We start from the raw sequence: 72,089 nt of genomic DNA, 5'->3' as shown, positions 1-72,089 counted from the left end.
CGGTGAGCCCATAAAAAGACTAGGTGGGGGCCTAGGCGGCGGTACCCCAAACAAAAAAAATTAAGAAAACACAAAATATATAAACAAACTGCTAAAATTAATAAAAAACATGTATACAACATAAAATCAATCAACAATAAGAAATAGATAAAACATAACATGTCGTCGAACACTGTAAAACAATTATATTAAATAATCTGCTCAAAAAAATAAAGAATAAATAAATAATTGAATAAACAAACCATACAACTAACAATGTGAATGAATAATATGCAAAAAATAAAATCATGTATGCAAACAAATTAATAACAATAGACATAAAATAAGCAATAGACAAATAAGAAGACAAAATGTACAATTGAATAAACAAACATAACATTGAAACCTGTCAACCATAGAATTAGCTAAGAAATATAACTCATAAACAGTCAAACAATATATAAACAGATTATTTATATTATAAATTACATTACATAGATACAGTATTATATATAAACAGATTATATTAAATTACAGACAGATTATATATAATTTACAGTACATACACAAATATATTTATATATAAATGCAATATATATAATATGCTAAAACACAATATTTATATATGCTAAAATACAGTATATATAATATATGTATATATATATATATATTATAACTGAAATACAATATAATTGACAGGAAGAAGAAAAAAAGGAAGAGGAAGGAAAAACAGGAAGAAGGGAAAAAATAAAAATGGAATGAAAAGGGCAAAAAAAGGAAGAGGAGAGAGAGAGACGAACCTTTGTTCTTCTTCTTGCAAAAACCCGAGAGAGAGGAGAGAGTCGTGAAAAGGGGAAGGGGTAAATTAGGGCCCCTTTTATATTGGCTGTATGGTCAACCCACCCCCTCCTCCCCCCCCCCCAAAAAAAAAAAAAAAAGAGGACCAATCTAGTTAGGCACTATATAGGGCCCCACCGCCCAAACGTAGTCACCCAAGCAGTGGCAGCAATCATTACCTCATGATTAGGATTAGCTTCCTCCTTCGTTGAGATACCAAAATTTGCTTCGAATTCAAGTAACTGGGATCTGAACTTGTCAAAATTACATCTTTTCTCAAGACCCATATACATCGCTTTAAACATATTGTATTCATCTCTCAAACCACGAAGCATCTGGCTGCACACATCCTCATTTGTCACTGGACTTCTATAACTGCCATCTGGTCTGTGATATACTTCAATCGATCTAGGAAATCTGCTACATTCCCCTTTCTTCTCTTTAAGGAACCAAACTCAGACTTAAGATGATACGCCTTGGGAGTAAAGATTTGCTCATACCACCTGTGAAGGAATTCCCAGAGTTCCTTCGCTGTTATTCCTGTTGGTGTGTGTAATAGAACATGTCTGGAAAGAGTTGCCATGATGAAAATCACAACCATTTGATCATTCTTGAACCAGGCAATGTAATCTGGATTTTTAATGTATAGATCAACTATGGAAGCTATACATCTTCTTAGACAACTTATTGAGAGAAATAGAGAGAGGAACAAAGATTTGCATATGGTTTTTATTGATTTGGAGAAGGCTTACGATAGAGTACCTAGGGACGTTCTCTGGTGGACAATGATGAAGAAAGGTGTTTCTCTCAAGTACATTAGTATAATTAAAGATATGTATGAAGGAGTAGTAACCAATGTCCGCACTTGTGGAGGGGTGACAACTAATTTCCCTATAACGGTTGGGTTACATCAAGGATCTGCTTTAAGCCCTTTCCTATTTGCTATAGTGATGGATGAGCTTACGAGATCAATTCAAGAAAATGTGTCGTGGTGTATGTTGTTTGCTGATGATATTGTTTTGATTGATGAGTCTAGAGCTGGGGTTAATGCTAAGTTAGAATTATGGAGACAGACATTGGAAGCAAGAGGTTTTAAGTTGAGTAAGACAGAATACATGGAATGTCGATTTAGTAAGCAACGAAGTAGTGATGGGAGTGTAGTGAAGCTTGGTGAGCACGAAATACCGGTGGATGATTCTTTCAAATATTTGGGATCTATCATTCAAAAGTATGGAGAAATTGATGGAGATGTAAATCATAGGATAAAGGTTGGGTGGATGAAATGGAAGAGTGCAACTGGAGTGTTGTACGATCGTAGAATGCCATTGCGGTTGAAGGGAAAGTTTTATAGGACGACTATTAGGCCCGCTTTACTATATAGTACGGAATGTTGGGCTGCCAAGAGACATCATATTCAAAAAATGAGTGTAACTGAGATGCGTATGCTGAGATGGATGTGTGGAAATACAATAAAAGATAAGATTCGGAACGAGGAGATACGTAAGAAGGTAGGCGTTGCACCCATTGAAAATAAGATGAGAGAGAATCGTTTACGGTGGTTTGGACATATTCGACGAAGGCCTAATGATGCTCCAGTTAGAAGGATGGAGAAATGGGAAAATATATTAGTTAAAAGAGGTCGGGGTAGGCTTAGGAAGACATGGATGGAGGTGATAAGAAAGGATATGAATGCTTTGAACCTCACCGAGGACATGGCATTGGATAGAAATGAATGGAGGAGAAGGATTCATGTGGAAGACCCATAATGATTTTCTTTGTTGGTTCATATCGCCGACCCCAATTGTTTTGGGATGAAGGCGTAGTTGTTGTTGTTGTTGTATAACCTGTTTGGAGTCACCTTCTTTGACTATCTGCTTATCCTTTTCTTTTGATTTTTCTTTGGTAACGGGCACAAATTCCAAGGGGCAGCTGTGGATCCATCGAGGTGTCTCATCAGGTCATGACTGCAAATGAATGGAATAATTTTCTTTTTCCAGGTTATGAAGTTAGATTCATCCAAATTTTCAGAAACAAGTTGGTTTAAGAACGAAGATGTGAGGAAGACATTGGAAATACAAACGGATGACGACCCAAACTAGAAGAAAAAATATTCAGATTTAGAATACGCAAAAGATTGAAATCGATCACACATGCCTTTTCTTCTTTTTTTTGACCTGTGGATTCAGAAAGATGCGTGCAGCCTAATGAGAACCTGAATTTGAAGCAGAGAAAAAAAATCAGCCTTGTTGGGTCAAGATTTGTTGACAAGTTGAGAAATGCAGCGAAGAAAATCTTATTTGATCGGATCTGATTCATATCTGAATCAAATAGCTTTAGATTAAACAGAGTAAAAGAGGGTAAAATCAAAGGAAAACTGAATTTAAGAATCAGAAAGATCTGGATTTGAGTGATCAGATCTGATTCATATCTGAATCAAATAGCTTTAGATTAAACAGAGTAAAAGAGGGTAAAATCAATGGAAATCTGAATTTAAGAATCAGAAAGATCTGGATTTGAGTGATCAGATCTAGGTCACGAGATCTAAAAAAGTTTTTAAGGAAACAAGAGGGAAGTTCCAGATCTGATTTGATGTGATCAAATCTGTATCGACTAGGGCTTAAAATAAGAACTGAATCTGGTCTAACGTGACCAGATTTTGGATTGATTAAAGAAAAATAACAAATAGGAAAAGCTGAACAAGAAAAGGATCAGATCTGATCATACATGATTAGATCTGATTTAATGTGAAAGAGAAACATGATCGATAAAGAAAAGGAAGAAAATTGATCCAGGTGTGATCAATTTTTGGTTTTAAAGAAGCGAGACTATTTTAAAGGGAAAAGATTAAATTTGGTTTGACGTTACCAGATTTAGATTGGAAAAGAAGGGAAGACGATTTCTGAAAAGAACGAGAAAATATTATATCTGGTTTGATATTACCAGATTCAGATTGGAATAAAAGCGAAGATGAATGGAGGACTCAACCTGATGATTCTCCTCGACCTCTGATACCATGTGAAGCTGCAGCCACTCCCTTGTCAGTGTTACCTATTGCAAAAATTAAACAGAAGAAAGAAACGATAGGAGACAAAAGAGGTCGTACCCTACTGGGGCGTGCCTCTTGAATATATATATAATACTCTTACAGGAAAAATACAAGAATGCCCTTGGGGCATAGAACATATCACCGTAATACAATACACAACAATTAAATAAGGGAATACTTAATTCTAACAATAAGGAGCATCCTAGCCTAGATGAGACTCTAGGCTGATTGACCTGCACATTTCCAACCTGGGTAGGACTCCAGGCTGGTTGACCTACACAGTCCCAGTGGGGCTAGACTCTCTTACAGTCCTAGCCTAGGTGGGACTCCAGGTTGTGCGGCTCTTCTGGTCTCTACAGATACAGTCTTAGCCTAAGTAGGACTCTAGGCTGGGCGGCTCCTCCAACCTGGGTAGGATTCTAGGCTGGGCGGCTCCTCCAACCTGGGTAGGATTCTAGGCTGGTTGACCTACACAGTCCCAGCGGGGCTGGACTCTCTTACAGTCCCTACCTGGGTAGGACTCCAGGTTGGGAGGCTCATCTGGTCTCTACAGACACAGTCTCAGCCTGAGTAGTACTCCAGGCTGGGCGGCTCCTCTGGTTCGGATCTTGGGGCGACTTCTCTGGATCGGATCTGGGGCAGTCCGTATCACTCATGTATTCTTTTTTTTTTATTATTCTGTCAATTGGTTCCTACCTAGGTCTATATTGATGCAATACTGTTTATATGGAAGGGAGCATGTCAAGAGTTTGTCCCGGTTTCTCATGAATTTTTAAACATTCCTTGAAATTAGAATATTAGATACTCTCTCTTGTTCATAGTGATCCTAAAGTTTTTCCCAACCATGCTACCTTTTTTCTGCCAAGCTGATGATAACTCTTATGGTAAGACTACTTGTATGATAGATTGCTCATAAGAATTACCCTGTTGCCTATGGGACCGTGCTGAGGTGGTCGTAAAGTATCTGGATTGTGTGCAAAAGGGAGAAATAATACTGCATCAGTGTTCATCTTTGGTTCAGAAGTTTCTCCGTAGGTCTCTGTCACTGGGGTATGTTCCATCTCAATGGCAACCTTGCTTTATGTTCTTCTTCACCTACAATTAAACGTTTGTCGTTTGTCTTCCAAGTTCTCTTTTCTTGTCATAATACTGCATTAGATCTTTGGTTCAAAAGTTTCTCCATAGTTCTATGTCACTGAAGTATGTTGATCCTAATGGCAACCTTGCTTTATGTTCTGCTTCACATAGGATTAGACGTTTGTCTCCACTTGTCCAGGGTCTTATGTATCATTGCATCTTTCTACTTAGGGTTATTTATAGATTACAGTACAGTTCTTGGAAATAAGTAGTCATATCTGGCTGTAAAAACCTTGTAAGATTCTTTCCTTGAGATTCTTGGAAGATGCAGATATTTTAGATGAGTAATATTCTTTTTTTTTGGATGAGTATAGGAAGATCAAGTTTTATTGTGTCAAGTGAACTTAGGTATGTACACCAATAGTGGATATGGGAGCATCAATCATGGCTATCCTTCTTTTGCCTCTTGATGAGCTCTCTTAACTCTTTGGTCCTTTCCACAGTTTCTGAAGTGGGCAATATGGCTAATTCACTAGAAATATAACGTAAGCTCTGGACAACCTGATGCGTTCACGAGAAGAGTGTGTCCATGCAAGGCTTGGCTGATCTCATGCATAATATGATTCCTAGTATTCTTTTCTTTTTTGGATGAGTATAGGAAGATCGAGATTTAGAGTGTCAAGAGAACTTAGGTATATACACCAATAATGGATATGTGAGCATCAAGTATGTGATCCTTCTTTCACCTCTTGATGAGCTCTCTTAACTCTTTGGTCCTTTCCCTAGCTTCTGAAGTGGGCAATATGGCTAGTTCACTAGAAATATAACGTAAGCTATGGACAACCTGATGTGTTCACGAGAAGAGAGTCCACAAAAGGTTTGGCTGATCACATGCATAATACGATTCCTAATATTCTTTTCTTTTTTGGATGAGTATAGGAAGATCAAGATTTAGAGTAGAGTGTCAAGTGAACTTAGTTATATACACCAATAATGGATATTGGAGCATCAAGTATGGTGATCCTTCTTTCCCTCTTGATGAGCTCTCTTAACTCTTTGGTCCTTTTCCCAGCTTCTGAAGTGGGCAATATGGCTAGTTCTCACTAGAAATATAACGTAAGCTCTGGACAACCTGATGTGTTCAGGAGAAGAGCGTGTCCACACAAGGTTTGGCTGATCACATGCATAATATGATTCCTAATAGGTTGGATCTCGAGTTGTACCAGTTTTACTTCAGAATTTAGGTGAAACTTAAGTGGTTTGCTGCAATTTTCTTTGGAGTGGACAGTTAACAGCAAGGGGCTAGGAATCCTGCACACTTGTTTTTATCCATGAAATTATGGATAGATTTCGTGGATGAGTTATAAGCTTGTCTTGTTTCCTATGACAGTTCATTTCAGGAAAATATCTCAATGTGGATAGTTTCAAAAGGCTTTGAGTATAGATTGCTTGTCTGTAGTGTGCACTGTGCTTGTAGTTATCGGTGATCCAGTAATGGTCATATTATCCACACAAAGCTGGATAATTAATTGAATTTGAGTAATTGGTGCAGTGGCAGTAGAAGCGATGTAAATAACAGCTATAAAGGTAACGAAGCATGCAGGGGATTTCTTTCTGTACCTCCTAAAAGGTTTTCATGAAGTGATACATGTTTGAATGGACCACCTGACAGGCCTAAACTGCTCTACATCCTTTGTCAAGGATGCTGTGTAAGCAATATCTTTTATGAAAACTGCAAGTGAGAGATCTTATAGTACCAATCTAGCCTGAGCAGCTATTAGCTTAGACTAGGCTTAAATTTGGTCTGGCGTTCTACCACTGGAAGTTTTCAGGTCATGTTTGGTTTTATGGCATTTTATGTTTTCAGCTTCTGTCTCCCTCGTTGAGATGATTGGTGGAAAAAAGATGAGCTTGCTGTGATGGCTAGATGACCAGTTGCACGATTTTAACCAAGGGATCTTTGGCTCAATTGCTCTTCCTATCATTTAGTTAAAGTTACGATCTGAAAACTTCTGCACTGGTTCAAGAGGGTTGAATTACTTTCATGAATTATCTCTGCAGCTATATGGATTCCTGTAAGCTTCATTTTGAATGATTTGATTGAAAGGTGATTTATAGAGATGGCAGCGCCTTCAGGTATGCAGGGTGTGCTGTTTCTGGTTTCCCCTCCTAAGCAGAAAGATAAAGGTGGAGATTGCTAGGCTGTTGCCATGAATGAAAACTCTCTCTCACACACACACCGCAGAGGAGCAATTGGCCAAATGATTATAGCGAGTTTCTATGTGAGAGTATCAGAGGACTGGCGAAGCATGTGGTGGTTGGTTTGTACTTGAGAGTTGGAGACTTGTATTGTCTTCTTCATGATTGTAATAAAAATTCTTTGGGTTTTTTGAGCATGGAAGTCTAAACAAGGGGAATGCTGAGATGCAATTACTAATGGGGATATGCCAAAGTCTAGGCACATTAACAAGATCCCTACTCATTAAGTATCTATAGTAGTTTGTGTTTTATGTCTCATGCAGGTGGACCATGTCCATAAATATCTTGGTGTGTTATTGTCATGTCATATGTCGACAGGGAATTCGTGTGATAGGTTTGTGGAGAAATGAAGAGATTCGTATCTATCGTGATGGTTATTTGGCATATTTATTAGTGTATACTGTGCTGGACATTGTAAGAAGTATTAGTATCCATGTGTCAATTTTGTATATGATTGTTGTGCCTGTCGATATTTTCAAACGATTAATCTACGTGTTTGTTGAAATTCTATTTCCATTATAAGTGAATATTTTTCAATTATATGGAAAAGTGCTTAAACATTTGTCATCAAAATTGGACGGTTTACATGTTTATTACCTTAATTAGTTAATGAGGTTCGTGAATGTGAAATGGTGGGTTGTTGTAGCGACTTGGTTATGATCCTTCAAAAATTATAGTTGTGGGCATTTTTTGTTTGATTAAATGGGCTTGCTCTTGTAATGGTTTGAGCATGATTCAGACCTCGGCAAAGTGGTCATGCAGGGTCGCTCATCCCCCTTGCACAAGGAAATGGGAATGTTATTGGTGATTAAGAACTGCAGTCAAGATTTTGTTTTTTTTTTAATGGGGGAATACCACTTCAGTACCTCACTCACCCATGGCCATTGGTGTAAAAACCCCAGCTCCCTCTTGCCCACTATGGATTAAATATCATAAGACTTATGAAGTCATTATTTAGCAAGTCATTATAGGGTACCGCTGAGGTGGTATCCCATGTGGTAAGCGGGATCCTGTGCCAAGTTGAAGGCCCAGGTTTGAATCCCTCTGCCACATGGGGCTTAAGAGATATCTGGTAGGGGTCTGCCTAACCCCAGCTTACCTTTCAAAACAAAAAGTCAGGTGCTCCCGGAGTACCTACTCTCACCTAATAGAAGCTTTGTATTTTCAAACTTTTTGAACTTTTTTTGTTGATCTGTAAATGTGATCTACAAAAATTATTTAGTAGAAAACAAGTTTTGGATAATATGATTATAGCATATATGTAGGTTTTTTAAATGTATCAAAATTTCATGGCTTCACTTGTCTGGTAGGAGCAGCTAGTGCACGTCACCTTGTGTTGGGACGTTACAAATTCGAATTCGGAAGGCTGGCAGGGTTCTGCCTAATCCCAGCTTGCCTTTCAAAAAAAAATCATGACTAAAAAATCCTAATTTTATGTTAAAAGCATTATTCCTATCAAATAATCTATGGTGAATATATACAAGGTCTAATTGAGAAGATACAATCTACAACTATGAGTTCTAGTATGTGGGAGTAGGTGCTCCCGAAGCATTGGAGCATTACTCTATGGTCAAAATAGCTAAACTCAGCACAAACATTTAACCTTCCTTTAGATAGGATATTTCAAAGTATGCATCATGATGGATTTTCAATTTGAATATTATCTTGATTCAAATAAAATCATAAGTTTTGAGTCACAACTGATTTCATAAACGGTTCTCATGGTTCCAAACCTTGATTTTTTAAAAGTACAAGTCCGTAAACATGCTCATGAATCCAACATCAAGAATACCTTCAATTATGGTCCAAAAGGTTTAGCTGGGTCCAACTGTGTCTACTATGACCAACCAGGTTGTTCTAAGTTGAACCTGTTCGATATGATCCATGGGATTTTATTGGATCCAAACTGATTCAATAAAATCCATACAGGTTCAATAGGACCATTTGTCTTCAACTGGGTCCAATAATTTTAATTCAACCTGATCTAAATAGATCTAATCCAGCTTTAAATGTCTCCGTCCGTTATGAGTTTCATGAACCAAATCAACCAAAGTAATGGTCATTTGACCATAGAGTCGTTGGGGGCTTCCCAACGGTCATAAATATGACTGTTGGCGGCACCCAAAGCTCTCCAATAGCCTTTCTTGTATTATAAATAGGAGTGTTTGCCCCCTTTTATAGTTAATGTTTGTGCTTAAGCATTTTAGCAATAAAAATTTATTTTTTTTAATTTTGCTCTCTTGTCATTATTGGCATTTGTATTATCCCTGAGTGGACTTGTACATGTGCAGTTTGTGTTTATGATCTTGTAAGCTCTTAGAGGCTCTTGTTTTGTATTTTTGCATATTTCATTACATGATGAAACAAGTTGTTTATAGTGATTAAGACCATGTACTCATAACGCTTGTGGTGGATGTGTGTTTGCCACTCTATTCTTTATCTATCTATTATACTCTCTCTCTCTCTCTCTCCACATCTTTATTATGGAGAAAGATGACAAGATCGACCTTTCCTTTAAGCTAAGTGGTTTCAACTATATGATGTTTATCGTCGCTATAGAAAACAACCGCAAGGAAAAAATCTTTGGTGTTACGTGATTTGAACAATTCTCGAATCACAATTAAAACTTATCAAGCTTGAAGAAGATCTAGAAAAATCTCTTGAAAGAAATGACCGTACCAAAGTCATTCTTGATTATCAAAACAAAGTAGAAGATTGGGAGAGTGCCTATGTAAAAATTCTAGCATGGTTTATCAATAATGTTGATATTAAAATATGTGTCAACATTGCAAAATTTAGTAAAGTTAATCAGTCTTAGTTCTTTACCAAAAAAAAATTCTTGCAAGACAATATTTCTTAAAAAAAAAAAAATATTAGAATGACCGAACAAGGAGACATGAGTGTTTGAAAATTTTTTAGTATTATATCTCCACTATATAATGAGTTGGCACTTTTAAAGCCTAAGTGGGTTGACATCGAAGATGTAGAACTTAGGCGTAAATAAATGTAAAGAGAGCAATTTTTTTGATTTTTGTATGATCTTCACCCCGAATATGAACAAGTTAGATCTTCCATTCTTCAAAGATCTACACCACTTCTCCTAGAAGATGTGGTTGCCGAAATATGCCAAGAAGAAACTCATCTTGATATGACTAAAGGGAGATATGAGTATTGGTAGTACCTAGACCCAGCAACAATGTGAGAACTAACAAGCCTCCACACTTTGAAAGGCAAAATGACTCATAGAACAATTATGGGGGATAAGAAAAATCATTTGTCACTTGTACAATGAGTCGGGTCATATTAAATCAACATGTCTAAAGCTTAAAAACAAAGTAACTTTTGTTGAAAAATCTACTTTCAAGAAGGAAGAAGAAGGCAAAAGAGGAGGAGGTGACCTTAAAGATACTATTGGTCAACTTGGTCAAATAACCATGGCTATTCAACAATTTCTCAAGACATCATCTTCTACATCGGGTGTCATCAATGCATTTTTTTTCTCTCCTGGTATGTATTTTTGGATTCTTGAGCTTCTTTTCATATGACCCCACATGAGAATTTCTTATTCGATATATGCACCAACTCAAACTTATCTTGTGTTTCTACAGCAGATGAAACCGCTTTAAAAATAAAAAGTATTGGAACATTGGATTCTAAAAAAATTAAAAAAATTTATTCTCAAAATACGAATTGTTCCTAAATTAAATTTAAATCGCTTTTCGGTTTATCAATTTTTTTATCATGGATGTAAAATCTTCTTTTTATCAAAGAGTTGTTCTGTGTAAGATCTTCGATCCGAAAAGCAGATTGGGCAAAACCATAAGAGGGAAGGTCTTTTGCAGAAGTAGGATGCATCCGTTGTCTACGTATGCCTTTGGGGAATCCTCTTTCAGTCATCGACCGTCCCCTTAGGTGCGAACTCAGCTAGCTATTCAGGGTATTTGAAAATACATGGCATAATAGACCTTTGAACTAGTCTCAGTTGTTTCTACGATTCGTGGTTTGTGCGTACCTGCAGGCCAGCTAAGTATCAAAGCAAAACTTATCTTGTTCATTTCTTGTTTGCTTTGTACTATTTGTTAATTGTTGTTTATGTTAGTTGTAGCAATTACTTGTGTTGATGAACTGCTTATGCTAATTCTAGCATTTACTTATGTTGATGAACTGCTTATATAGTTTCTCACTTGTATAAACTGTTGAGCATGATAGAATTAAATGCATACACTTAATTTTGTTCTCCACTGACCTATTTGTGCACCTACCAGTTTTTTGTGAGACTGACCCATTTTATGTGCACAGGTGACGAATAGGTTGCGAGATAGGCGATGGCATGATTGCGAGATAGTTCGAGATCCTACAGTTTTGTTGTCAGCTCACATCTTGTACTTTTGGTTTTTTGGCAAGGGTTTTCCTCAGAAAAACCAAATTTTATACAATCAGATCTTATTTTGAAAGCAATGGCTTATTAAAATGTTTGCAAGTTACTTCTATGTGAAAATGTGGATTTTTACGCTAACGCGCCCAAGGTTGTCAATTTGTATTTCTTTCTTATTCAAAGAAAATTGTTTCTGCTGATATGTTAAACAAAACTATTTCAAAAACTCTGATAAGAAAAGAATTTTTCAGCCTTTTGAACTTTTAAGAAAGGTTTATAAGTTTGAAATTTTGGGGTGTTACAATAGAGCTTGCCTAATAGCACTATATTTCTACCATAAGTCATCTCATTATAATGAATCTAAAAATTCTCCTCTTTTGATTGAAGCTATGAATATAGAACTAGATGCCCTTAGGAAAGTCAAGACTTGAAAAGTAATTACATTCATTAAAAAAATCATTGGGTGTATATGGGATTTCAAAGTCAAAACCAAAAGTGATGGAATCCCAAAAAGATAGAACGCTAGGTTAGTAACCAAAAGATATTTTCAAGAATATGAAAATGATTATGTGAAAACCTTTGCACCTGTATCTAGAATTACTTGTGTCAGAACCCTAATATTGGTTGCCTCTACTAAAAAATGACTTATATATCAACTAGATATAAAAAAGCAATCTCAATGGAGAATTAAATTAAGAAGTTTATATGGATCCTATGTCAGGATTTGATATCAAAAAGAAAAAAAACTCTTCAACTTAGAAAGGTCATGTATGGTCGTAAACAGGCTTCCAATGCCTGGTATGATAAATTCAGTAATGTCATGACTCATTTGGGTTTTTGTTTTTGCTATATTGACAGTGCACTTTTTGTCAAATGTACAAGTAACAATATTATTATCCTTCTACTGTATGTAAATAACATGATTATAATCGGGAATGACAAAAAAGGAGTTAGTGATGTTAAAAATGTTTTAAAAAAATTGATATGTCTAATTTTGGTTTCTTAAAATATTTTTTAAGTATTGAAGTTGCTTACTTTATTAAAGGGTACATTTTTTTAAAGCAGATATTTGTGCAAAATCTTGTATTTTATATGATAAGACAGTGGAGACTCTTGAAGTGGTAAATGCTAAGTTAAGACTTGAAGATGGGACACTTCTTGAAGATCCCATACCTTATAGACAGCTAATTAGGTCACTCACTTACCTGTCTATCACAAAACCAGATATAGCTCATGTAGTCTATTTTGTTAGTCAATTTCAGCATACTCCAAACACTTTACACGTAAGTATTGTATTAAGGATTGTTAGATATATTAAAAACATCATAACTAAAGAGATTTTCTTATCCTCATCTTCATCTTTAGATTTACTTATACTAATGCATATTGAGGAGGAAATCCCAATGATAGACTCTCAAGTATTGACGTTTGTGTATTTCTAAGACATTCATTAATTGCTTGAAAATAAAATAAGCAACAAAATGTCTCACTATCATCTACTGAAGTTGGGTATAGGACTATGACAATAACAGCTATGGAGTTTGTATGGTTAAGAAATCTTCTTAAAGATATGAAAGTTGTCATCTCCAAACCTTTGAAGATATATTATAATAATAAAAGTGTAATTTATATTACCAGCAACCACACCTTTTATGAATGCACCAAATACATTGAGATGGGTTGTTATTATGTCTGTGATAATTCTTGAGAGAAACTATTGAGTTATCGTATGTCACATCAAAATTTTAGCTTGCAAACTTCTTACCAAAACTCATGTTGCTCCTTGCTTTTTTGTTTTTCTTCAACAAGCTTTTGGTGTTTACACTATAGGTTTGAGAAGGGATGTTAAATAGCATGTATATATAGTCATATATAAGTCTGTATCTGTTTTGAGAGTTAGGGAATTTGGTTTTTTTTCCTTATAATAGGCATTGTTTATTAGAAACAGCTTTTTTTATATTTCTTATTATTTTATTGTTATTGTTCTTTTTGTTTGAGCATGGGCTCTATGGTCATTTGATCAGAGTCATTGGGGGCTTCCCAATTATTATAAATATAACCGTTGAGAGCTCTCAATGACTCTATTGGGAGTTTTCCAATGGCCTCTCTTGTATTATAAATAGAGGTGTTTGTCTCCTTTCATAGTTAATGCTTATGCTTAAGTATTTTAGCAATAAAGATATTATTTTTTATATCTTTGCTTTCATTCTGTTGCCATTGTTGACCTTGTATTGTCCCTTAATTGACTTGTGCATGTGCACTTTATATTGGATCTTGTTTTGTATTTCTACATATTTCATTACAATCAGTTCACCCTTTCACCCAAGAGGGCACCACACACTTGGCTAGATTGGTTGTCTTAAGCTAATCCATGTTGAAGGACATCGCAAGTTCAATAGCCAGTGTTCATCCCTCGTTGTAAGGCTGAAGCAGCGGTGTAACAACTCGTGGCGAGGGTGGGAAACCTAGAACCAACAAGGGGGCTCAGAATATTTGGTAGGAGCAGTTACTGCACGCCACCTTGTGTTGGGACATTGCAAGTTCAAAACCCAATGGTATGAGTTGTATAACTAGTGGGGGTCTGCCTAACCCGTAAAAAAAGGTGGGATACCTAGAGGTTTTACAACTAAAGGGAGTGTATGTGAATCCATTCCAATTCCAACCACCTGCCGTCATTATAAGAAAAGTTCACCCTTTTAACTATCAAAAAATGTGGCTCCACCTAAATCATCATCTTATCATTATTATCAATTAACTTGAGGGGTACACATCCAAAAAAAACTCTGAGAAGCTTGAAAAAGTAGAAGTTTTTCTCTTTTTTCTCAGAGTTGTGATTGTGAATTACAAAGGTCAACCTTATGATCTGCTTTTCATAAGATTCAAAGCAAAAACAATCAAAGGTTGCAATTACAACCCCAACTTTTATTTTTTCATGTTCCACTAACCTTGAGAAAGTACAGTGATTTCTTATTTTTTCATGTTCCACTAACCTTGAGAAAGTAGGCTGATTGTGATTTACAACCACATAATCCAAGAATTGCCGAGCTGTCACACAGTTAGGAGGGTTACAAGGCATTGCAAATATGCCCCAAAACTGTACTTTATTTATAAACAACTGAAAATCCTGGTTTTTTAAACCAACAGCTGTAGTTATCAATGCTTTAAATACATATGAACAACTGTTCATATTTGACATAATTGTTCATCAAAAAATCATATGAACCTTTATACATGAGGAATGTATTCGATAAATTTTTTTGTAGGAGCGCTTTGTTGTACTCAATAAATTATTTGTGAAGAATATCTAAGTCAAACATTTTTACATTATTTGGTTCTCAAAAAACGAGAGAGAGAGAGAGATTATCCAAAGATAACACCAGTATTTCTGTTTTATGTTCACTTTTGGGACACTATAAAGGAGTGATCTTATTGAGGTTAGTGGGGAAGATGCCTGAAATGGGTACCATCGATGTTACATCTAAACATGGTCCCCCTCGCCCACGCCCTCGCCCCCCAGTTTCCCCAACACCGTGCTGTTTGGTAGTAGTAGCATCGCCAAAACACCCAACTAGGAACAGAATTGATAACCCCAAGCCACCACCACATGTTAACACCATCTACAAGAGGAAGTTTTTGGCAACTCCATCGCTAACATCACAATTTTTTGACAGCACCATATTTTGGCAACACTACATTTTTTGGCAGAGACCATATTTAGGCAACAGAACTAAACAATGTTTCAATACATCAAGTACATGCATCACTAAATTATAGAGAAAGGCAGTTACCTTTCTTCGGTTCATGCAACTTGGTTCTTGTAGATGCAATTAGTGAGTTTCCCCCCTCTTAACAGTTCATTAGAAAAGAAAGTCTATTATATGTCACCACGAGAGTGTTCAAAGGCATCTACTTATGCAAAGTCCAAAGGTGTCCAATGACTTGGCAAACTTTATCGAACCCCTGAAGCCAGGTGGGAAAAGAAACGTGCAGAAAAAAGTCTAATTCTCCATTTTCTTAAAGTTGCCTAGCATATTAGTATTTACAAAAGGCTATCTAGGTGTTTGGGTAAGGCGACATATCTACAAGGGTTCATCTGAACCGCCTTACCCAAAAATTTACCGAGACATCGTCCACAATGTCAAAGGGCAACAGGTATAAAGCATCGACTTGGTGCAGCAGCCTCTCTTTGGTTTCAAATAAGTTTCATTCTTCCCATTGATGAGGACAGCAATGGATGTCGATTTCAACAGCCCCGTTATCCATCCCACCCATCTCCCTCTGAAACCCATCCCTCTCATGCAATAAAGAATCTCACCTTATCGAATCAAATGCCTTCAAAATGAACCCTAGCTTTTTATAGAGCTTGATTGAGTGAATCACTTCATTAGCAACAATTCCACACATATTCTTCCAAATGAAATCATGTTGGTTCTATGAGATGATTCAACATATAGCCTTCTTCAACTTATCTGTAAGTCTTTACTACTATTTGTATATGAAGAGAAATAGGAAAAAAATTTGTGCTGCATACACTGTTTTTCTTGGGGATTAGGACCATCCAAGATCTCCCAACTTCTCCCAACATCTTGCCATTAAAGTAAAATTCCTTCATCAATTCCATCAACTTCACCCTTACCATCAGAGCAATAATATCTAAAAAACCCACAGAAAAACCATTCAAGCATTTTACCGCCGGGCATGTCCTGCAGTACTTATTTGAATTCTGCTGGAAATAAGGCCTCCAAAAAATGTTGTTGGGCTCCATCAAATTACTCGGTTCCAGCTCTGTGATGGAAGCATGCTTGCTAAAGCAATTTACTGCTAGGCTTCTCCTACACCGCCTGTTTGACCTCTGCCTTAAGAAATGGGACCTCCAATAGAATTTTTCTGCTTCATCCAACTGATTGAATTGATAGCTCCAACAGTGCGCCAGAAGCATACTCACTAAACCTATGCTGGAAATGGTTGGAAGCTGCTGCTAACATCTTATCTCTGATATAAAGTTCAGTTTTCAGGTGAGGAATACAAATGACTGTGCCCATAATACGTCATCAAATGAAAGAAACAGGAATGTGTTGGTCCCCATCCCTTTGTTAAAACACTTTGGATCTTTGCTGCCATTTCAACTCTTAGATTGATATCCAGTCTATTAATTAATTTAGAATTTGTTTTACTAACTATTTTCTATCATGAGCATCATGGTATGTTCTTCCAATTCAACAGCCTGCAACTCCATCAGTTTTTGCTTCAAATGGCATCAAGACTCATCACCTTGAACCATTTTTTAATATTCTGATGCACTGCATCAGCCTTCTCATCAATCTTAAAGCGGCAAACAGACCAGAGCACGAGGTTGACCCAAGGTTGCCAAACTAAGAAGTGGAACTGAGAAACGACACAGGAATCAGCAAGAACCGAGACAATTTAAAATTTATAAGAGGGTGGAAGCGATGAATCAATTTGAATGTGAAATGGAAATCGAAAAGGAAATGATATGAGAATCAAATGGGAATAAAAATGGGAATTGAATAAAAACTAAAATAAAAAATGACTATTCTTAAATTTTATGTTTCCTTAGTGTCAGAATTAATTTTTTGTCAAAATCTAAAAATGGTGGAATTTAGAGAAAGCACATCTGAAGTGTGTGAGAAGTACATGAAAAACATGAAAAGAAGTGTGAGGAGCATATAAGAAACATATAGGAAACATGGACCAAGTGTGTGGGAAGCATAGGAAAAGCAAGGGAAAATTAAGATTGTAATCAAGTTTCGAAAGCAATGAGTATCGCGCTTCCAAAGCAAGTTTCCGGAAAGCACACTTCACACCTATCTAAGAAGCATCGGGTAACTCTGGGTTGACCACCCAGAAGAGATCACCTCCTTGAACCCCAATCATTGATCCACAAGTTTCCTTTAAGGGATCCTCCTTGGCCTCTTTGTTGCAGCCATGATAGGAACATTATATTCTAATTGGAGATGGTCCTTGGATCTGAGCAATCTGCCAAATTGGGAGAATCTCTCCAAAAATTCCTCATTGAAGAAAAAGGGGGCGATCTGCTATTAGATCATGTGAACCTTTCACCTGCTGATGAAAGATCGACCAACTGACAGAAACCACAAAGTCCCCAAAACTTCTCATGTTGGGCCCTCTAAAAATGAAATTGTTACCGTCATCAATTGAAAAAGGCGAGTTGAGGTCACCCCCAAGGCCCCAACACACCATGGTTGTGTAGTCCTATCCCCTTCCTCATCTAATTCTCTCCAAAAGTTGGTCTTCCTAATTAACAGTTCCATAAATTGAAGTTAACATGAATGTGTGGTCTCCAGACCCTGTCGAGTCAAAACCAACTACGATTAAAAAAAATCTCCAATATGCAGCAGGATAGCTCCTCCCAAGTTCTGTTTCGCATTGTCACAATCCTCCCTAATTTCCTCTTTTACCAACAGGGTTGCCACCTCATATATAACACAGCAGATCTCCTTTTCATATCAAACTTCAAGTTTAAATGGGTTGGTCTAGTGTAGGTTATTTATGCCTATAGGGACTGCCCTTTTGTCCTACATAGCCGGTCTTAAAGTATAGGGGCCATTAAAATCCTCTCAGGACTCACAAGAATCAGCAATATGCAAAAAAGAAGAGGAGCCTGACACTTTCATGTAAAACAAATACTTTGACATAACAATTGTTCTACTTAATCTGCCCTTAATTAACTAGTTCTTGACAAATTTATTCTTTAGATCAACATGCATTACCTGGATGACTAGTCATAGTAGTAGGAGCTCTCATTAACGAAACAACTCGTCTTATCAGGCTTCTGTTATGCTTCCAACAAAAAAGGCACAATTATTTTGTCTTATCAGGCTTCTGTTATGCTTCCAACAAAAAAAACACAATTATTTTGTTGCTCCTGTTGACTAATTCTGACATCTTCAAACCCCAAAGAATTATCTATACATTTTGCCATATGAAGCAGGAAAAGCATTTTTTATCTCTTTTACACCTAAAAGTACATAAATATTTCTCCAATCACCTCAAGATATATCACAATGCTTGTTTCATATAAATGCCTTTCTAACTAATCATCAAAAAGTAATTATTTAATATTAAAAAATATCACATAATTCAAATCAAAGATGCAACTGATTATTTCAACTACATGGATCTTTCCCTAGAGCCCCCACCTCCAAAACTACTGGTTTTTTTAGCGTAAAACATTAGTTTTTTAAATTCTATTGCAATAAACTGGAACTCTATTAAATAATTGTTGCAATGAAGTAATGAGTTCAATAGGCATCCAATTTTTGTACTAAAAATTGAAGTTGAGAAGGGCAATAAGAACAAGAAGCATCTAAACAATTTAAACGTTTCCATATCATTTGTTTGGCCACATAATAGCAAACGGTCAGAAGTAGCAAAAATACACTTTAATTGACATAATAAAACACCTAGAAGCTGAAAACAGCAAGTTTGTAAAACCATGGCAAAATGGAAACACAAAGCAGATTCTGATTCAATTTGATGACAGTACACCAAGATACACCAAGAGCCCTGCAGTTGAAATACTTGGAAGATCTAACACACACAACAGCAGAAAGAACTTCAGAAAAATGATCCAGTTGAGAAATTTCACGGTGAGCTCCAGCACCCAAGAGGAAGAAGAAGAAGAAGAATCAGCAGACATAACAGCGGGAAAACCATGATAAGAAACCACCATTTTAACTTACAGACCAAGTGAAACACATGACTTCATAACAAATGTAGGATTCCAATAACAGTCTGGTCTACACAGAAAAACTACCATAAAATGTTTGGCTTCTCAAAAATGTGATGGTTGGTCTTGTTAAAATATATACATATTATATATATATATATATGTATGTATAGTTTTATAGTCAGGGGTTTATCTGTCTTTTTTCCTCTTGTAATTAGCACAGTCCACTAGGGGCTGTTTTGTAATTTTACTTTCTTATTTTCTATTTTCTTTAGTTAAATGGCCAAGGGCTCTATGGTCATTAAGCCACAGAGTCGATGGGACCTCCGTTAAGATATATATATATATATATATATATATATATATATATATATATATATATATATATATATATATATATATATTCAATTATATAGGTATATGCTCTATAGGGGCATTTTTGTCATTTCACTCATGTAATAAAACTGATTATTAAAACAGTTTTTTTTCTTTTTTTCTTTTTTTCTTTTTTTCTTTTTTTCTTTTTTTTTCTTTTTTTATTTCTCGAATGTAGTTTTAAAGGACCTTTAGTGGCTCTATGGTCAAAATGACCATAGAGTCGTTGAGGGCTCCCAACAGTCAGAAATATGACCGTTGGGAGCTCCCAATGGTCCTCTTCTCCTCCTTTTTTATGTATGTATATGGGGCGTGTTCCCCTCTTTTGTATTATGCTTGTATTAAGCACTTGATCAATAAAAGGTTTATAATTTTTTACTTTTATATCTTTCATTTGCCTTATTGATCTTTGTATTGTCCCATAGAGGACTTGTGCATGTACACTTGTATGATTGTAATCTTGTAAGCCATTAAGTGGCTAGTGTTTTCGTGCTTCCGCATACTTCATTACATGGTATCAAAGCCATATTGTTCTTGGACGAGAAAGGTTGTCGTAAGTGATTGTGCTTGTGACATCATCCTCTCGTTTTCACTTCCTCTCTTGCTTAAGCCATGGAAACCAAGATTGATCTATCCTTCAAGCTCAATGGTAAAAATTACATGATGTGGGCTTCCGCCATAGAAAAATCTCAAAGAAAAAAAGTTTTTGGGTTATGTGAAGGGCACTATTCCCGCTCAAGCTTACAAAGCCAAAAAAAAAAGGTCAAGAGAAAGCCCTAGAGGGAGATGCTCCTACTAAGGTTATTTAATATCTTCATAAACAAGTGGAAGATTGAGAGAGTAACCATGCAAAAAATCTTGCATGATTCATGAACAACGTCAAATTTAAGGTACGTACTAACATTGCAAAATTCCACAAAGCCAATGAAGTTTGATTTTTTATAAAGGGTATGTATAATCAAAAGGATCTTGCAAGAGCATATTTATTGCAAGAAAACGTTAGGACAACCAAACAAGGTGAAATGAGTATCCAAGACCATTATAGTGTTTTAAATCCCCTATGGAATGAACTAGCACTCTTAGAGCCTAAGTGGGTTGCTATTGAAGGTAGAACTCAGGCAAAAAAAATACAACAAAAGAGATTTTTTCAATTTTTATTTGAGCTTCAGCCCGAATTTGAGCAAGTTAGATCTTCTCTCCTATATAGATTTACTCTGTTTCCTTTAGAAGATGCTATTGCCGAAATCATCCAAAAAGAAACTCGTCTTGGTACGAGTAAAAGATGTGATGAAGTCTTGATCATATCTAAACCCAGCAACCATGTCAAGACTTATAAGCATCCACATTGTGGGAGACAAAATAACTATAGTATTCATAGTAACTATAGTAGAGGAAGAAAATTTATTATTTGTCATCATTGTAATGCGTCAGGTTACATTAAACCCACTTGCCTTAAGTTAAATGGAACATTCAAGTAAAAGGTTGCTTCAATTGAAGAATCTATTCTCAAGAAAGAAGAAGAAGTAAAAGTGGAGAGGCTCTTAAAGATACACTTGAACAAATATTCATGGCACTTCAACAAATTCTCAAAGCAACTTCTTCTACATCGAGTGTCGTCGTTGCCTCTACATGCTCACCCGATACGTACTCTTGGATTCTAGATTTGAGAGCATTTTTTCATATGACTCCACATGAGAATGCCTTAACCAATATATGCACAAATTCAAATTTATCTTGTGTTTCTACGGCCGACGGAACCATTTTGAAAATTAAGAGTATAAGAACATTAGATTCTAAAACTTTTCAAAAAAAATTTGTTCCAAAAGTTAGAGTTGTTCTCAAACTAAATTTAAACTTTTTTTTTGTTTCTCAAATTACCAACCATGGATGTGAAATATCTTTTGTATCTAATGATTGCTTTGTGCAGGATCTCTGGTCCAAAAAGTGAATTGAGCAAAGCCAAAGAATGAGAGATATTTCCTTTATAGACTATTTGTCTCTTCCTTTAACCTCTTTTTTTACTTATGTCCAAGATAAGGGTATTGAAACTTGGTATAAAAGACTTGCACATCCAAGCTATTCTAAAATGTATTTTTTTCCTTTTGAGATCAAATTTTGTAATGAAAAATATATGACTTGCAAAGATTGTATTCTTGAGAAAATGAAATCTATTTCATTCCCAAATAAAACCTTTGTCTCAACAAGACCTTTTGAACTGGTGCACTCGAATGTATGGGGTCATTCTTCGATCATATCTAAAGGTGGCTACTTGTATTATGTGACTTTTATTGATGATTTTACTAGATATGTATGGGTCTACTTTCTTAATCTTAAGTCGAAAGTTTTCTCTTTCTTTAAAGAATTTCACATGAAAGTTAAAAATCAATTTCAAAGCAATATATTTATTCTTAGATCGAATTCGAGTGGAGAATATTTATTTAATGATTTTCAAAACTATCTAAAACTAAATAGAGTTTGCCATCAAAGATCTTGTCCTAGGACACCAGAACAAAATGAGTTAGGGGAAAGAAAACATAGGCATATAATAGAAACCGCTAGAACCTTATTTCTAAAAATATTTTCAAAAGTTTTTGGCCCGAAACCATTTTAACTTTCACTTACTTAATAAATTGAATGTCATCATCTACTTTGAAAAATATCTCTCCATATGAAAAACTTCTCAAAATAACACCGAACTTCAATCGTTTGCGAATATTTAGTTATAAATATTTTGTGCTTTTACACAAAAGAGACAAGTTATCTCCAAAAGCAATTGAATGTGTTTTCATTGGATATGGTGAAAATAAAAAGGATATAGATGCTTTGATTTTAAAAATAGCAAACTTTATGTTTCCAAAGATGTGACATTCTTAGAAGATGAAAACGGTTTTGAAGAATATGATAAGATGGAGGAAATAGACTATATGTTTTTGTATGATCTCTCCCCAAGGAAAGATATACATGCTAATGATGACTCCTTGAATCATTATGAAATTATAGATGATATCAATCATGAATACTCTAATATTGGAAACAAAATTACTATGTGAATACGACAGCGAATGCATTTTTCTAAGGATACAATCATTGCAAGTAAATATTTTTTCATTACAAAATTTTTCCAAAAATGAAAAAATATACAACTTGAAAATACTAGGATGACCAAGCCTTTTGTGCCAAGTCTCAATATCTTTAGATTGAACATGATTACAAAAAGATTTTGATGGCAAAGACAAAAAATCTATATAATATAGATCTCCTCTTATATGGCCTTGCCCAATCCACTTCTTGGACCGAAGATTCTGAACATAGCAATGGGTTGGTGAAAAAGAGACACTACATCCAAAATCGGTGATTTGAGAGACTGAAAAAAGAATTAAATTGAGTTTTGGAATGATTCTAATTTTTTGAACATAAAATTCTTTGTTTTGACCATAAATTTTTTCAAGGTTTTTCATTCCTTTAATATCTAATGATGTTCCATCGACCGTGGAAATAAAGGATTTAAAAGTATTGAGACTTGATTTTGACAAAAACTATGCATTTGAAGTCATGTCGAAAGAGGCACTCGAATCAAGAATCCAAGAGCATATACTAAGAATTGATGAGATTGCGGCTCCGAAGTTGAAAGGTGTGGAAGAATTGATTCTCATGAATTGTTAGAGAGTTTCGGTAAGTTGTGCAATGAAATCTTTTAAACTTTCATCTCTTTAATTCTTTACTTGAATTGCTTGGACACTCTCCACCGGAAGCCACCTTTCTTTTGAGCTTAGGACAATCCGGTCAAAGATGACCTGGTTCATTACAATGGTGACAAACAACTTTTCTTCCACCACCATTGTTATTTTCCAAAAAATGAGACGGTTTATATGTCATCATATTGTATTTCAGTCTTGATACCGCATGGACCTCATCAATATCTTTCTTTAAAGTCAAGTGAGTTTCTTCTTGGCATAAATTGACTAAAATTTCACTAAGAGGGGTAGAAGCCCTATGAAGAAAGGCGTCTCTTAATTGTTTAAATTCGAGACGAAGCCCATGAATAAATTGAAAAAACATCTCTCTTTTCATTTGTTCTTGTCTCGTAGCAATAGCATTTTCTTCCCATTGTGGTTCGAGAAGGGCAAATTCATCGCATAACGAGGATAGAGCACTACAGTAGTCTCTAATGCTCATGTCCCTTCACTTAGTTTCTCTTATTTTTTCTTGAAAAAAAAATGCCTAGCAAGGTCTTTTTGAGTATACATATCTTTCATAAAAAACCAAGCTTCATTAGCTTTCTTAAATTCTACAAGATTGGCGCATGTTTTGAGCTTTACATTGCTTATGAACCATGCCAATATCTTAGCATGTTCGTTTTCTCAATCTTCCATTTTAGATTGATATTCTTGAATAGCTTTGACCTTCTTTTCTTCATTCAAGGCCTTTTCTTCATTTCCCACCTTCTTTGTAAGCTTTAATTGTGGTTCCGAAATGGTTCCACGTACATAACCCCAAAGTCTTTTACCTTTGAGATTATTTTTCATGGTGGCCGCCCACATCCTATAATTTGTTCCATTCAATTTGAATGAAAGATCGATCTTTAAGTCTTTGTCAACCATCTTGGAGGAGTTTGATGAAAAGCAACAAAAAGAGTGATGCTTAAAAATTATTCAAACGTGAGTAAGAGTATTCCAATAGTACTTTCACAACCAAAGCGTTGATACCATGTCACGAAACACTAAAAGGAAAAGATAATGTCACAAAGTAACTAGGAAATGCATAAGCACACAAACAATAGGCCACTAATGGGCAAGAATACAACAAGCTACAAAGTGGAAACAAACATAAAATGAAAAAGGGAGCTAAAATATAACAACTTTTATAGAAAAAAGCTTCAAGAAGCTTAAGGAATACATGGGGCAATGCTCCTTATTTATACACAAAATGGGACCCAAGGAGGGGCTCCCGTAGAGTCATTGGAGCCCCTCCAAATAAAAAGAAAAAGAAGAAAAAAGGAAGAGGCATATTCAAAGTGAATATGGGTATTACAAGTGAAATTACTATTTTACCCCTAGTGGGTATTACAAAATAAATAAATAAATAAATAGATAGATAAACACATAGACATATATATAGAATATATATGTATATGTCTCTCTCTCTCTCTCTCTCTCTCTCTCTCTATATATATATATATATATATATATATATATATATTTAGATATATATAGGAATTATGAATACAATTTAACAATGTTCACACCTTAATAGCCATTGCCTCTATCCAAAAATGGTCAATTTATCAACTAAACGTCAAAAATGTCTTTTTAAATGGAGAACTTTGTGAGAAAGTTTACATAGAACATCTGTTGGAAGTGGATATTAAGGATAAAACACTAAAACTAAAAAAGGCCTTATATGGTCTTAATCAAGACCCTAAGGCATGGTATGATAAATTTAGTCATGTCTTGATTGATTTGGGACTTATTTCTTGTTATATTGACACTAATCTCTTTGTTAAGAAAACAAGTACTGATATTGTGATACTTCTACTATATGTTGATGACATGATCATTACAGGAAATGACAAAGGAGTTAGTGAAATTAAATTTGTTTTAAAAAAAATGATGTTTGACTTGGGATTTTTGAGATATTTTTTAGAAATTAAGGTTGCCTACTCACCTAGAATATATATCCTCTCCCAAATAAAATCAGTTGATGATATATGTGCTAAGTCAAGAATTTTTTATGAAAAGAATATGGAGACCCTAGAAGTCATAAATGATAAATTAAGACTTGAAAATTGCATACTGCTAAAAAATCCTACTCCTTATCACTAATTGATTGGATCACTCACCTACATTTCTATCACCCAACTTGATATCGCTCATGTGGCTCATGCAACAAGTCAGTTTCATCATGCTCCTACACAGTACACATGGGCGCACTTATGAGGAATATTCTCTATATTAAACATACAATCTCAAAAGGGCTTTTCTTATCCTCCTAATCTTCATTAGATTTAATGGATTACGCTAATGTTGGCTGAGGTAGTAATCCAAATGATACAATCTCAACTCGTGGTTTTTATGTTTTCTTAAGGGATTTCTTAATTTCTTAAAAGTGCAAGAAACAACAGAAGGTCTCGTTGTCTTCAACTGAAGCAGAATATTGAGTCATGGCTACATCAACAATGGAGCTTGTATGGCTACAGACTCTTCTCCAGGACATGGGAGTTTCCATCTCCAAATCTTCGAAGATATGTTCTGACAACAAAGGTGCAATCTAAATTGCAAACAATCACACCTTCCATGAAAAAACAAAGCACACTTAGATGGATTGTTATTACGTACATGTTGAGTATCTAAAAAGAACTATTGAACTATCGTATGTCACATCAGAGTATCAGCTTGTCGATTTTTTCACCAAAACTCTTTTTACACCTCGTTTTATTTTTCTCCTCGACAAACTTTTAGTGATCTCACCGTAAGTTTGAGGGAGGGTGTTAATATATATATATATATATATATATATATATATATATATATAGTCATGGGTATATCTATCTTTTTACCTCTTCTAATTAGGACAGTCCACTAGGGATTGTTTTGTAATTTTCCATTTTTATTTTCTATTTTCTTTAGTTAAATGACCAATGACTCTATGGTCATTAAGCCATAGAGTCATTGGGAACAAACTCAACACTGACCTCCCCTTGGTCCATTTGTTGTATAAATAGGGGTTGTTAGCCCCTTTCATAGCAAAATGCTTTTGAGAGCATTTTATCAATAACACATACTATTTTTTATGTTTCTTGTTCCTCTTCGGAAGGATTGTGTATAGCCCTTGGTTGGCTCTTTGTATCTTGCCTACTAGTGGCTTTGTATTTGTATGGTTGTGCACTCTACATACCCCTTTGTGGCACTGGCATCTCTCTTGTGCACTTAAGGTTTCATTACAGGCCTGAAGACTGTTTTCACTGCTATGCCACTTAAAAGGATACTTCTTGTGGCCCACATGGCATAGTAGCATGTACACATAACAGGTTGGGTAACCACATTCCATGGATTCTGGTACAGCTGTATGGTACAAGCACAGGTATGATCAATACAAAACAGGTAATCTCTCTCTCTCTCTCTCTCTCTCTCTCTCTCTCTCTCTCTCTCTCTCTCTCTCTCGTGTCTGTGTTTTCATGCACTCAAACAGAAAAGTTCACTAAAATATGATATGTAGCCCATGTATTGGTCATATGTATGTTTTTATATGGCAGCATTCAAAACTGCCCAGGACCAGAACAGGAAAATATCAGCATCAACACAAATACAGTGACCACTAGCAGAACCCACCTTACATATTGATCAAAAGCCTATAGAACATGGGTATTTCAAAATGCCCAGAAAATGCTATGTTACTTGGACACTGACACGGATGTCCTAGAATAGTCAACACTTTCTTGTTTAAGTGTCCATAAAACTGGGCATCCATGTCCTTTGTGCAAAGAAAGTGGACACGGCATGTCCAAACACAATTTAAGGTGTCGAACACCCAACATGTGTGTCCAAATTTTTATACACTTCTAATTTTAAAAACGGCCTTCACCTAAGCTAAAATGTCTGTCTTGGACACTGCCTGACATTGACACTCCTCGACACAGCACCGGCACACCGTTTTTAAAATTAAAAGTGCCCAAAATTTTGGACACACGTGTCGAGTGTCCAACACCTTAAATTGTGTTTGGACACGCTGTGCCCAAGTGGTGTCCATACAAGTGTTCAATTTCTTGCATAAAGGACAAGGGTGACCAGCTTTATGGACAATATTCTAGGGTGTGGAAGATACTTGGAAAGTATCCATCACGCATTGACACACTCATTAGTATTGATGATTTCTTTTTGACTTTTTGTACTTACAATCTTACATGTTCATAAAACTATAAATTATCAAGGATCAAATTACAAATGGAAAAGGAATGTGCATATTATATTTTATGGTTTTGTTTGCGTAATTCTTTAAATCTCTTTTATATACATATACATATACATGTACATCTATAGAGTAGGGTGTAACAGTGGCCGACATAAGTTGTCCACTGTTATCAGCCGTGTGCCCGCCACTGATCGCACACACGATCGACGGCGGGTGCGCATTCTACACAAAAACAACCTTTAGCAGCGGTACTTGACCGCCACTAAAAATCATTTGTTTGTCCAGGCATTTAGCTGACCGCCGCTAAATGCCTTTATATCATACAATCGGACATGCCATGGCTGACATTCGTTCGACGGAAGGACGTCCACTGTTACACCCTTCCATATATATATATATATATATATATATATATCACAGGGATTCGGCTAGCAGGGTGCCGCACCCGCGTCGACGCGGGTGCGGTCAACCTGACCCTGGGTGCGTTGACCGCACCCAAGGTCATTTCGGTCCATTTTTTGGATTTTTTTTTTTATTTCCCTATGAAATGGCTGCGTAATTTAAAAAAAAATCTTATATATTTATCCTGAAATGGGCTCAGGTTATGGTAGGTAAGCCTACTCGTTATGGACTGGCTAAGAGAGACGTGACACACATATTTATACTATTGTATTGGGGCTTGCTTCCCTTCACTGAGCGATATTGGACTAAACTTATTCACCTTTAGGCTTTAGCTTATATTGCAAGAAAACCTTATTCACCTTTCTTATTTTTAAAGAAAACATTAATGACACATTGATGGGAGAGAGAGAGTATTAAATGGAAATGCTTTGTAATGATGCACCGTGCTTCCATGCATTAACAAAACCTCATGAGAACAGTCGGGAAGTGAAGGGTGAGGAGCTCTTAGGTGTTATAAAAACATGACCTTTTCATTAACAAAAAATTCATCATTTTTAATGGGTCGGGTTTTGGACTTTATTATCCATAACCCATAATACAACCTAAAAGATGATAGGACTAAAGTTTTTTTTTTTTTTAGTTTAATGGGTCCATAAGAGCCCGACACGATATCTTATCAGGTTGGCCCCAACCCAACTTTTTTCAAGCATGGTTCTCAAACTGAGGCTTGAGCCCGACCCAAATCGAGCTGGGTACCTGGATGCTCGTCGGGAACCCGACAACTTTTTTGCCCTATGAAATGGGACCCGCGCCGAGGGGAACCCCCGGACCCCCCTTATATATATATATATATATATATATATATATATATATATATATATATATATATATATATATATATATATATATATATATATATGTCATGTCGAAGTATCTAGTTTTTTAAGACCCATTGTGTCCTACACCGACACCTGTGTCAGTGTCCAAGTAACATAGCCAGCATACCATGTTGACACTGGTACTTCTGGGTGCTGGTGCTTAGTGCTTCTTGGTGCAGACACATATACGGATATTATATGCTATGTATAATCCATCATATGTTAAATGAATATTTTATACTTTGATTTTCTTTATCTTTTCCCTGTACATACATGTGTGTGTATTATGTGTGTCTGTATGAAACATACACAATCCAACCACACCCCTGCAACCTAAAACAACCCAACCACATGGTCCACACCCTCACCCCCTTCTTTTGGAAAACAGCTGTTTTGTACCATCCATTCATACCACCTACTAGCACTCTTACCTATGCAATCACGGTGACCTTGATTTTTCAAGCTGTAAGAAAGCCTCGTATGCCCATGCATAGTGACAAATATTGCAATTATATCGCGAGAAATTGCTTGAAAGTTTAAAATGGCAATTTCTAGCGAGATTTTCAAAATACCGTGAGATTTATGAAAAAACATAAATATTGTGATTTAAACATGATATTTACGTTTTAAACAGCTATTTATCATGAAAAAACATATGTTTTTATGTTTAAAAAATTTTTATTAATATATTCTTATAAAAATATTTTTATATTTTAAAATTTTAAAATTTATTTTATTATTGCCCAGATTTTGCCAAATAAAGGTGATATTTATGAAAAAATTCAAATTCTGGTGACAACAACTACGCCTTCATCCCAAAACAATTGGGGTCGGCGATATGAACCAACAAAGAAAATCATTCTGGGTCTTCCACATGAATCCTTCTCCTCCAATCATTTCTATCCAATGTCATGTCCTCGGTGAAGTTCAAAGCATTCATATCCTTTCCTATCATCTTCATCCATGTCTTCCTAGGCCTACCCCGACCTCTTTTAACTAATATATTTTCCCATTTCTCTATCCTTCTAACTGGAGCATCATTAGGCCTTCGCCGAATATGTCCAAACCACTGTAAACGATTCTCTCTCATCTTATTTTCAATGGGTGCAACGCCTACCTTCTTACGTATCTCCTCATTCTGAATCTTATCTTTTATTGTATTTCCACACATCCATCTAAGCATACGCATCTCAGCTACACTCATTGTTTGAATATGCTGTCTCTTGGCAGCCCAACATTTTGTACCATATAGTAGAGCGGGCCTAATAGTCGTCCTATAAAACTTTCCCTTCAACCGCAATGGCATTCTACGATCGCACAACACTCCAGTTGCACTTTTCCATTTCATCCACCCAACCTTTATCATATGATTTACATCTCCATCAATTTCTCCATACTTTTGAATGATAGATCCCAAATATTTGAAACAATCATCCACCGGTATTTCTTGCTCACCAAGCTTCACTACACTCCCATCACTACTCCGTTGCTTACTGAACCGACATTTCATATATTTTGTCTTACTCTTACTCAACTTAAAACATCTTGCTTCCAATGTCTGTTTCTATAATTCTAACTTAGCATTAACCCCAGCTCTAGACTCATCAATCAAAACAATATCATCATCAAACAACATACACCACGGCACATTTTCTTGAATTGATCTCGTAAGCTCATCCATCACTATAGCAAATAGGAAAGGGCTTAACGCAGATCCTTGATGTAACCCAACCGTTATAGGAAAATTGGTTGTCACCCCTCCACAAGTGCGGACATTGGTTATTACTCCTTCGTACATATCTTTAATTATACTAATGTACTTGAGAGAAACACCTTTCTTCATCATTGTCCACCAGAGAACATCCCTAGGTACTCTATCGTATGCCTTCTCCAAATCAATAAAAACCATATGCAAATCTTTGTTCCTCTCTCTAAATCTCTCAATAAGTTGTTTAAGAAGATGTATAGCTTCCATAGTTGATCTTTCAGGCATAAAACCAAATTGATTCTCCGATATCATGACAACCTTCATCAACCTATACTCAATCACCCTCTCCCAAAGTTTCATAGTATGACTCATGAGTTTTATACCACGATAGTTTGTGAAATCTTGTATATCACCCTTATTCTTGTATAGAGGCACCAAAGTACTCTTCCTCCACTCATTAGGCATCTTATCTGTCCGCCAAATCTTTTTAAAAAGATTTGTCAACCATTCTAAACCTTTCTCTCCCAAGCATTTCCAAGCCTCGATAGGTATACCATCTGGGCCAACTGCCCTTCTTGATTTCATTTTCTTCAAAGCCTCTGCAATTTCTTTCTTTTGAATCTTGCGCATGAAGTATACCATCTGGGCCAAATTCTTGTGAGTTTTTGAAAAATGATATTTTGTCATTTTTAACTTTTGTCACTATGTGCCCATGTCAACCAAGCCAACATCGACAAACCTCTTTCTATTCCCAAACCCCAACATCAACAAACCTCTTTCCATTCCCAAAAAACCATGATCAAACTGAAGAAACCACCTCACAACTCACAAGCCTACACGAGCAACACTCCAAAAAAGCAAGTGTACCAGCTAAGATATTTCAAAAACTCTTTAAATGGAAGCTCAAAATAAATTGAATTAAGAGAATAAGCAGATAAACTAAGAGTGGCATCAACGACTTCAAAAAATGTCAATGAAAACATTGTTGAGCTGCCATACGTGCAATGATAAGGGACATCTAAGGAATTAGCAAAAAAGGTTGAGGTGATTCTTGGAAAATCAGACCACAACTTTAGATGTTGCAGCATAAAATCATAGATTGTTTTCAACTTAACCTTGTATTAAAAATCTCACATGAACTGCCGGTCTATGTTGGCCAAGAACAAAAGACAGAAACTGATGTCAAAGACAGATTACTATACCTTTAGACAAAATTCTTGGATTACAAAAATAATATAAATCATTGTCACTTTCAGGGATCTCATGTCATGTAATAAAGGATAAAAAAAATAGCAGAAACCTAAAGTCACTGCATACATCCCAACATAAAGATGTTGATTTCATGTAAGAGTTAGCTTGGAATTAGGGAATCAAACGCAAATCCCAAAATACTATTTAAGTACAAAAAGACACTGCAGAAAGATCTAATTCTTCTTAATGTCCACTCACTTGCCCGTCAAGCTCACCAAAGATCATTTAATATCCTGGAATTTTTTTGACTGATAATCCTTGAGTGCCTTCAACTCTGTTTTTCTTCAAAAACACTCTAATGTAAACCTTTTTGTCTACACAAATTCTTAAAACAGTTATACAATATACATAATGCCACAATCACTTTTAATTAAAGAGAACTTTGAAACAAGTATCAAAATTACATAATCATCCATAACCAGAAAAGTAAAAATTGGTGAGAGTGTAAGAGGAAAAAATCAAAAATCCAATAAGTGATTCCACTTAATCTTCAGTCATCGGGAATAGATTTCATAATTTTGCCATGAGGAATGCAAACCTAATCTAGAAAATTTTGGTAGAACAAGAACAGCCAATAAAACTAGATGGTTTGAATGTGATAGCTTGAATGGTATTTTCTCAGTTAATCTCTTTTTTTTTTATTGACCAAGCAGGATGCCTGTCTTTATTTTTCTTGCCAGAAACTTTAAAAGCAATTTGTCAATTTTTTGGCAGAAAGAGTCAATTGAAAAGAAGGCCAGCTCAATTTTCTTGAAGGCGGGGAACAGGGGAAAAAATTGAAGCATATAACATCACAAGTTGAAGCATCATCACAAGAAATAATATACAAAGAAAAAACAAGTTATATAGGAAAAACTAAGGCCACATTTACAATGAGGAAAAGAGTTTCCCATGAAACACTGCACAAGTCTTCAACTTTGCCTACAAACCCCTCCAAAAGAGTCTTTCATAGGATAAGGAAATCATTTTTTTGTTTGTAAACTGCCCTTGACAAGTCTTTCCATCTATGTCACAGGGACTTGGCTAACTGGGTGCTGCACCCGCGTCGACACGATGCGATGAGTGTGCATGTGCGTGTGCGTGTAAGTGTGCGGCACCCGGTGCGGTCAACCTGACCCTGGGTGTGTTGACTGCACCCAGGGTCATTTATGTCCAACTTTTGGACTTTATATATATTTATATATATATATATATATATATATTATTTTTGCCGCACCCCCGCACCCGCACCCATGTGACATAGCTTTCCATCCACTCGCTTATTCCCAACCAAAACACAAACAGGAACACATGTAGATATATTTTATATGTTTATGGATAGATAAATAAATACATATAGGCAAATGTTTGTTGTTAAATTCTTATATTAAATATTTGGTGAATCACTCATAAAAAAAGCTCTAGATTCAGTATGGTGTTTATCATTCCATATCCTAACAAAACGCTTCATTGGAAAATATATCACATGATATCAGTGAAGAAGATACATCAAAGAGGATCAATCCTATGAGGATGATATCACACGGATGACGAAGTTATTAAGCTCATATTGATCTATAAGAATTAGACATCACAATGAAATAACATAATGAACAAGCATTCAGGATGACTACTTGAACTAAGAAACAAAAGGAAGAATAGGAATTTCTCCTCCTGTTGCTAGTGGATCTTTAATAGCTTCCCAATACACACACGGCCAATGATCTTGGTCCTGCTTCCTTAATAAACAGAGACATTTCCATAGACATAGCAACCTTCGTTTATTTTCATTTAAAAAAAAAGAAATAATCACTATTTTCACGAAAATAAGAAGAAATTTTCATCTTTATTTACAGGAAAATCCTAATTCATCGATTCCAACTAACAACAAACCCCAGAAAAAAATAACATGCACGTTTAAACAACAATTAAACATGATGTATCCATTTGTTTTACCAGAAGTCCATAATTCGTTTATCCAAATGAGCAGCAAACACAAATTCATTAAGGTTTCATCAACGCTAACGAATACATTTCCATAAGAAAATACCAGCAACAACTCCACAATTCAGATGTGAATCGACAACATTCACCATTCAATTTATTCCAACTTCTCGATTAAAATGATGTCCCAAAGGAAACATAGCGGGAAAAATCAAAAGCAAGATCAAATTACCAGAGGCAACAGTTACATAGACCAAAGGGAAACATTAGAGAAACCCTAGCTGACCTATTTCTGGTACCCGCCGCCGGGCAGGCTGTCCTGCTCCTCCACGACCTTCGCCGTGAGGAAGACCCTCGGGAATTCGGAAGGATCGAACGCCTTCCTCTCGCTCATCTCCTTCTCGACGTCCTCCTTTCGGTAGACGGTGACCCGCTTGGGCGGGATGTCGCGGCGACGATCGCGGGTGTAGTACTTGATGTCGAAGACGTGCTCGGGGTTGGCCGTGGGGATGACGGCCCGGGCATTGGGCGTGGCCGGAGAGAAACGCCGGTACTCGCCGGCGATGGTGAGGGCGTTCCGGTACTCGGGGTCGGAGCAGGGGCCGGTGATCTCCCACGGCTTATTGAAGAACCTCTTTAGGGTTTGGACGGCCGTCTGGATTAGGGTTTTCGATGAGGAAGACGACGACGACGCCATGGACGGAAAAGATCCTCTCTCTCTCTTTCTCTCTCTCTCTCTCTCTCTCAGAGGAGAGGAAAAAGCAGGGTGGTATTTATTGGATGATAGAAAAGATTGTATAATTATATGGTTGTTCAAAGAAAAAGGAAATTAGATCATATAGCGCCACGAAACGAAAGAAAACTAAAATAGTACAAGTTTGCTACGTGGCACTTGGTTTGGCTTTCGCTTGAGTTAATCGTATTTACATCAATTTTTCAAGTGGGGGCGTTAACGCTGCAAACGCATCGATATGGGCCGTTTGGATCTCATCTCGAGACCGGGTAAATCATGCAAATGGGTCGTTGCTATTGACCCGGGTCATAGAATATGGATTGAATGCGGGTTGTAATAGTAGCCATTCGGCGGGTCTTGTCAGGTACGGGTCTGGGATCAGGTAAACATATATGAGTGGATCCGGAACAGGATTCCATCTAACAGAGTCGATTTTGCATTTTCAGCGTAGAAATTGATAAGACGTTATCCTTTTCACCGTATCCAGCGTCAGATGCTTAGATGGGATCCGGATTTGGGAATCCAGAATGGGATTTCAACTTTCAAGTCATATCCGAATCTGAAAAAAGTCCCGCTTTACAATGTTGAGTCAAGGATGACCCAATCCATTGACGTCCCTACTTCTATTGTAGAAAATGGACCGTAGGGATGCAAACCGTTCGGATTCGAAACAGCTAAATATATTGGGGAGTCGAATCCGGTCAGATCCAGAACAGCTCAATCCTGGAACCCATCTGCATCCCTAATGAACAGATTATGGGTCGGTACCGTTCAAACCGTGTCTGTTTCAACGGGAATTAATAGTCAAAATCTCATCAATATAAAGAGCAGATTTGTCACAAGGATATCATTTTTAGCGTTTCAGAGACACGACACATGACACGCCTATGACATTGTATGGATTTAATTAGGGGTGTCAATGGGTCGGGCTTAGCCAGACATGACCCAGACCAAACTCTATAGGATCTCGGTATAGTGACAAATAAGAAGACCTGATTAAGAAATGGGTCTGGACCTGAAGGTCCAATTAATACATGGACCCAGGTATAGTTTGTGAAATTGTATACCAGGCTCAAACAGGATCAGAGTTTCGATTAAGATCCGCAATTTTTCAATGTAAAATGATAAAAAATATTGTTTTACTGGGTATGGTTAGGGTCTGGTTCATGTAGTTCTTATGGGTTTTGAGTTTCAAAAAATATTGAATTTTGAAACTCCTAAAGAAAACTTTCTACATCACGATTGAATAATTTAAAACATGTTTTTATTAAATAAACCATGTAAAGGCTCCACTTACCTGGTTAGGTGAGTCAGCTTAAGGCCCTCAAGCTAAAAGGTGTCTCTACTTCGATACCAAGGGTGTTCATCTTTTGCAATAAAGTTGAAGTGATGGAAAAAAAATACTTTCTTGGTAAACAAGGAGCGGACACTGAAACCAGGACACGATAAATTGGTCCATATTCAAGAATGAAACAGGGCTGCAGTTAACATGGCATCTCTTAGCACATATTTGAGATGGCTTCTCTTTAAGTAAGAAAAAACATGTAGATCATGTATGAATGTCTTTAATCCACCAAAAAAATGCTGTGGTTTTCAACTAGATAATATGGTACTAACTAGAATGGCCAATATTTTTTATTTTTTATTTTTCTTATATTATGATACATCCTGGCTTCAACCTATAAGCATGTCCAACATGGATTTCTTGACCAGATGGAAGTTGATAGGTTACTAAGGTGTACTCAACCTTTAACCAAAATTGTATCCATATCCACTCATCTTATTTGGATGTAAATGTAGAATAACCCTAGACCCATATCTAATTCACTTTCAGACCCCTCTGTCAAATTCATTGGATGTGATTTGTGTATAAATTTAGTTAGTTCATAAGCAGGAAATTAATGTTAACTCAGCTTGCATTTTCATTTTCAATTAGATCAAGTCCTTATTGTTTCATTCATGATTTGCATTTTTAAAAAAATGCACCAAATTGCATATTTACTTTTCAACTAAAACAATTGAGAACCATATCCAATTGGACACTAATTGGAATGTGATAACTTTGTTTTTTAGATGTTAAAAGGCCTTTGCTTGTCCCTTGAATGTTTTTTGAGAAATTTCTTGAGTCCGTGAAAGTGCATATAGAGGTTGTAAAGAACAATTAACAGATTGTTTAAGGTTTTGTTTGGGAGGAAGTATTTAGAGGGGATTGATGCAAATGATTTGAGGATAAATTGGGTGAAATTATTTGAAATAAATTGTTGTTTTGTTGAATCATCCAATGATTCATCTAAAGATTTGGATTATTATTTTTTCATATTTTATATCTTGATTGAGAGACTAACTAAAGAAAAGAAACAATGGATTGATATAACAGCTTACTACTTAAATACAAATAAGGGGTAATAGTGAACCAAAATATATTGCCATTTTAAGATTTTGAAAATGATAATTTATTTGTGTGTGCTGGCCTGCACATAATTTCTTTAATTGTTCTCATTTTTTTATTTTTTCTAATTTGAATAGAGTTCACCCCCCATCACACGTCTTTGTAAAAAGTTTGAGTGATAAGGATATTTTAGTGTTTTGCAAAAAAACGCTCTCTCTCTCCCTCTCTCCCTCATGGAATATCTACCAGCATTTGTTTTCCATCTTCATTTCTCAATTCTTCATCTATCCACCACCTATTTGTTACTTTATTTAAGCTATCACCCTCAAACCCAAGATCTTTGTTGTTTGTTGTTTCACTACTCTTATTTATTTTCATATTCTAGATTGTTGTTATTGTGTTATTTTTAGAGGTTTGATAGAAGACAAGTCAATGGACCATTATCATTCAATGAAATCCATATGTATGAATGTAAGATAAAAAAAAATAAAACTTTTGCTTTTATGGGCATTCATGGTTTTGATAGGAGGGATGTGATTTTTAGAAGACAAGCTAATAGATTGCAGCATGAGCACCATAGTTTGGGAAGTTGTTGTGGTCACCTCAAACAATTATTTGATAGAATATGTTTTTGGCAACTCATTTAATATCACGTCGGTTGAGAATGTTTGTTAAGCTTCTTAGAAAAATAATACATAAGTGTGAAATCTCTCTCTCTCCTACTTTGATGTACTTGTGTTTTTTATGCAAAATATTTTGAGTGATTTTGTATCATCGATACCATCATATTGAGTTTATATTTTATACAATGGTTTTAAGGTTTATGCTTTGTATTTTTTTTTCTAAAATATCTTTTTGAATGGTTGTTGATTGAATACTAAGAATGTGTTTAGACGTTTATGTGTAACATGATGAGATTTAGTCTCATCTTTGACATAGATTATCTGTCTACCTTGAATTGAAAATGATACGAAAGATACAACATTTTTCTTGTTTTTGCATATAAATTAAACTAGGTTATTGTGGAAGTAATTAGTGTATAATGGTATTTTGTAAACTAAAAGAAATTATATGGTGTGTCTATTGACTCAACTTTAAGACAACGGTATTCTCTTCGAAGCATGATTGCAATTCGTAAACGAAGAACTTTGTTGCTTCCTCACTCGACACTTCTAGAGATGACTTCATTTTCTTCATCGGGATGACTTACATTTCTTATGACATTATCTGATTAAAACTGGTTAGGAGTTGGGTTTTGGTCAAGAATAAAATTATAAAGCATGCATGTTATAATCTCTATATTTACTTGTGTCTCATACTTGCATCGTTGAGATATTTTAAGCATAGAAAAACAACCTTTCAATAAACCAAATGTGCACTCAACAACATTCATCAATGATGCATGACGATAATTGAATATTTCTTCATTCTTTTTGGGTGGATGAGCTTCATGATTTGTATATTATTGCAAATGGTATCATGTTTTTCTAAACGGTACTAGGAATACAGTTATATTGGGATAACCTACAACTACAAGGTAGTACTTTTTTATACATATGAAAACATGTAAATGAATATGTTAATACACCAATGAGAACAATAGATTTGAAAATATACCTTGAGGTACTTGGAGCAGGTCATCTCTTCTATCAAGTGCATCATACAAAATTCTCGAATCAAATGTTTAATCCTCTCACCCAGCCAATATATAGTGAAACTCTATATCAAAGTCCATTGCAGCTATCACATTTTGTGAGTTGATTCTTTGGATTATAAAATCATACTTTTTTTTGTATTGGTATACATACAGGTATATGAGTCTCATCAATAGTGTCAATACAATCCTGTAAAATAAAAATATCATTTTAGACCTATAATTATTATGAATTAAGATGATATGAAAAAATTTATTATGAATTACACAAAAAATTTGTTTACCTTGAAATATGAGTAGAACTGAAAGTCGACACTTATTTTTGGTGGAATTCTAGACTCTGGTCCAAGTGCACAAATTGCATCTAATACTTCATTAAAATATTTGCTAATAGTTTCACCTGAATGCTGACATATATATTAAATAGCTCAATTGTGTTCATTATGTCCCAATGTAAATAAGAAAATGATAACTTGTTCCTCAACCATTACATATTGTCGATCACGTAGCATACTCTTTGTTCTCAATATATTATATAATTCTTGAAATATCTTAGGCTCCATGCATAGTAAATCAAAGCAATTTCGAAGATGTCCATATAACAAGAACATCGAGTCCCTTATGAATGGAGTCATGAACATTTGTCATATAATTTGTTTGGTAGTAGCTCACAAGGAGAAGTACCATAATCCATAATAATAATAAAAGTATAATGTCTTCGTCTTCATGTCTCATTTTTTCTAACGAAAGAAAATATAATTGTTCATCAAATATAAAATAAATCAAGTTCATGTGATGGAGGGTACACATACATTTTGAAGATTATAGCAAAGAAAGCATGCATAAATTACATTGTATTAATCATGACATACACATAATATGAGTCATAAAAAACTTAGGCATATAAAAAAATATATGATAAATGTTTTTCATCCCCACCTTAAGTCAAAATAACAAAAAGAAGAACAACTTAAAGCTAATACAAAATGAGGGAAAGGGCATTCAATCACACAAAATATATATACATGTTTTTCATCCCCACCCTAGCTAATATAAAAGAAGGCAAAATTGAAAGACAAGTTCTTTTATCTTCATCGCTAGGTACAAAATAAGGAGAATGTCTTCTAACCCATTCAAACAATAGGTTTATTGGCCTAGCTTGTTAAACAACCAAAAGAACTTGTGCTCTTCCTTCATGGCAAGAAAAGCATGAGTCTTCCCTTCATTTTCAAATAATCTAACTGTATTGCAAAAGGTTATATCGTCAAGGCTCATAGTTTACAAATTTTCAATGAATTCATCTATCTTTGATGTCTTTCGCTCTTTAACTAACTCTCAAACAACTTCACCAACATTGTTGATTGCATCTATAATGAAATCTCCATATTTACTTTATATCTTTTGTCCCTCAACCCTTGCATTCCTCTCAGAAATATCAAAATTAGATGGTATAGTAGACGAAGTTGCTGCCCTAGATGATAAGGAAATAGAGACATCATCTGGTTCAAATATGGTGAGAATATCTTGTTTCACTTTCTCCTCAAGCATATTTGATGGTAGTGAAACTTTATAAGCACACACTATAAAATATTGAGACCCTATTGCAGATAAAGTACCAAAACAAAGAGCTAAATCCTCGAGATCAACAAATGATGTATACCTAAACTTCTTATGATTGGGATATGCCTACATGTAAGTGCAAAGATCTATTAGTCAACCAAACTATAAATTAAGACATAATACAAACCAAAATAAATTTATTTTTCCATCACATATTCAATCCATACATCAGTAACTTCAATTTGCTTTGTGTCAGAGTGTATACCTATACCCCTCAAACTTATAATCTTATGCATAATATTGTAGTTGGCATTCAAAATATTCAACCTATTTTTTATACTATCTTTATTGTACTTGGTACCAAAATTTGATATCAATTGGTTCTCAATATCGGTATATTCTTCAGTTATAAATTCATTGGGTGTCTTTCCTCCATCAGCTACTTGGTCTTTCATTGCTTGAATAAGAACATTATCATGTGCTTTCCTCCACATAATGTTATCTTTTTTTTAGAGCATTGTTGAGACTTTTCTTGTGTCTCAGGTATGCTTTCATCAATGTTAAATGCATCTTCAGTCATCCCTAATTTCAAATTTATAATATTCAAATATATGAATAAACATGAAAAAATAATCATAAGAAAAACACATACAAACATATGAGGACTACATAATAACCAATCAATATGTCATATAGGACAAACACTTTAAATATGTTTTATACCTACATATGATTGAATGAGCAACGCAACAATAGAGCTGGAAATAAAACTTCTTCTATAAACCTTGTAATTATATCTTCTCAAAAGAAAACATAATTTATACATATACATCACCAATAAACGATAAAAAATGCATAAGCAAGGCAAAGGAATAGCTGAAAAATAAGCTAAAAAATATGTGTATGAGTTGCTAAAAAGAAAATGAAGATAGATGATAGACTTGAAGATAAAGGCAGGCAGGTGCACATGAAATTTTACACCAGCAACACCAAAATAGGGCACCCTTGACGTTGCACCATTCATCTAATATGTGTTCTTCATCCAAACATCTAGGTGCACAGGTAAATGAGACTTTGTCATTGACAAATAAAAAAGGACTTATATCTTTGTCATGGGGTTGTTTCCCTTGGCCTAGCCAAAAAGGAAAAGCAACCCAACCTAAACCTATAAAGTGTAAACACATCTCTTAGACAACATACTAGTGTTAAAAGGTGATTGCCATTAGTAACAAGTAGGATTGTGAATAAAAACCAAAAAGTTCAATCCTCTCAAAATCTCTTCAAATTTTATGATAAATATACAAAGCCGACATAGAGATCTTGTAAAAACTCCCCCAAACTAGCTAAACATTTGCTTCTCTAATTGAAGATGTAGTCCCAAATAATCTTAAGTTCTTAACATGCTTATAGAACAATATTGAATTTCAGCTCTTTGCCATGTACAATAGATTATCAGTTTTATTCCTTCTGAATATTTGAACAGACAAAGCTAATCTGAATATTTGAATAGGCAAAAAAATATGAATTTGATAACTAGCAAGTATGTCCACCCAAAATCTCAGCAACCATCCTCAACCACAAATATTGTAAAAAATATCTAATGGTGGGAACAATTTGACATGTTTTTTCCAAGTTTGAAAGATATATAGGACATATATACTAGAAGGCCCATCACATCCAAAAAAAAAAGAAAAGAACCCAAACAAGATGAAATGCTCGATATCACTCGGGCACCATGAAAGCCATAAAACAAATTTGTATTTAGAACTGAAGAAACCAATAACAACAACTACAAACGAAACCATTGAATTTAACACCGCTCTATCAGAAAGGTTGTATTTAAAAAAAATGTCAGTGAGGGAGGTGTTGACCATAGAATAAAATACCAGAGAAAGAAGAGGAAGAAGGTCACTGGGAGAGAGAGAGAGAGAGTTACATTGAGCTTAGTGAGCAGGAAGAACAAGGTCACAAGGTTGCAGAGTGGAGGGGGTGTCTCTCCCTGGTATGTTGCAAACAAAAGAGGAGGGGGACGAGAAAGGGGTTTTACCCTAAGATCAGAAAGTTTTTTATAGGAATTATTCCTCTACTCCCTGAAGGAGTCTTCCCTATCAAAAATTGTACCTTTTTCAAAAGGTTTCTCAATGAAATATTTTGCTCATTTGGTAAGGTCAGAAAAATCGTACCAATAACAAAAACTACAAACAAAACCATTAAATCTAACACTGCTCTATCAGAAAGGTTGTATCTAAAAAACATCGGTGATGGGGGTGTTGACTATAGAATAAAATACCAGAGAAAGAGAGAAGAGGAAAAATGTCACATGCAGAGAAAGAGAGAGAGAGAGAGAGAGAGAGAGAGCGAGAGAGAGAGAGCGAGTTACCTTGAGCTTAGCGAGCAGAAGGAATAAGGTCAAAGGGTTGTAGAGTGGAGGGGGTGTTTCTTCTGGGTATGTTGCAAACGAAAGAGGAGGAAGAGAAAGAGGTTTTACCCAAAGCTCAGAAAGTTTTTGATAGGAATGATTCCTCCACCCCCTGGAGGAGTCTTTCCTATAAAAAAATTTACCTTTTTTCAAAATGTTTCTTAGTGAAATATTTTTTCTTGTTTGGTAAGGTCAGAAAAAATGTACAATTTGTTGAACTTGGCTCACTTTTCCAAGACGTTTCCTGCTTCTAACGTCTTGAGTCACCACTTAGAGACGCCAATCCTCTTGTCTCTTTGTTAGGCGTTGTTATTGTTCAGACTGAGCATTGGAGGTGTCATGGTTGTGAGCATAAAAATCCATAGAGAGAAAGAGAGATAATATACATGTAAATAGAAGATTCGAGGTGCTTTGCTTGCAAATGTAAAAGCAAATAGAGAAACAAATGAGAAGTGAAAGAGTTAGAGGAGGAGATGGAAAAGCAGTGTAGTGTTCATGTATTTATGCATTTTTGCATAAACAAATTTTACTTTATTACTCAGTACTATTCTTATGAACAAGTAAAGATAGCCAATAACAAGGAAGACTAAAAACAAGATGATTAAGAAATACAAAATGATAAATGGAGTTAATGAATACGTGATGAGAGTTCTATTTTTTTTTATAAAAATACAATGTTAAGATAACTATGAATTGAAGTACAAAAAAATTGAAAAAGTTGCCAAACAACAAAACTCTAAGGAGCAGGACACAAGTAATTCAACCTTCTCTACGCCACACTAGCAATACTTTTTTTGAAAGACAAGTTGGGGTTAGGCATATCCCACTAGGTTGTACCATTAGGTTTTGAACATGCAATGTCTCACCACAAGGAGACATGCACTGATACTTGTGTGAAAATAAATATCATAAGGGAAAGTTAGACTTTGTTCTTTTCACCATGAGAACTAATGTTGTGAATACAAAATATACTGAGTTGAATGGTTTTATAATTTTATGTAGTGGCTTCTCATTGCGAAGACCATATAAATGCATGCCAATAATCCATTTACTATACAATAGACAACATTTGAATGGGTCATGACATTGTCAATGTGCACCAATGATATGTTCTTTACTCACCATATGCCATATCCGATGCATCAAGTTCATACATGCACATACATGTTTACCATGTGCATACGTTCTCATCCAAGTTCATGTGTGTGTATGTCTCAAATGCCATTAAAATTGTGTTGATCTATTGTACCAATGGTAGGACCATAACAGATGAACATGAAAAATCGACACAAACAAAAAGTATGAAGATAATTAAATCTTGAAGTATGAAAAAAAATTCCCCCAACAAAAGATCATTGACAATAGAATTGGATATCATACTTTGATCGAAGAGCCACATGCAATGATCTTTTATCCTCCATTATTGTATCCAGATAACCAAATGAATTCAGTTGTTCAATTTAATTCTACTTGTTTTTTGACTTTTTTTTATATAAAACAATGTGATATATTACTTTGCGTATGCTTTTTAATGTAAGCTTCCTCCATGAGATCATTGGAGTAACCATGACTATGTTTACATACAAGTTTGTGTAGTTAATTTCACTAGATAATTTTTCCACAAAAAACATGGACTTGGAAATATAAATTTATCATCACAACAAAAATACAGTCACATATATCCATCAGGATGAATACAACATCATTACTAAAAGAAATATTATGAAAGAAATTACCAAAAAATATAATATTGATATGAAATAGATATAAAATGCTAGATCTTTATGCATAGAATAGGACATAGAAAACTTCTTGTAAATAAATAGAACTACGACAATTAAGATTTGAAGTGTTAATCAAACAGAAGCATAGGTTTATTATGATGAGAAAAATACAACCACATGCATCCATCAAGATGAAGAAAACACAACTATAAAAAGAAAAAATATAGAAGAAATAATCAAAATGTATAAAATCAATTTGAAATAGATATGAAAGGCCGAATCTTTGTACATATGGTAAGACTTGGAGAACTTGTTTTAAATAAAGAGAACTAAGACAATTAGAATTTGAAATAAAAAACAAAAAACTCAAAAAATGAGAAATAAAGGATGAAGGACAACAAACAATATCAGACATCAAATGACACATTGATTAATGCTTCAAGATCAATAATGTAAGAATAATGAATGTTAGAAAAATTATCACAGAAAGGTTTACAAAAGAGAGAGAAAGAGGTGCTATGGATTACCTTTTACATGATACCTGCAATGCAATCAAATAAATGATCATCATGGAATTAAATAAATACATTTTCAATCAATCATAGTAAAACACATAAACATGTACAATCAAAATATAATTTAATATAACATGTAAACACGTACAATCAAAATATAATTTAATATATTAACACAATAAAAATCATATGAAAGGCAATAATTTTTTAGATAAACAATATTTATGGAGATACTCAAACAACCTCACTCTATTGCTATAAATAAATGTGCCTACATCATGTCGCTTGTTTGCACAAGTTTAGGATACAGGGAAAGCAAATCAAGTCCAAAAACATCATTTCAATGAATATCACTAAAAAAAAACCTTTCTATAAAAATAAAAATGCCAAAAATGCATAACCCAATTAGAAATTTCAAAATATAACAACAGTAATATTTATTAGTAATTTATATAAACAATAAAAATATGATTTAATATACTGACATAATAAAAAATTGTTTAAAAGATGATTCTTTTTTAGATAAACAATAATTACGGAAATCAAATGAGCTCAGTCTACTGTTATAAATAAATGTGCCTATATCATGTCACTTGTTTACACAATTTTAGGACAAAAAAAAGCAAATCAAGTCTAAACATATCATTTCAATGAATATTGTTGTAAAAGTCTTATCTATAAAAATAAAATAAAAAATAAAAAATGCACAACCCAATTACACATTTGAAAATATAATAATAATGATATTTATTAGATATTGAATAAAGAAAACATTGTAACCAAAGTTTCAAAGGCCTAAAAAACAAAACTACATTTAAGGAATTAAATTGTTGGTTGAAAGTCTTTAATGGATTATCCTAGAACAAAAACTTTATAAACATTGTATTATACATCAAATTGCATGAAAGGACTGCTCTTTAGTATTGTTTCTTAAAGTTTATAATTCATGCAACTCATTATATACTATGAAATCAAACAACGATTTACCCAAGAGATCAAGGTAAGTACAATCCATATATTAATCACAACCTGTTTATAAAACTGGTGTTGTTGTGTACATCTTCTCAGTTCTTGGGTAATGTCAGGATAAACTTCTACAAGCGACCGAAAAATCATTTCCAATGATGCTTGGTTTTCTATCACTCTATCCAAATCATCACATGTTCTATGAAACCCCATCAATACAAAAAGAAAGGCCATGGTGTGTGGGAAAAGAGGGATAGGCAGCACATCACACACAAAAAAAAGTCCATGTTGGTATGAGTTTATATAGATCTAAACCCACACCACTCCTATATTGATGGACATGCCACAAAAACATGACATAAAGATTCACGCCATAGTATATTGTAGAAAGATAATCACCCATTTGAGTTGAATTGAAGGTTGTTTTTCTTTATTGCCCTACCTGTAAGGGCATGCCATTGATCCAGTAAATAGAAACATAAAAAGTGATCCTAAAATTATGAAGTTGAACTTCTTTAGTCAAACTAAGTCACTGAAATGTTCTTATTGTTCATTTTGTTTAACAAAAGACCACAAGAATGACACATGATGCATTGTTATATAGAAAAAGAATAGGCATGTCATTTTGAGTTTGTAGTGGGTATTTGAAATACATTGAAATAAAGTGAACAATTGAATGTAATAATCCAAACATTGGACAACTTTTTGTTGATATGTTAAGATAACTTTTTATAATGTTCTCTACAACAAACAAACACATTTGCGAGGTAGGACTTGGAAAGAATTGGGATTCAAGTGATTTTTGAGAATTAAGGTTTGCTAAAACAATTCATTGATATTTGACTGGAGTTGGAAAGTTTGTAATGAAGTTGTTATTCGGTTTGAGTAGCGGGTAAGCAAAGCATGAACAACTAATTAAGCATAAGTGTATCAAGCATAAACAGATCTTGACGTAGGGTTGAACATGAGGCACTCAAGTCTAGGAACCATTTGGGGGTCCGTTTTGCTTTTTCATTTTTTTTTTAATACCTGGGTCATAGTTACAACTTGGATCTGTTGTGGATTCGAATTAAATTAGGGAATTTTTAGTTTCATATAAATATTCATGATAGAGGTTTTTAGTTTCAGAAATGGATGAATAAATAGTTATTTTTCTTTTAGATTTCTTGAATTAAAGGGAATTTCTCTGCACTTTTCAACACATCCAAGCTAATTTTGGATCCAGTTTGAATCCAAAACCCACTTGAACAGGTCCAAACAAATCTTGACACCCTATTGAATGCATCTAGAATAATTCAATCTAAACTAGCTTTAGACTCAATCCATACTCACAAGTTATAATACCCGTTCAACCCTGAACCTACCCAAATCCAGCTAGATCCAATTAATCATGTTTGAATCCATGAGCATCTTGAGATGAATCTATTTACCTTGGACCCAATTAGTTGTGGCTTGATTACATATATAGATCCCTCTACCACTATTCTATATCAACAACCAATGCATTAGATTTGTGTGTTCTTCAAACTCGGATCTTTTATGGATTGGATCTTGTCATTGTTAGATCCGCTTGCTCGGCCCACTTTAGATTTTCATGTGCAAGAGGCCATACCAATTTAGTGGTTTGTTCGGGTTGAAAGGAATTGGAAGAAGTGTGATTAAGCTAGACTTGAGGAGTGAGTCTTCTCCAAACAAGGGAGAATGTTGCAGGGTTAATTCAAGATGCATTTGCTAACAAGATACATTTGTGGGTTTGTTTTATTTTTCAGACTTTTTTAATATTTCGGTCATGGTTAGGGCTTGGATCCATTGTGGATCTATATTAGATTAGGGTTTTTTCCAAGTTTAATAAAAATATTCACTGTAGAGGCTTCTTTTTTAAGAAATGGATAAATGAATCTTGGTTATTTTTAGTTTAATTTCCTTGATTTTTGTATACATTGTAAATTAAAGTAGAGTAGACCATAGCTTGGTAGATCGTAGCATAGATTTTATTTTATAAAATTGGTGACGAATTTACATCTGTAATTTTTGAATCGGATTGTACAAACTTATGAGAATATAACATAATATATCTTACAAAATGCAACTTTAAATAGTTTGTTAGAGTAGATGACAATGCATAAGACAAGTTTGGTGTTCATATTCCATTGCTCGAAACTTCAAAATTCATTGTCAAATGTTTGACATGGGCTTGAGCTATGTTCAATTGTAAACGAGTTGAGCCTAAATAAGACATGTTTACTTCACTATTTTACTAGCTATTTGTTTGACTCAAAGAAATTACCACAAAAAATATATTTTCAACAATTATTCAAATCTCTTTTGTTATATAACATAGTTACTAATTCCTTCTCTAACAGAAGATTTCATTTTCTCTTGAAAAATCTAGCCAGTTATTTTTAAAAACTTTTTACCCATGATAATTTATTCTTGATTCTTCTCACCACTCTCCGTGACAAGATAATCTAAGAGGTTGATAACATGGATTCTTAAAAAATCACTAGGTAGTCTTAAATAAGAAAAATAATTCTAAATCCTCTTAGAGCATTTTCTCCTCAGGATAAGTATGGAAGAGACAAAAACTCTCATAGGAAAAGAAAGTTATGCCTATGAGAGTTTTTGATATGAGAAGTTCTCCAAAAGAAAGTTTTTCTCTTGTTTGTGTAGCATGAGAAAAAACAGAAAGAGCAAATGTAAAAAAATGAGAGAGAGGAGGGTGGTGGTGGTGGTGGTGATGGTGAAATGGTTGGTAGTGATGGGGAGATGGGTGGTGGGGAGTGTAAAAATAAATTTTCTCTTGGTAGGAAATATTTCTCCACCACTCTCATGGAGGAATGTTTCTTATAAAAATTGTACTCTTTAGAAAAAATTTGCTCAATGAAAAAGTCTTTTTTGTTTGGAAAGGTCAGAAAATTTGTACAAATTTTTCTATTTTGCATCACTTTTCCTACATCTTTTTCTCTTCCTAACGTGCAGGTCTCTTCTCATTTGGAAGGGTTGATAATGCATAAAACACATATCATTTTATCTCATATTCATGCATTTATATGTGGTTTTATGACATAAGTATTCATGTTTGTGATGTTTTAGGTGCAAAGAGGCTTCGATTCAAATTTCGCTTGAAACCAAGTTAAAATGAGAGAGATAGAGCTATTTCAAGGTAATGGGTTCGGTTTTTTAGAAGTTTTAGATCGAAATTTAGCCCACAAGCCTTCACCATGGACCTTGGATCAAATCTATTCTCAAACTCATCCAAGATCCGAAGATCCAAGGTGAGAAAGTCTGATTCACCCTCAAAGATGACACCTAGAGATAAATTGCAAATTTTAATAATTTGAAGGTGATTCTTGAAAATAGCTTGAACTAAGGGCTATTTTAAAAAACAGAGTAAAATTTTTATATAAAAGGAAAGCTACATCAACCCTGAACTCGTCCAACGGCCTTAGAAGTCGTGCCTTTCTTCTCTCATTTTCTTTTTCACATTTTTTTCTTCCTCTTCTTCTTCTTCTTCATATGTTTCTCTTCTTGTTTCCTTTTTCTTTTTTCTTTTTCTCCGTGATTCACTTTTAAATATTTGTATTTTTTGCATTTTATCTAGTCTTCTTATTGTATTTTGTGCTTAATAGCTACAGGTATACTCTTTTGGAGCTTCAAATCGGATTTCGAATAAAAATGCCAATTACTTTCATTGACCGATGATCGAGAAACACATTTAGCAACCGTCGTCCATCTTTTCTTCTCTAACGATCTCCCCCTTCGTAGATTCGGCTCTAGAACGTGTGCAGTAAGAGGATATCAATGTACAACAAGGAAAAGAACGTATGTACATGTTTTCAAGTAAGGTGGACCGCTCTCTTGTTTCTAAAATTCGTCGGATAGCCCTTGAGGTAAGTCTTCTCACCTACTGCTTGTAGTTAGGCATAGAATAGATTTAATTCGATTAGACATATAGTTTATTGTCTAATTTGTTAAATTAATTTATTAATTAAATTATTTTCTCATATTTTATAAATGTTATTTAGATAAGATTAATTATAATTAGATTTACTTAAATATCATCAATCATTTTAGCGTGTCCTGCGATTTTAGCGTGTCCTAGTTAATTTCGGTTGTTTATTAATTTTAGTTCAATAATAGTTAGATTAAATTTATTTTCATCTTGCTATTTACGTTAGATTCTATTTTCATCCATGTTTTTAGGATTAAATTAGTCAATTTTAGCCAAGTGTTTGCTTGAGTTAGCGGCAGATCATTTAGTGTGCGGTTTAGTTTTTTCTTGTATTTTAAATTAATTTTTAGCATTACATCATTATGTTAGTGATTATTTTTTTAGTTTAAGATTGATTTTAGAATAGTCTTCATTCTTATTAGTATTTAATTAGATTGATTTGCGTTGTTTTAATTAATTTTTAATTGCATTATAGTTAGAAATAGAAATTGGTAAAGTAAATTTTGCGTCTTAGTGTGTCATTTCATGTAAATTTTTGTAGAGTTTTGTTCAGAGACAAGGCGAACACATAACTAGAGGATATTGGTGAGGTCTATGCCAAATTTGAGGAGATTCTAATCTATTTTGACCGTGCTCATCCTCTGTCCAAAGTTGACAGGTCCTGCCGAGTTTGGGTTTTCTTTATTTGCAATTCGGGTAGAATAGTTTAGTTTTTTTTTTATTGTTTTCGGGTGTTGCTTTGTGTTATTCAATATATTAGTGTTAGTTAGGTCTGATCCGTGTGTGTGCGGGTTGATTTTCGTCAAGAAAAATAGATGTATTTTTTTTAGTTATGATCGTTAGTATAATCTTTTTATTTTTGTTTTTATTTTTTAGTGGTGTTAAATTAGATAGATTTATTAATGATTATTTGATTAGTTATTGATTTCCTTTCAGTTGTTCTCAAATTTAGTTAGAATTAAATTGTTTGAGTTTTTAAGTGTTAATCTCTTTTTCTTATTTTGATAATGGTCTTGTTAGTATAGTTAGTATATGTATAATTGTGTATTTAATTTTGTAAATATTTTTTCTTAGAGGTTGCTTATTTGGAGAGGAGGATATCTATCATTACCTCTTTACTTGAGCCTGAAGAGAAAAAGTCCTGAGCTTAGTTTAAGATTTGCTTTCATTTTAATCGTGTTTACTTTTATCGCATTGTAATTGTAGAAATATTGTAATTCTTTTATTTTCTTTTGAAGTATTAATAAAGTGAGATTTTCAAGTAAAATATTATGCCTTATTTCCTGTTTCCTGAGAAGATGATCCGACTTTCCATTCTACACAAATGCAAAGGCTGTTTTTAAATTTATTATTTGGTGTGCAATTATTGTTTTAAAATAATCATTTGCAAAAATCGCACCAAAGGTCTATTTGGAAAGTGGTAATCAAAGAAAAATAATACCCGGCAAAAAGAAATGGGCTGACCGGAACTACCATCCAACATGCTTGGGAAGGTGGAATTGGTAGACTTGTGAAAATAAGAAGGCCATCCACATATTTTTTTTTCTCTATTTTGGTTTCCTTCATATAGAGGAGTTATTTAACAAATCCTTATTTATGAAGAATTTTGGTTGAAACAAGAAGTTTCTTGTTAATAAATAAGGATAATAAATTTTTCTAACAAATAAGAAGTTAGGCATCTATCATAAGAAACAGGGTCAGACCCAAAGGATCCAATTAGTACATGGAGCTGGGTATGATTTGTAAAATTTTATACCAGACTCGGGTCCAACGTGAGTTCCATTTAAGGCTCGTGAATTTTTCAATATAAAAAGATAAAAAAGAAAATATTATTTTATCAGGTAAGGACTGGGTTTGGTTCATGTAATACTTATAAGAACCGGGTATGGCTTTTCTTATAGTAGATCCTATAGGACCCATTACTAGCACCTCCAAAACAGATCCAGGCTTGGACTCACCTGTATCCGAACTAGATCCGACCCGTTGACACGCCTATTTTAGATTCAAACCCTAAAATAATATGTTGGATTTAGATATGAGATCTCATCCGTTTGAACCTTCAAGAGACGTGCAGTTGGAGCAAAAAACCCGAATAGGACTCGATATCGAACAAGAGTTTGGGTCGATTTGAATTTTTTTGGTACCTCAAGGTGTTTATCTTACGCAACTTGGTTATTACAGAATTGCCACTTGGGGTTTCCCCGAATATAAAGAAATACTCCTTTGCAAAGTGAGGTCCTCACTAAGAGGTCAGACGTTTGGTTGGATCTATTTGTTAATATCAGCCTCCCTTCGCGTCCTTCTAGCAGAATCCGCTTCTCAGTCGAAGGTTAGTCTTTCCTTTTCTTCTTCCTTCTCTACATTCGTCAAATATTCTTTTGTTTTTCTTTCGTTTTCATCTAGTTTTATGACCATTGGTAGTGTCCCTACGTGTTTTACTCGGTGATTACAGTCTTTTATATTGTTTTTTTTTTGGACGCTTATAATGATTTTCGGAATTGGGTATCTCTCAAATCCGGGAGAAAGTGCTCATCGTGGTTGAATCATAATTTATTCCTTGTTTATGTTGTGATTTTGATCCCCTTCTCCCCTGTCAGAGCGTTTCTGCTATTAGGTTTCCTCTTTAAAGTGATGATTTACATGCGTCTTGGTTTCTTTCTTGTTTTTCGTTAGGTGGGTTATGGGGTTCTTGGGGTTTTAGCTTTGTCTTTTTGGGTTTTTGAGTTTTTCGTTTCTTTTTCCCTTGGCTTTTGTCGATTATACTTGACCAGGTTATCGGATTTGCTGTACTTTGTAAAGAAGGTATTTTGGATCAAGTTTGGCGTGTTAGATTGGGATCTTGATAGGAGGTGTGGTTCTGTGGTAAGGTTTCGATTATCTTTGGTGGGTGTGAGGGTTGTGATTGTACACTTCGTTGATGAGCTTATTGAGTTCCCTGAACTGTATCGGAATTTTTTGGGTCAAATACACTGGGTTTAGTTTTGTAATTGCAACGATGCTGGTATTCGAGCCTATGAAAAGTTTCTCTCATTTGCTTGAGATTTTTTGCCCCGAGTTTTGCTTGAGTGTTTTTATTGTTGGTGTTTGCATAATTGGGTATTGCTAATTGAAGATGGTCATTTAGTCCAATTGATATCTGTTTGGGTGCTATTTCGATGGTAGAATGTGGTTGGGCGTTGTAATTCAACTGGAAGGTGTAGATATGGATTGTGGTTCAGTTGATTTTCTCTGCTGGTTTATGGGTTTGCTTTTTTTTCATTTTTTTTTGATAATCCAAGGGAAACCCCCCCATCACTGACCACACATTAGCTGGCATCCAGTTGGTAAAACTCTTGAGGTCCCCCCTGCCCACCGGGGAGTACACCCAGCTTCGACCTTGCTGTAAGAGACGCCACCCTTGGGTTTTGAACTTGTGACATCCCGTCAACTTGGTGACATTCACAAGTCGCTCCTACCAGATGAGCGAAGCCCTTGTGACGCCACCTGTAAACTTGCGATTTTTCATTGTTATGGCTTACATTTTCAGGGTTTAAGGTTTAGGGATGCTTTTTAGTAATTTTGTGCATGGATTTTTTAGGCTTGTTTTCTGTGGTTTTTTTTTTAATAATTTTCTGGATTTTACGATGGTGTGATATATTGAGAGCTCATTATGCTGGCCTTAAATTTCTATTGGATTTCTTAGGTATAGACTTTTGCAAAAGTGTGAATAGGTATTATGGTTCCCAAGTCCCAACTCTTCTCCCTTACAGGTTCAAGGATTTTGGTGTTTTAATAACTTTCCTGTTCTATGCACTTCGGGTCTATCCTTTGTTAAAATTGCATTACTTCTGGTGGGGGGTCACTTGTGAATGTCACCAAGTAGACGGGATGTCACAAGTTTGAAACCCACGGCTGGCATCCCTTACCTCAAGGTCAAAGCTGGGTGTACTCCCCGGTGGGCAGGTGGGTTCATCTTTGTGGTAACTGTAGTATCCTAGCAGTTGGTACTGGTCTCTCAGGTTGTGGTTGTATAGGAAAATGTGGTTTGGTATAAGAAACTTATTTTTTATTTGCATGTGTTTTAGAATGTAATGGTTCTGTTCCTGGGTTCTTAAAAACTTCAGTGTTCTCAAATTTGCTTCTAAGGGTCAGTCTTATTGAGTTTGTTATTTGTCACTTTTTATTTTTCTCAAAAGTCCACATTTTTTTTCATAAACCTTTCCATCTATCTAGTTTGTTTTAAGTTATCCAAGATGAATCATATTTGACAGTATGATTTTCTATTAATGTTTGTATGCTCTCTCTCTCTCTCAGACATAGACACACACAGAGTGGCGGATCCAGGATTTTGCTTAAAGGGGGGCAAAATGTTTTTATAATAAAATAAAATAAAATTGTCCAAAATGAGGTTATTTATGGCCTCATCTCGAAGAAAGAAGATCATGATGACAATAAGTATAGCTATACAAAATTACATGGCATGCACAAAATCAAGCTATAGCTGCTATACTATACAAAATTACAAAAAATATGTTAATATGCATTAAAGCTCATGAGGTCCTCTAGAGTAAAGACCCCCATCATATTCATTTGTTAATGTTCTTAGTTATGCAACTAAGTCGACCTCGACGGTTCTTCATATTTTGGAACCGTTGCACGATTGCTTCATTATCAATTTTCTTGAATATGTCCTCTATGTAGATCATTCATCCACTGATCTCTCATTCAGTTTTGCAATCAATTTTTTACGATTTTCAAAACCCCACCATTTCATACTTACATTCCAATTCTAAGACCTCAAGAAATTTCAAGTAAATCAGAAGGGAAAAAGAAAAAGAACATTGCTAAGCTTTTCACCACCCACAATAATTCAAAACTAGAACTCACCAGAGAAACAACAGGGACAAAGGGAAGAGAACCTACACATACCCTCACTGTCTAACTTAAAATGGTAAATAACGAGTCAATGACTGAATTCCTTCCAACCAAGGAATTTGGCATTCTCTTTGAATACTAGGTGAAAACCAAGCTTGTTTCCACATTCCTTGTCGGCCGCTTTTTGTATAAATATTTACACACAGATCCCAGGCCGTTGATCCATGCACTTTTGCTCATTCTGTTTTTCTCTAAGAAATTTGTGTCAAATTATCAATTTTCAATAATTATTGGCCCAATTGATCTGTGCACGTTGTGGTTGCCGATACACTCCTGCATGTCGCCCCACAACTTCCACGGCAGGGCCAATGGTCTGTGACTGCTGTAGAAGAGGATGGACTGTCGCTGCTGGCATGGTCTGTGATAGATGAAATATCCCTGCCAATGCACCATGACCTGCTTGTGTAGGAGGAAATGTCACATGTTGCCCCTGAGGAGGAAGGTTGTAAAACAAGCTAGCCTTCAAACTGGAAATGTCCCAGCGAGGAGCAGGAGCTCAGACACCCGAACCTCCACTCTGAAACCAAAACAATTCATCACTGTTAACCAAGACTAATTTAGTTGAAATTCAGAGAACTGGAACAAAGATAAAAAAACTGATCCATGGCCATGCATTATCTTCGTAACCATGATGCAAAAACTGATTTGTACACAGGACACACACACACAGGTTTGGAAGGTAAGTATGAAATGGTGGGGTGTGCTACTACTCGGTTGAAATTTTCAAAACATTAGGGGCGCTCGAGCCCTCCTTGCTCCCCCGGATCTGCCCTTGCACACACACACACACAAGCACATACGTTTTTATGTATGTGCATCTTGTTCTTGGTTTTCTTAGGAGATTCTTTTTTAGTTTCTTTTGCTTTTTCATATCTGTTTTTCTAGATTTTGACATTTTGTTGGTGCATGATTTATTAATTACATGTTTGTCTGATTTATATTACCAAGGGGGTTTAGTAGTTTAGCATGTTTGGTTTTGAATGAAGATTTTTCTTATATATATATATATATAATGTATGTATGTATCCCCAATTTTTACATCTTTACTTTTCCAAATAATTGCTACAGGGATGGCATCTCCACAAATCAGTTCTGGATCTAGTCACAGTGCTGAAGTGGTACGCACCTTGGTCAATTCTGCTTGCTGTTTTTTCAAACTTCTATTCGTGCAGTTATCTTTTTCATATCATGTAATGATTCTGATTTGACCTTTTTGCAGATTGGCAATGCTTTTGTTGAGCAGTATTACAATATTCTTCATCAATCGCCTGAGCTAGTTTACAGGTTTTATCAAGATTCCAGTGTGATGGGACGGCCTGATTCTAATGGTGTAATGACTTCAGTGACAACCACACAAGTATGTTGGCTGGAGCATTTCTATAATTTATTTGCTGTTAAGCATCATTTAGTTTCCTCTCCATTTCCTGGACCCAAAGTTACAATAATGCTGTTGCTGTCTGGCCTTTCCCACTAGGAATTATTTAATCTTTGTAATGATTTTTTTTCTCTTTAATCAGAAGCATGTTTGGGAAGCATCTGACAATTGTGTCCTAACTTGGAAAATTGGAGTTCACAGTTTGCTTTAAAATAGATGTGCTTTAATCTAGTATTCAAATTGCTTTCATTTTGATATTCATCTTTGAATCTGGTTTCCTCCACCTGGACCTGTCCTTTTTTTGGGTTCATATTGGTTGTTTTATATGCCAGTATCTTGACTTTTATTTGTCCATGTTTATAAGATTTGATTGCAACATGTAGGAACGGAGAAGCTGATCCTGCTCATCCTGAGTCTTAGTGTTTGGATGCGGGAATTTGGATGATTAAGAGATTACTGGATAGCAGTTCTTGATATTGCTATTTCTTGGTGCAGGATATCAATGAGAAGATAATGTCGCTGGACTACCATCACTTCAAGGCAGAAATTAAGACTATTGATTCACAGGATTCTTTCAATGGTGGTGTAGTTGTTTTAGTGACTGGATCCCTTTCGGGAGAAGACAACTCAAGCAGGAAATTCACCCAGTCATTCTTCCTAGCTCCCCAAGACAAGGGCTATTATGTTCTAAATGATGTGTTCAGGCCATTGGATGAAACAGAAGTGCATGATGATGGTTCTACACTAACTAATGGCATTAGTGAAACTTCTCCCAAAGCTCCCTTGACACCAGAGAATGGTATCTTTCATTATCATTTTTAGTGCTATTGTTTGTTTTACCTCAACTGGCTACTTATGATGCTTTTTGTCCAGAGACCTCTGAAATTCAAGATCAGCATGCATTAGATTCTGCAACACTACCAGCAGAAGATGTCAACAGCGGTGAGGAAGTGATTGCTACTTCTTACCATGAAGAAAGCTCCGTGGATGAAGAAGTTGATGCCGCGGGAGGGACTGTTGATGCAGCTCCAAAGGAACTGCAACCGATGGTTGAGCCTTCTACTTTGGTTCAGGAAGAGCCTGTTAAAAAATCATATGCATCTATTGTAAGTTCCATTAAATCTATGCACAATGATAAAGATGTTGATACTGTTGATCTCAATAGGCAGCGTCTTAAGGAGTGGCCCTGAATACAGGTCAAGGTTATGAGGAACAACACAGGGAGTGCTCCAGTTAGTGTGCCTGCCACTGTGCGGGTAGCACGTCCAAGCACTGAGCGACCAGCTGTTGTTCAAGCTGTGCCTGTTCCAATATCTGAACCTTCAGCACCTACTAACAACAATTCCTCTGATAAGGATGGAGAAGGTCAGCATTTTTGATCCACAAATTGGGAATCTACCATCTATTAGTTGACTGATATTACTTATCTATCTGGAGAAAATTATTCAAAGCAGAAAATGGATATCATTTTTTTTTGAAGAAAAAAATAAATGTTTGTGTTGTGACAACTGCTTATATCATGTTCATATTTCTGCAATTCTTAACTTCATTATGAATTTGCACATGAACATGTGGGCTAACCCCTTCCAATTTAGATAGTCTGAACTCTGGATCATGTTCTCAAATTGTACTTAGAGCTCTGAGATTTGTTTGTCGCAGCTGATGGTCGCTCTATTTACATACGAAACCTGCCCATGAATGCTGCTGAGGTCCAACTTGAGGATGAGTTTAAAAAGTTTGGAACCATCAAGCCTGAGGGTATTCAAGTGAGAAGCAATAAGGTTGGTTCATGATTTCTCAACTTCAATCTCATTTTGTGGGCACATACTCTGTCCAGGCTTAGTTGTCTTTTGCCATGCAGCAACAAGGATTTTGCTATGGTTTTGTGGAGTTTGAGACTTCATCTGCTGTTCAAGATGCACTTGAGGTAAACATCTTGTTGTTCTTTTTCCCATTGTAAGACCATGGTCATTTTGTGATGTTTCTTTTAAGCATAAGGTTAGCTAGTTGTTATTTTAAAAAATTTCAATGACTTGTGTTTGTACAATCAAGTGACTGGATTGAAGGTTTATTGTGCTTATATGTACATAGTTTTCACATTGCCCCTTATAGGTACTTCTAACTTGATTATTGTCAAATTGGAGTTTTCTACAAATTTGACATGTAAATTTTTTCTTTTGACAAGCCAACTTTGTTACTTAATAGAAAAGTCAGATGCTATAAGACTTGACTAGGCTTTAAATAGAAAAGAGAGCACTAAACTTGAAAGAAAGGAAACTTGGAGCTTCTGGTAACAATTGTAAACTATCTTGAAGATGACTATTTAGGACAGGTGGCCTTCATGAAACTGCAAGTTCCAGGAGAAGTTATTACTGTTATTGCTTTGTTGACTAAAAAGTATTGTTTGATTATGTTCACTAGCAATTTTTTATGCATTCTATTATTGTATTTTAGCAAATTAATGATTTAAGTGTGCTGTAACTTGATAGGGTTAGTTTGTCTGTGGGTGTGTGGGGGCCCCTTCGCGTGTGGGGGACCTCTTTGTGGCAACCTAATATTACATCGGTTTGTTTGGCCTGGTCACATTACCACCCATGGCTTGTCACCCTTCATTGTGATTGTAATGGTCTACTTGTTGCAAGCGATGCTAACTGTCTCATAGTAATGGATATGGCTGGTAATCTAACAATATCATGGCACAATGGAATAATAATTTAAGCTAGAAAATAATAGTAATTTTTAAGGGAGAAATATGTGAATTATTGTGCCAATGTTATGATTGATGTTGTAACATATGTATCATAATTGCTACAAAGTGGTACTATATTACAAGGAAAAAATTTAAAACAAAGAAAAATGGAAAATTCCCAATATATTTCATATTGTAAGTAATACAACTACTAACTACAAAACAAAGCCAAAATAACAAATATCAAACAACAATCAACCACATAAAAAATTAATCACCAAAGAATCAAGATAATAAGTTAGTAATGACGTTTATGATCAATAAGAAAATGCAAATTATCCAAGTAGAAAACTTTACAAAGCAAACTCTTACCCTTAATATAACTGAATACAAAGAGTCTAATGTCCAAGTCAAAATGTTTTTTGACTTTCAAGTTTTACAACCTATATTTTCAAAAATAAAGTAAAATGTTTTATCATACATTGTTAGTCATCATCATCTCCTCTTCCTTCTCAACATCATCACCAACATACTGATCTGTTGTTCCTTCTATCTTCCTCAGTCAATAAGCTGGACTCTTCTTGTACCCTATTCACATAAAAAATTTCTATGTTATTGAGATCAAACTGTTCTTTATGCTTTTGTGCTGATAACTTTCCCAGTTGTCTGAGACAATGATATTAATGTTATTTTTTGGCATCATATTCTTTGAATCATAGTTATTCAAATGTAAAATTTATAATAGTCTTTCATATGCAAATTGTAGTGAACAAACACAAGATCATTGACTTGTCGGTGTGAAGGTTTTAGGTGATTTCTCCTCTTCATGTGGATCTACTCAACACACTCCATCTCTACTTCCATCCACTTGCCTTGCAAGTTTGACACAAAATGTGAACAACAATGATCTTCAAGTTGAGAACATCATTCCCAAGCTTACCTTCACGTAGTGAACAACAAATACAAAACAATATAACATGATAGCCCAAAAAAGAAAATTGAATGGTACAAAATAAATTAAACTACCTAGATGCATTGTTATGGTTGTTGAGTGCAACTTGTCTTCCCATATCATAGAGAGCATTGTCATATATCTTTGTTTCCCTATGAATAATCCTGCACCTCAAATAGAGAGTAACCTTTCAACATAATCCAATGGTCCATTGCTAAGCTCTATATCAAACTTAAGTTTGGGGGTATATCTCAAAGCAGGGTTAGATAATAAGTTGCAATATGAAGAAGACGGTGAAGTTGTAGTCCACCTGTCGTCTGTGAGGTTCCATTTGTTGATTAAAATGATCAGATGACATTTTTTTTCTTTGTTCATTGCCTCTTAGAGGTAACCCACGATTGGTCTTTCTTCACTATCTGCTATCAAAACACTCTAACCAAGAGTATAGTGATCTTTAATAACTTTACAGGATTCTCAAAGGCTGATATAACTTCTTTTGGTTTTCTTTTTTGTGCACAAGGATATGAATATCATTCATTTGACTAGAACATTTGCTTAAGTGCAGTTCTATGATTTATTAGATTTTGCACTATCAAATATTTTGTATCCAATGTAATGATTGCACTACAAATCAATTTTGCCCCTTACGTATACTGTATCATTAAAGTCAACAGCTGTACATGATTATAAATAAATTTTGTTATCTTTTACCCCCTGTTTAGATGCTTTTGTAAATCGCTCCTTGTTATTTATATTTATTTTAAATGCAATTTTTTCTGCTTTACGGTTATATTTTTACCTTTACAAGTTTTTATAAATATAAGTAAAAAACACCTAAAAACAAAAGGAAACCTATTTTCTCTTTTTACTACTATTTATTTTTCATTTCACCGGTACCACGCTACATCACAACCACTATGATCACTATCATCATCACTACTACCACCACCACCACTCATTCTTCGCTGCTACCATCACCACCTTCGTTGCCAGCACCATCATCGTCACCACAATTAATTTTTCATTACCGTTACTGCCTACACCACCACCATCATCACTACCCATTTTTCACCATCACCATCCATCTTCACTACTACCACTTTCACTTTTTTACTACAATCATAACTCGTTCTTGATCACCACCACCACCTGCATCCCCCCTTGTTATCTCTCACTACGTGCCCAATTTTCATCTTCCCTATGCATCATTTTGTTTTTCCATCTCCCACTCACCACTTATCTCCCTTTCTTCTTCATTTTAGTTTAAGTAGTTTGTGATCCAAACATTCATTTAATTATAAATGAAGGCAGAATTTTTGTTTATAACATGTGTTTTTATTTATGTTTGTAAACAATGAATAAAAACACATCCAGACAAGGACTTAGAAAGATTCAATTGTTTGCCTTATTTCATTCATATTCCTAATATTCTCAAATATGACATCTATCCAATGTGCAAATATAGAGTCCAAAAGGTCCTATATCTATCTACAAGTTCCTTACCTGTTGTCTTATAATTGTTGCATTATCAGTGATAATTTAGTTGACATTTTGAAGGTTCAACTTTTTACTTCATCACCGGTGTCCAACACAAAGGGGGCTGACCTTCCTTTGGTTACCCATTTCCCCAATCCTGCCCTCTCTCCCTCGATTTTGCCCCCTCTCTCTTCGGCCCTCTGCCTTCCCTGTGAGCCTGTGAGGCTCCACCGGTGCCAGTCGTCTGCCCCTGCTGTAGTCGGTGATTCTCTCTCTCTCTCCCTGTGACCAAGTCCATCAACTCTTACCCAACTGTTACCAAGTATAAAAGGTTTGACGTTACATGTGCATATCACTTTTAAATGTTTTTTTTCTGAATTCTCTTTCATTTCAAAAGTAGGGGTGATCATATAGACGTGTCGTTTGGTGTGTTTGGACCAATGCCACAATCTCGTCTTGGGAAAAACTGTAAGGATGTGGTCATAAGACAACCGTTGGGAGGTCACTCCAATGGTTGCACCCTCTCTCAATGGCCTTATCAGCTTAGTTTCAAGGGTTGTGACCCTTGGGGTTGAATGGATTTCTCCATTGGACATGTCCCATTTAAGCCCCCTTTCAGGATTACAAGGGACCTAAGGGCCAGAATTGAGATGCATGCAAGTGTATAGATTCATAAGTTTCTGGAAAACAAAAAACAAACAGTGAAAGGTAAGACGCTGTGATCTAACCATCTGTCCTTGGTGATTCCGTGCGTAACTGCCCATGTTCAACCTCGGATCCGCTCTTCCGCAAATGTCCTAGATCTATCAGTGGTATCAGAGCGCAATTCGAACATCCATGTGGGTGTTCAGTCGGCCTCCTCGGTGTGTGCTCGACGCAAGAACAACTTGCCAAAAATCACAGAAAAAAAACAAGGAAAGCGAAATTAGGTTGGTAAATTTTTGTTTTTGTCAAATAGTGATTAAAAATCATGTTTGAGTTGGAAATCAAAATCAGTTTGGGTAAACTGACTTTGACTTACCCGAGTTTTTTCGGATGCTGGAATTGGTCGGCATAATCCTGGGTCGATTTGGCGGTTGTCGAATGCGCTTCCTGTAGACAAAAAAAATAATACTGACGGTTGCAGTTGGTGCTTCCGGAAGCCCTTGGAGATAGCCAGTTTTTTCTTACCGAAAATCTGATGGATCTCAATCGGATTACATAAAAACCCCAAAGATCGACGTCGGGAACCACCAAACGAAGCAGTGGAACCCGACTGCTTAACAGAGGAACTAAAACCCTCTTGAAAGAGAAGAAAGGAGATTAGGGAGGAAGAGAGAGCGACAGCCAGAGTCTGATATGTCTGCATAGAGGAACAGACGACAGTCATGGCCGGTGAACTCCCTTGACGGAGCCGGCGAGTCGTCGGAAAACCTCTATTCTCTGGTTTCTCCCTCTTTCTCTTCCGGAAACTCATTGAAGGCGGCAAAATCAGGTGCGTTCGTGAGTTGCGGTGAGGATGCAGGCTCCATTTTGGTGGCACCTCTATCGCCAGACACCCCTCGGCCGGAGCCCCCTTCGCCGGAAAGTGAGGGTGCTGGATAGGGTTCCCGCGACACTTCTTCCTCTTTTGATTTTCCTTGGAAAGAAAGGTCTTTCCAGAGTTTATTTAAAGTCTTAACATTTTATTAGATATTTTGCAATAATCAGTATATTAATTGCTTACATTTCCTGTTTAGTCTGAAATTCCTATTTAGTGGCTATATTTTTCTGGAAAATCCTGTGTCAGAACTGCTTGCTGGAAAAAATCAGAAACAGTGTTTCTGTTTTTCGGGAAATTGCATAAAAAGTGTCTGCAAGTTTCTGTTTAACTCAGGAATTTCTGATATGTTTTTAGTAGTTCTTCTGTTTTTTCGCTCAGAGATGTTTCTGACTTTTCTGATTAACTCAAAAATTTTCTGAATCTGGGAAGCATGAGAGGGAGGAGAGAAAAAAGATGTGGGGTGGGGGGCAAAGGTGTTGGTGTTGGTGTTGTAGGGCACTAGTGTTTTAATTCGGGTATGAGTGCTGGATACTCTCCCATTTAACTCCAAGGTCATTGCTGTCAATGCTCCAGCTTCATTGGTATTTGGCTTTTATGCATCGAATGGTTGAAAACTAGTCAGTTTTCAGGTTGATTTTGGTGTCAGTAATAACGTAATCCAGTTAAAGCTATCCTACAGATTTCTCACCACATTGCTAAATGCAAGTAGGATTTGGATTCTTTATAGGCATCTTAATGATAGATCCATCAAATGTCGTTTGGCTACCGGAAGCGCAATTACATTCACATGGTTGTCAATATTGCTTTCTGCTGTAACTTGGCAAGAGTCAAAGAGATTCTACTTAGCCAAATATGGGATTATGGTGGTAACAGTGAAATTTTATAGGAAGATGCTTGCTATCAAGTTACCCTTTTTGTTTTTTTTCTTTTGGTATTTGTTGTTTTTGTTGACTGTTCTTTGCTCTTCTAGTTGGATTATCCCTGATAGAATCTTTGTTCATGCATTTTGTTGTGTATTCATTCAGAAAAATTAGTTATTGTTCTTTTATATTTGCCTTCAAGCTTTTATGTATATGGTATTTTGTAGTTTGTAACTCCTCTTGGTTTTGTTTGCAAAAACATGCACACACATACACACATATGCATGCACGACTCCACTTGCACTACTGAATTAATAGGGTTTCATGGGGAAACCGCCAGTTGATGCACCAGAAACTCATCTCCTGTGAAAATCAGTTTTAGAAACTTTGAGGATTTTATAGATAAGAAAGTGTGTCAATTCAGACTTGGTCTGTCCAATATGATTTGGTTATTTGTTATATTCTTCCTTGCTTCTACATGGAGATAAATCACCATCTCTTGATCTTCCAATTTTTGCACCTTGACAAAAGTGTTTCAATACCTGATTGAAGACCTAAAAATTGTGTCAGTTGAATCATCCTATCTGTGTTTGAATGTGCTTTAAGCATCCCACCATTAGATTGGAAGAGCACAAAATCAACTATAAATATAATTTAATTTAACAGTCTGCTTAATTTTGGTTAGCCTTGGGTCAGTCGACTACCTCTTCTTAGGCTCTCAGCTTATGGCCAGTCAGGTGCTGTTAAGTCATTTGATGCAGGGATGGGTCACTGGTTAAACTTCATTGGATTTTGGTACATGGAAGAGATTTTGAAAGTTGTCTAGCAACATGGAGCAGTGCATGTTGTGGGTGGTTTGTTTTTTATTTATAAGACTGCCTACTGCAGTTTTATTTAAAATAATAGTGTAAGCATCAGGGATTACTTCTGCTGATCTATCTGTAGAAGGTCTGGATTGCTGTTGTCAAAATCAGAATTTTGCAACAATGACAGCAGGTATAGTTGTTTCTTGTGAGGACTATCTGATGTGAACGCTACATTTATACAATGGTTTGTAATAATTTCATACTGATGTAACTTCAATCTTGCTAATAAGATGTCCTATGAGAAATAAGGTTAACATTTATGTTTAGAAATAGGATGTATGTCTAAATCTGTATCCTTTTCCCAGAAGATTCCCATATTTCACCACCATCTCCATATCATGTAATTACATAGTGTGGTGGGAAATTTTGTTCTTGGCTGCCTCCCAGTTGGATCATTATTTTGATTTGTCATTTTATGATGAAATATTGACAGTGATTGCTTCTTCTCTCTCAAAAAGTGACGACTGCTTGTTGGTCCTTAGGATTAGAATTAGCACTTAAACTTACACTTAGAGGTTTATGAACTGAGCCAATCTAAGATTTCAATGTCTTTTACAAGCGAATGGTGTCATCTTCTGTGTGCTGCTTTTGGTTTTCTAACATTATTGATTCTTTCAGCAATGATGTAAAAATAGCGCAGCAATCTAGGGATTGAAAGTTTGTTGGTTCTAGTTGCTTCACTCGTTGGCTTGAGTGACAGGTGCTCTGGTTGCATTAGTGTAGTGGTTGAGTTTTCTTGTGTTTTATGCATGCAAGGGTCTGAAGTTGTGTCATCTTTATTAATGTCTTGATCTGTGGACTTCTCTTGCAACCTGTTGCAAGTTAGTTGTGTGGATTTTCCCATATGGTGCGTTGTAATTGGTTTTGAATTATCCTTGGTGGTCTTGTAGTTAAGTCAAATTCATTTTGAAAGTTAACGATGCAAGGGTGGTTATAAAATTTTGGTGATATCTGAAGTTTGGACTCCAGACACCTTGTAGATTTTAGATAAAAAAATCTTTTGTCAATTTAATGCTGCTACGTTAGATAAAATAGCCATTCAGGATTAAAAGACTAGTTAGATTCTGTCACAGAAGAATATGGTTCAACCTTTGTTCAACTCTGTTTCATGAATCACGAGTAGGTTATTCCTAATTGTTCATCTTTAAAAGTGTAGAGACTTGAGTTAGTGAATTCCCAGTAACTGGATTGTGCATGACCCCACTGTTATTCATTAGACTATATGGTTGCAATAAATTCATTTTTCTTTCTCAGTAACTGGACTGTGCATGGCTCACCATTATTCATTAAACTATACGGTAGAAAGAAATTTATCTCGTGTACTTTTCAGGCTTCTCCGGTGATGATTGGTGGCAGGCAATGCTTTGTTGAGGAGAAGAGAACCACTTCTACAGCCCGAGGCATGCATATTACTCCTTGTATAATCTCAATTATTGCCGTAATTGATATATGTGGTGTAGCTCATATGCTTGCCTTGCTTCACAGGTGGTGGGAGAGGGGGCCGGTTTCCTCCAGGGAGAGGTGGGTTCCGAAATGATGGTCCAAGAGGCCGTGGAAATTTTGGTGGGCGTGGGTACGGCAGGAGTGACATTGGCAATGCACGTGGCTGGGGTGCATCTGGATGGGGAGGAGATGGTTCTCAGCGCACCGATCAAAATGGCAATGGCAGAGCAAGCCGTTATGCTGGTGCTAGCTCCAATGTGTGAGAAGAGATTGTACTTGGCTGCCATTCTGATCAGGTTACCAAAACAACCCTTGGTGAAATTATGGAACCTTATAATTCTTGGTATGAATGCCCCTAGAGATAATTGGGAACGCCCCTTCAGATCCTTGGAGTTAATATCAGGGGCATTGTTGTTATTGATAAAAATTTTCATGGTAGAAGAGTGGCTTTGTTAATTTTTTCCCCATTGGTAAAGGGGAATATTTAAGAAATTTGCTGGTTTTCTTTAACTTGAATTGGGCAGTGATGTTGGTGCACTCTTCTTGCTGCAGAGAGAAATTTTGGTACTTTATTGTGGAGAATCATATAGGGGCTTGTTGGTTTCATTTTCTTGAGATGATTGTTTAGTTTTATCATTATTATTTGTTTTCGATTGTCATTTGTAGTGAACAGAAGATATACAATGGTAATAATCAGTTTTGGATTGTCAATTGCTCTTGCTTTCTGCTATGTTTTCATCGTGGAATTGTTGATTCTGTTCTCGGAAACTGTTGTTTCTCTAGATCTGGTGAATCATGTGACTATGGATTCTGCCCTTGTGAAATTCCTTAAGAAGATGCTGCTTGATCGATGTCAGCATGCATGAGAGAGAGAGAGAGAGAGTTTAAAGTGTTGGCTACCACCAATGTAGATGTATGGATTCATTGAAAATGATAAATTTCAAATCATATTTAATCAATTTTTTTGAGAGTTAGAAAATTTCATGCGGCAAAGGCTGCTGAGCCCTCATGAACAGAAATCTGAGCATAGATACCGGGGGTTGCCCACATGGTCTCAGGCTTGCTTATGAGGAGGCTTCTCCCTACCTCGACTTCGGGACCTTCTCTGGGCACCTCCTTCTGCAATGCAGAGCAGGAGACCCCTTCAGGGTCAACCAAGTCGTACTACTGGTATAGCTACCATAGATACAGCAGGTTAAGACCAGTGTGGCCAGGCCTCTGGTTCTACGTAATAAACCAAAAGAAAAAAGGGAAAAACTATTACAACTGCCTCGTATAAATTACATAAAGCTGGAGGTCAGGAAGTCGGGAATGGTTGTTTGCCGGAATCTGGTAAATCATTTGAATATTTGATTAACTTGTGCGCTGAAATTCTAGGCTTGGGCTGAGAAGAGCAGTAGGGCTCCCTTACTAGACAGGACTCCCAACACCTCTGCTTTCGAGAGTAAGCCCAGTTTCTGAATTGCTGAGAGGGACATCCCAAACTTCTCAGCTGCAGATGGTAAGCTGGCTTTCTCAGCTTTGCTTAACACCCTTAGTTCCTGCACTCTTGATAGGAGCTTGACAGGTGATGAGTTCAGGTTGGGTTCTCGCAGACTGGTATATGGTCCACTGATGCACAAAACACTTCAGCCCTGGGTTACTAAGTAGGGCTGATAAATGAGCTGAACGACCAAGCTTGAAGTTTTAAGTTTGCCACATTCTTGTGGTGAGCCAAGCCTGGTTTGAGATCATAATGAGCCTAAGTTCGAGCTGTCATTGTTTTAGGGTTGGAAGAAATCATCATCATCATTAAGCCTCATCCCAACTACGTGGGGTTGGCTTTACAAGTCTTGTTTCTTCATTCCTATATACCTACAACAAATACTTCAATCACTCTACAATGTTTCATGTCACCCCCAACTGCCTCATTTCAAGTCTTCATTGGTTTTCTTCTTTTCCTAATTCCTTATACTTGTACTATGTCAATCTCTCGTAGGCGGTGCGGTGCGGTGCGAGATGTCTTCCTGCCATCCTGAAATCTGAAGACCATGGGGGTGGGTATGGGTGGGCGTGGTAGGCACCAATAGAGCAGGTGCAGGGTCAAGACCGGATTGATTGGGCTCAACTGCAGGAGACACGCTGGGAGGATAGGCAGATTCGGTAAATCCAGAGGGACGGTCAGTGGCAGGTGAGTTTGGTGGTTGGGCGACAGGCGGCCTAGAGCTTTGGTTTAAGGCTATAGGTCCACTCATGGGTATGAGAGGAACTTGTTGGGTGGTCCGCTTGGGGGTTTTCTTTGTCTATGAGTACTATTTGCAAGGGAAGTAAGATTCATCAAACACTACATGTTGAGAAACACATTTTTTTTTTTGGTTGTAAGGTCAAGACAATTGTACCCCTTGTACTTGTTGCTATAGCCCAGGAACACACATCTCGTGAACTTGAAATCCAGTTAGTTAGTGATTTCTACATGGGCGGAGATATGGATAACAACCACATCCAAAGATTTTGAGAAATTTATGATCAGGAGGTTTATTCAGTAAAACCTCAAGAGGGCACTTTTTACCAGGGTTTGGAGACTGGAGCCTATTAATCAAGTAAACTGCTGCCTGCATAGCATACAACCAACACACCAGACTGGGTCATCATAGTAAGGGCCAAAATGGGATTCGATTCGAGAACTGGCTCAAACTTATCCTAGATCTGATAAATTGAACTGAATTTTCCTTTGGATGTAAACATGTAGAACTCAGGTTGGATCTATGCATGAGTCTGACTTAATCGGATCTACCATAATCAATATATGGTTTCGGAGCTGGATGGGGATCAACCAACACTGAATTTGGTTCTGACTTGCTTAAAATCTGAGATTTACATATGTTCCGTTTTGGATTTCTTGGATTCAGATGAAAAAATTTATATTGAATCCAGATCTAATTACTAATAGAATCTCATTTTTGGCTACCCAATCTGATAACAGATTTGTATTCAGTCAGATATTCGACCTAGATCCACTTGCAGTAATTCACCGGAAGCTTTAAACGTGGGATTTTTTTTTTATCAGTATTCACTATTATTTGTGGCCTACTACTGAAGTGCATCTTTGCCTAATCTTCTCCACTCTTTGGAAATGAGAAAGTTTGAATAACCATGTTCTGAACCTTTTCTCTTCTCTTGTATTTTAGTAGAGATTTGACCTGATGGACTGCTACAACAACAACATTTCAGCCTCGTTCAAGTACACTGGTGCTTTGGACGGTTTTTGAGTTTAATTTGGGCAAACAAAGTGATGTACCATGGTCAATCCATTAGCAGAATTTTCTCTTATTTGTCAAGGAAAACTTCAGGTGGGGGCTTAAGGAAAACTTACGTGGCTCACCTCTGAAAGCAAATGACACACTCGTGCACCAGCTTTTGCATGATCCATTAATACAATACTTTTAGCTCCTACCACAATGACAGGGTTCATGACATAATAGTTTACAATGTTCATGACAATATATATTCACAAAGAATTATAGGAAGTATATTTTATGGTTTGCAGACAAATTTTTTTCCTTTTAATTAAGATAGTTTGCAGACATGGAATGTTGAATTTCAAAAGAAAGGTCAGAGATTACATAATCATGGGTGAAGCGTATCTGCTTATCTTCTAGATGAGGCTAGAAACTCATTATGCTTAATCCTATTTTATTTATGCAATAAAGCTGTTAAAAACAATTTGGATATGATGTTGGATCAGACATGATCAAGCATCAACACACACACATAAACTGACACGATTTTACGTGGTTGGGCTGAGCTAAGGCCTACGTCCACAGTAAAATTTCTCTCTTTCTCTCACAATGATTTTTTAAGAGATGAGAGGTATAAATTTATATTAACATGTTATAAGAGGAGTTCTGAATAAGGGAGGTTAACCAATATCCCATATGGGAGGTTTTCCATTCTTGCATGACTCCCTACTCACAGGAGATTCCTTAGAATTGTCTTTTTAGTACAATTCTTGCTAAATTAGATAAGATAGGACTCTTTCCAACATGTGGTCTCTTCTCAACGTGTGGACTCTCTTCAACGTGTAGCCCATGTGGATCTTTTTCTTGTGACATTGGATCAAGACCCAAAATGTGTGGATCTTGGTGAACTGGATCTGAATCTTCTTGTTTAACACTCCTGCAAGCTCATCTCTCCAGGAGTGAAATGTACCTTGGTCTGGATACCTTCAAATGGCCCAGTTGATAGATGCTTAGTCAGAATGTCTGCTAACTGTTTCTCAAAACTAATGAATCGAACCTCAAACTCTATCCTTTTAACTTTTTCTTGCAAAAAATAAAAATCAATCTCAATATGCATCATATGTGCATGGAAGACAAGATTTGCGACCATATACATAGCCCCAAGATTATCACACCACATAATAGGTGTACTTTGTTGAGCAACATGTAACTCTCTTAAGAGACACCCTAACCATGTGAGCTTAGAAACAACTCCAACTAATGCTTTTTATTATGATTACTTTGCAATAGTTTGTGGCTTGGATGAGTTTTAGGAGAGCATATTATAACCAAGAAAAGTAAGAATATCTACCAGTGGAACACCTACCATCTGAACATCTTGCATAATCTGCGTCTGTATGCCCTGAAAGCTAAAATGACTTACTTTTATAAATATGTAGCCTAAGCATAACCATTCTTTTAAGATTGAATCGGTGCATGCATGAATTGACACTTTATTTACTGCATAAAATATATCTAAGCGAGTAAACATAACATATTGTAGAACTCTAACAATACTTTCATAATATGTCACATCTTTAAAGGGTTCTCCTTCAAATATGAAAAGAGTAATATTGACCGGCGTGCTCGTTGGTTTAACTTCAAGCATATGCGCATGTTTTAACACATTCAAAACATATTTCTTTTGAGAGAGAACAAGCCCATCTGATACAGGAACAACTTCTATGCCCCAAAAATATGATGCAGTGCATCTAGACCAATCCGATGCATATGAGAAGGTGAAGGTCAATCCAGATGAACCACCATTAAAGACCTATTCTGAAAAAATATACCCACACATATCCAAGTAAAAAAGTACCCATTTAGGCCAAAATATGGTATAAGGGTATTTTATCATTTTATATTTTTGTATTTTTGAGATTTTTTATCAATAATATCTCAGAAATCACTTTTTCTAGCTTAGTTCTAATTTTGAGAATTTTTAGAACTACAAAAACATTTTTTATTAGGTGTTGGGTTTTACGAATCTAAATAGTTCTAGTACCTATTCAGATCCACTTTGGGTACTAGAGGTGTAGGGATATTTTGGGTAGATTTTATTTTATAGTCCAACAATTGATCTAAACCTTGAATCTTTATTCATAAGTTTAAAATTATCTAATCCACTCAAAAATGAATCTTTCTCATTAGCCAAGGTAGAGATGGCCTCTTGAGAGGACCACTCCCAACAATTTTAGAAGCTTCTCATTGGCTAAAAAAAAGAGAATAAGACAAAATCATAAGAGAGTGCTCCTCATTAGCCCCTAAGAGATGTGACCGCCCATGAGAGCCAATGAAAACTCATGGCTACTTCTCCTCTCCTATTTAAGCCAAACCCAAAACCATGTGAACAATTTTTTGCCTATGATTATGTAAAATGCGAAGTGAGAAAACCTTGTGAGCGAAGCTGAACCATGTTAAGGAAGGTTGAAATGTGAAAGAGTGAGTTGAGTGAGATTGAGTTTGTGAATGATACGTGGAGGACGTACCTACTGCATCTTCTTCAACATGATTTCACCTTGACATCAAACTCAAGGATGGTTGTAGCTGCTCTACACACCTAGTCATGGTTGCTAAACTAGTGACATCTGTAGAAAAAAGAAGAAGAAGAGAACAAGGGATTGAGATCAGTTTATGTAAACGACCTGCTTCAAAGGGGGTTTCTACTCAGGCTTCAATCTCTCGGTGAGTAATCACTCCTCCTGTATATAAAGAAGGATTGCTGAGAGTTTACCTCCATTTGGGTAGCCGTTTACCCCAACAACGATATACCGTTTCACCTGGAGCTTATCCAGAATGACAGGATCATTCTGGATAAGGCCCTGATCCAGGGTAGTCTCAACCATCAAAGAAAGAGAGGCTCTCCTCTCTCTTTAACGGGTGAAAAGTCTCTGTGAAACATGACCATGGTTACTAACATCTCCCACTTGGCCATGTGAAACAAAAACTAGATGCAGGTTTTGGCCTCCCACTATTGGAGTATTTTCCTTGCATCAATATCCTTGAATGAGTTATATATTTGAGTTTCTCATCCAGACATGTCTATATTAGACATATCTTAATCTCATACATGATACATATTTTGAAAACATTT

General features: G+C 35.7%; 2 protein-coding genes across 2 annotated transcripts; one reads left to right on the top strand and one right to left on the bottom strand.

Moving 5' to 3' along the window:
• Positions 1-33,793: 33,793 nt before the first annotated feature.
• Positions 33,794-34,470, bottom strand: LOC149818854 (furry). The gene has a single exon (XM_089986031.1). It carries the CDS (start codon positions 34,424-34,426, stop codon positions 34,016-34,018), a length of 411 nt encoding a protein of 136 aa, XP_089842157.1. The 5' UTR covers positions 34,427-34,470; the 3' UTR covers positions 33,794-34,015.
• Positions 34,471-51,878: 17,408 nt separating this feature from the next.
• Positions 51,879-66,449, top strand: LOC149818853 (nuclear transport factor 2-like). Its single transcript, XM_089986030.1, has 10 exons — positions 51,879-51,970; positions 55,624-55,673; positions 55,775-55,912; positions 56,426-56,729; positions 56,804-57,036; positions 57,127-57,295; positions 57,590-57,711; positions 57,792-57,857; positions 65,626-65,695; positions 65,781-66,449. Exons 2-10 carry the CDS (start codon positions 55,626-55,628, stop codon positions 65,999-66,001), a joined length of 1,371 nt encoding a protein of 456 aa, XP_089842156.1. The 5' UTR covers positions 51,879-51,970; positions 55,624-55,625; the 3' UTR covers positions 66,002-66,449.
• Positions 66,450-72,089: the final 5,640 nt, after the last annotated feature.

The sequence above is a fragment of the Nuphar pumila genome, chromosome 13, assembly GCF_984573655.1.
Source record: "Nuphar pumila chromosome 13, dmNupPumi1.hap1.1, whole genome shotgun sequence".
NCBI lineage: Eukaryota > Viridiplantae > Streptophyta > Magnoliopsida > Nymphaeales > Nymphaeaceae > Nuphar > Nuphar pumila.
Note: the sequence above shows the minus strand (reverse complement) of the source record. Positions and strands in the feature narration are given on the sequence as shown.

Coding starts and splice junctions, on each gene's coding strand:
- LOC149818854 (XM_089986031.1), bottom strand. CDS start 34,426: ATGGCGTCGTCGTCGTCTTCCTCATCGAAAACCCTAATCCAGACGGCC.
- LOC149818853 (XM_089986030.1), top strand. CDS start 55,626: ATGGCATCTCCACAAATCAGTTCTGGATCTAGTCACAGTGCTGAAGTG. Junction 57,296..57,589: donor CTCTGATAAGGATGGAGAAG/GTCAGCATTTTT, acceptor TGTTTGTCGCAG/CTGATGGTCGCTCTATTTAC. Junction 65,696..65,780: donor AACCACTTCTACAGCCCGAG/GCATGCATATTA, acceptor CTTGCTTCACAG/GTGGTGGGAGAGGGGGCCGG.